This window comes from Aegilops tauschii, chromosome 1 (genome assembly GCF_002575655.3).
Source record: "Aegilops tauschii subsp. strangulata cultivar AL8/78 chromosome 1, Aet v6.0, whole genome shotgun sequence".
Lineage (NCBI taxonomy): Eukaryota > Viridiplantae > Streptophyta > Magnoliopsida > Poales > Poaceae > Aegilops > Aegilops tauschii.
In genome coordinates, this window is record NC_053035.3 from 180,637,287 (window position 1) to 180,709,375 (window position 72,089).

At 46.2% G+C, this 72,089-nt stretch overlaps 1 pseudogene; it reads left to right on the forward strand.

The window, feature by feature from the left end:
- The first annotated feature begins 12,960 nt into the window (after positions 1-12,960).
- LOC141027945 (uncharacterized) lies at positions 12,961-45,646 on the forward strand (annotated as a pseudogene).
- Positions 45,647-72,089: the final 26,443 nt, after the last annotated feature.

The window sequence follows — 72,089 nt, forward strand, 5'->3', positions numbered from 1 at the left end:
AAATAAGAGAGAATAGGCATAAGTATTGCGACATAATGTGAAATAACAGCCCATAATGCGATAAATATCGATATAAAAGCATGATGCAAAATGGACGTATCAACTCCCCCAAGCTTAGACCTCGCTTGTCCTCAAGCGAAAGCTGATAACGATAAATATGTCCACATGTTTAGAGGTAGAGGTGTCGATAAAATAAAATACGGACATGAGGGCATCATGATTATTCTCATAACAGCAACATATATGGATATTGTCATATGATTTCTTATGCTCAAGTAATAATCTATTCACAATGCAAAGTATGAATCAGAAACTTTATTGAGAACTAACAAACTATAATCTCAGTCATTGAGGCAATTGCAATTTATCATAACATCAGAAAGACTCTATGTCAGAGCTTTCTAGCAAGTCCACATACTCAACTATCATTTAGTCTTTCATAATTGCTAACACTCACGCAATACTTGTGGTTACGGAGTTTTAGTCGGACACAGAGATGATAGGGGCTTATAGTTTCGCCTCCCAACCTTTTACCTAAAGGGTAATGTCAACAATAATAATTCATGCTAATCCATATCCAATTAGATATATCTATCAGGATCTTTCCAACACACTGTGCTTGCCAACGGATAAAATATAAAAAGGAAAGGTGAAGATCACCATGACTCTTGCATAAGGTAGAAGATAATAATAAAAGATAGGCCCTTCGCAGAGGGAAGCAGAGGTTGCCATGCACTTTCAGGGTTGGATGCACAAAATCTTAATGCGAAAGAACGTCACTTTATATTGCCACTTGTGATATGAACCTTTATTATGCAGTCCGTCGCTTTTATTTCTTCCACATCACAAGATCGTATAAAGCTTATTTCCTCCACACCAATCAATCACACATATTTAGAGAGCAATTTTTATTGCTTGCACCGATGACAACTTACTTGAAGGATCTTACTCAATCCATAGGTAGATATGGTTGACTCTCATGGAAAACTGGTTGAAGGGTTTTTGGAAGCACAAGTAGTATCTCTACTTGGTGCAAAGAATTTGGCTAGCATGAGGGGGAAAGGCAAGCTCAACATGTTGGATGATCCATGACAATATACTTTATCTCAGATATAAGAAAACATAACCCATTACGTTGTCTTCCTTGTCCAACATCAACTCTTTAGCATGTAATATTTTAATGACAGCTTCCTGCACGGCTCGGTCTTGGTGCTGGTGCGGCGGTGCAGGAAGTGCACGCATGTCGTGTTGCGGTCGCTGCACCACCTGATAGCTGGCCTCGTCCCGGGCCGGCGCTGGTGCTCCACACGGCGGGTCGTGCGGCCGCGCATCATGCCGTGGCTCGACGTTGTTGCTTTGTAGAGGAGGAGGTGGAGGTGCGCCGTGCGCCACATCGCCCGCACGAGACGGAGAGGGACGGAGCGAGTGGGAGAGCGTCGGGGCCTCGCCCGCGGCGTTGACGAGCTCAGTGATGCGGCCAAGCCAGACGTCGTAGCCCACGTTGGCAGGGCGGTAGTGCAGCAGCTCCCGCACCATGAGCATCGCTGCCAGCGCGTTCGCCGGCCCACAGCGAGCATGAGAGGACAAAGTCTTGGCCGGGGTGAGAGAAGGAGTGGCGGAGTGGCCGTTGTGCTGCACGGGTGGTGGCAGAGAAGAGTCATGCTGCTCGTGAGCAGCTGGGTCAGTGGCTGCGTTAGCTGCGGCAGAAATGGAGTTGCGGCAGGCGGAGCGACCCACAGGCGCCGTCGCGGTGATGCGAGCCGCACGACGCTCGGCGCGAACTCGGCGAGGGTCGGCCATGGAGATTGTGAAGCAAGAACAAGGATCGAACTGAAGAACATCGGCGCCCCCTACCTGGCGTGCCAAATGTCGGAATCGGGGCTCCCCGGACCCAAGAAAGGTTAAAACTCTAGGGTGCACACGAAGAATCTTGCTAGGCCTCTGCTTGCCGCTCGCAATCTCACGGTGATGCGTCGGCGGGTTCGCGGGAGAAGGGGAAGGAATCGGACCCGGTGGTTTACCGAGGTTCGGGCCACCTTGCGGTGTGAAACCCTACTCCTACTTTGTGGTGGATTGCCTCGTGAGGAGGATGAGTATGGACTAGTACAGGGATGAACTGCCTCTCGATTGTTCAAGAGTCGACCGATCAGATCCTAGATTTGATCCCTCTCTAAGGTGGAGACTAGCCTATATTTATAGTAGCCTTGGTCCTGTTCCCTCATGGTTTTTGCGAAGGGATACCACAATGGCCAATTTTGAAGGGGGACAGGAGTACACCCTATCCTGACTAAAGGTGGTCAATGTCTGCAAATCTTCAGGTCATGATGCAGTGGTGGGCTCGGCGATGGCCTCCATCCTGCTGTGCCAGCGGTCTTGGTCTTGTTGCACTAGAATGGAAACCTTTGGGGGATTCCTTGGAAACCCACATAAGTCTGCCTCCTTAGCACTAAAGAAGAAAATGTCCTCTCATGCGCCCGCTGGCGCCATCCTGGCCTTGGTTGTCATGGCTCACGTCACTGCGTGCCTCAGTAGGTGGGTGCAAGCCTAGAGATATCCGCTCCTCGAGAGTCAGCCTCGGGGGTTCGCTCCTCGGGAAGCCTTGTCATCGTTCGCCTTGCGGGGAGGGGGCTGATAGAGGCAAAGGTGTCCCGTCTTTCGATGAGATGATGGATATCGCTTTGATGGAAGTCGACTTTGACGATCCGACTACGAACGTGCGAGGACGTCGCGCCTTAGCAATCGCTAAACCAACTCCGAGAGGTTATTGACCACGCCGGAGCACGATCAACCTGACCACGAGGGTCTGTTTCCTGCGAGCAAACGAAGAACAAGCAAGAAACTGAGATTGCAATCTGGATATTGCGAATATAAGATGAAAGCTTTATTGATCAAGGTGGGGTTCTGTGACGCCTTTGTCTGGTCATTGAACACAAACGAAGTACGCGAAGTTGGAGCTATGGCGAACTTTTAATCTAAACAAAACCCAAAGTCTAAACGACGCCCTAAGGGCTGTATATATGGAGGAAGAGGGGGGAATTTCGTGGCCCTTGGGGAAGGCGTCCGAAACCAACCCTATCTTTTGTTTCCCCACACATACGGACTCTAAAAATAGCCTATACTCAAGTATTTCGAAATTACATGGGCCTGGCCCAATAATAAGGTGACGCAGCAGCTAGAATAGCCTCTGGACGAAAGTTATGAAGTAGCATCTTGTATATTTCGTCCAAGGCTTCATGCACGCATTATGGTGGCTTCAACGTCCTGAAATCATCACTTGTAGCTCCGTTCTTGTCCCCCATGCACATGCCATCATCTCCATGCTTGTTCTTGCTCCAATGTTCATCCTTCTCAAAGCTAGGCCCTTCATTTGTAAGCAAAACAAATGTATCCAATTTAGGCAGCATCATATTCTCATGAACATTAGAATCATTACCAAGAAACGAAAGTACCTGGTAATTTAATTGGCGTGCGCGAGCTCTAGTAATTGGTCCAGTATGTATAGCAGCAGGGGCTGTGGGTGTAACAATGGTATTGATGTCCTCATCATCCTCCCCTTCTTGAAATGAAGTCGTCCTCGACGGAAGCTCATCTCCCTCACCCAAATAAGGCTTCAAATCTGCAATGTTAAAAGTGGGACTAACCCCAAAATCTGCAGGCAGCTCAAGTTTATATGCATTATCATTTATTTTCTCTAACACCTTAAAAGGACCATCAGCACGTGGCATTAGCTTTGATTTGCGCAAATCAGGAAATCTATCCTTACGCAAATGTAACCAAACAAAATCTCCAGGTGCAAACACAACATGTTTTCTACCCATATCTCCAGCAAGTTTATATTTAGCATTCATACGCTCAATGTTTTCCTTAGTTAACTCATGCATTTTTAAGATCAATTCAGCACGTTGTTTAGCATCAAAATTAACCTTCTCCGAAGATGGAAGAGGCAACAAATCAATAGGTGCACGAGGTAGGAAACCATACACAATTTCAAAAGGGCACATCTTAGTAGTAGAATGCAATGAACGATTATAAGCAAACTCAATATGAGGCAAGCATTCTTCCCACATTTTCTTATTATTCTTCAAAACAGCCCTAAGCATAGTAGACAATGTTCTATTGACTACTTCAGTTTGTCCATCAGTTTGGGGGTAACAAGTAGTACTAAAAAGCAGTTTAGTCCCCAACTTAGCCCATAAACATCTCCAAAAGTGGCTAAGAAATTTAGTATCACGATATGAAACAATAGTATTTGGCACACCATGCAAACGAATAATTTCACGGAAGAACAAATCAGCAACATTAACAACATCATCGCTTTTATGACATGGTATTAAGTGTGCCATTTTTGAGAATCTATCCACGACAACAAATATGCTATCCCTCCCCTTCTTTGTTCGAGGTAAACCTAAAACAAAGTCCATAGATATATCCTCCCAAGGAACACTAGGTACAGGCAAAGGCATATATAAACCATGAGGATTGATTCGTGACTTAGCTTTTTGACATGTAGTGCAGCGAGCAACAAAACGCTCAACATCCCGTCTCATCTTTGGCCAAAAGAAATGTGTAGCAAGTACGTCCTCCGTCTTCTTCACGCCAAAGTGTCCTATTAATCCTCCTCCATGCGCCTCCTGCAACAACAAAAGACGAAGAGAGCTAGCTGGAATGCATAGCTTGTTAGCACGGAACACAAATCCATCATTAACGACAAACTTGTTCCAGGTTCGTCCTTCTTTACAATTCTGCAAAACATCTTTAAAATCAGCATCATGCATATATTGATCTTTGATGGTCTCCAAACCAAATATTTTGAAGTCAAGTTGTGAAAGCATAGTATAGCGACGAGACAATGCATCAGCAATAACGTTTTCTTTACCCTTCTTGTGTTTAATGACATAAGGGAAAGTTTCAATGAATTCAACCCATTTAGCATGTCTACGATTCAGTTTAGCTTGACTTTTAATATGTTTCAAAGATTCATGATCAGAATGTATAACAAATTCTTTGGGCCATAAATAATGTTGCCATGTTTCTAAAGTCCGAACAAGAGCATATAGTTCTTTATCATAAGTAGAATAATTCAGACTAGGCCCACTCAATTTTTCAGAAAAGTATACAACAGGTTTACCATCTTGTAATAACACACCTCCTAATCCAATTCCACTAGCATCACATTCAAGCTCAAAAGTCTTATTAAAATCAGGAAGTTGGAGTAAAGGAGCATGTGTCAACTTATCTTTCAATACCGTGAAGGCTTCTTCCTGTGCGGTACCCCCAAAAAAAGGCACATCCTTCTTTGTAAGCTCGTTGAGAGGTGCAGCAATGGTGCTAAATTCTCACAAAACGCCTATAGAAACCAGCGAGTCCAAGAAAACTCCGCACTTGTGTGACCGTTTTGGGCTGCGGCCAACTCTCAATAGCTTCAATCTTGGCTTTATCAACTTCAATTCCCTGTGGAGTAACAACATAGCCAAGAAAAGATACTCGGTCGGTGCAAAAGGTGCACTTCCCAAGGTTACCAAACAAACGTGCATCACGTAGAGCAATAAAAACAGCACGTAAATGTTCCAAATGTTCTTCCAAAGATTTGCTATAAATCAGTATATCATCAAAATAGACTACCACAAATCGTCCAATGAAAGCACGTAAAACTTCGTTCATTAGTCTCATGAAAGTACTAGGTGCATTAGTTAACCCAAAAGGCATGACTAACCACTCATATAAACCAAACTTAGTTTTAAATGCAGTTTTCCATTCATCTCCCATATTCATACGAATTTGATGGTATCCACTACCCAAATCAACTTTGGAGAATATTGTAGAGCCACTCAATTCATCAAGCATATCATCTAGCCTAGGAATAGGATGACGATAACGAATAGTAATATTATTAATGCCTCTACAATCAACACACATACGCGACGTACCATCCTTTTTAGGCACTAGTATAATAGGAACAGCACAAGGACTAAGAGATTCGCGTATATAACCTTTGTCGAGCAGCTCCTGTACTTGACGCATAATCTCCTTCGTCTCCTCTGGATTGGTACGGTATGGTGCACGGTTGGGTAGCGATGCACCGGGAATTAAGTCAATTTGATGCTCAATCCCTCGAATAGGTGGTAATCCCGGTGGCACGTCTTGTGGGAAGACGTTAGCGAACTCCTGCAAAATGTTAGTGATAGCAGGGGGCAAAGAGGAAGGCACGTCCTCGAATGAAAATAATGCCTCTTTGCACACAAAAGCATAGCAAACAGATTTGCTGAAATCTAGCTCATCAATATCAGATTTTGTGGCAAGTAAACATGCACTTTTCAATTTAATTTCAGAAACAACACTAGATGGTTTATTATTAGGTTTCATTTGTTGCTCAAATTCTTTTGCCACAATCTGATTTTCACTCTTATTTTTCTCCTGTTTTGCTTTATTAGCTCTATTAATGTCATCTTTCAAAATGGAATCAGGAGTCATAGGAAGCAAAGTAATATTTTTATCCTTATGAGCAAGAGTATACTGATTGTTTCTACCATGGTGTACAGAATTTTTATCAAATTGCCATGGTCTACCAAGTAATAAGGAACATGCTTGCATGGGTACCACATCACAATCAACATAATCAGCATATGTAGAGATACTAAAATGCACACGAACAGTACGTGTTACCTTAACCTTGCCGCTGTTGTTGAACCATTGGATGTAGTAAGGATGTGGATGTGGTCTTGTGGTGAGAGATAGCTTCTTCACCATCTCCATGCTAGCCAAGTTGTTACAGCTCCCTCCATCTATGATGACGCGAACAGAACGTTCCTTCACAACTCCCTTTGTATGGAACAAATTATGCCTCTGATTTTGCTCTGCTTGTGTGACCTGCACACTCAAAACACGTTGAGCAACTAAACATTCATACCTGTCAGCGTCTTCAGGAGCCATGTATTGCGTCTCATTTTCAGAATCATCTCCACCATGTTCTTCACGTGTAATAAGAGCCAAAGTCTCCTCATCATAGTCACTAGCGGACTCCTACCCACCATCCTCAGTAGCAATCATTACACGCTGAGATTTGCATTCTCTCGCATAATGTCCTCTTCCCTTACAACGACGACAAATAATATCACTTGTGTGCCCTGTCGATGCCATGGAAGAAGAAGAGCTCTGTGCAGGCCCGGCAGGTGCGCTCTTGGCAGATAGTGGTGGTTGTGCCTGCTTTCTTGTATCACGGCTGGAGGTGGAACCTGATGGAGGTTCTGGTGCAGTGGAAGTAGAAGATGCACGCGGTGTCCATGATGAAGGTCGACCTGCAGAAAAGTTAGTTCGTGCCAATGGCTGTCGATCCTGCACTTCACGTTCAGCTTTACAAGCAAGATGGAATAAACGAGTGATATTATTATAATCCTTATACTCTAGAATGGTCTGAATCTCTTTATTTAATCCACCCATAAAACGTGCAAGCATAGCTTCATTCTCCTCAACAATACCACATCTAATCATGCCAGTTTGTAATTCCTGATAATATTCTTCTACAGAATTTTTCCCCTGTCTTAAGCGCTGCAATTTTTGAAGTAATTCACGTTGATAATATGGTGGAACCCAACGAGTATGCATATCAGTTTTCAAAGCAGCCCAAGTAGCTGGAACAGGATATAATCTACAATGTTCAGACCACCAAACACATGCAAAGCTAGTGAAAGCACAAACAGCAGCAGGAACACGTCTCTCCTCAGGATATTGTAAACATGTAAATCGTTGTGCAGTTTCTAACTCCCAAGTAAGATATATATCAGGAACATATCTACCCTAAAATGGTGGAATATTCAATTTCAGTTTAGGGAGATGGTCATGATCTCGTACCTGAGGTGGTGTTGCCGACCTACCGTTGCGAATATATACCTAAGGTCGACCTGCTGGTGGTGGTGCTGGTGGCTGCACGTAGTTCTGATTTTGATCAACCTCATCCTCATAATCGCCCGCATAATCGTCATCCTCCTCAGCCGCCGCAGTAGCAGGAGCCAAAGAAGCATCAACAGTAGGTGCAGCGGCACCCGAATTTTGACCAGTCTCAATTGGAACGCGCTCTGCTCGTCCCACTTGATTTGGAAGGCGGCGTTGGAGATGTGGTTGTTGTTGTTGTAGAGGTGCGACATGTGCAGCCGGTGGTGGTTGGGGAAGACGCTTGAGTAATTCAGTAAACTTGTTATCCAGCTTTGTCTCGAACGACTTCTCCACGGCATCTATCTTCTCCATAGCCTCTTCAAATCTGTTTAGCACATCTCCCACCTGGCCAGTCATCATTTGCTGAAATTTATCATGCAACTCCTTGTTCGTCATGTTCTCCCAATCAGTCTCATCGGCTGGTGATCCTGCCATAGTTAGCAGCAATAGAAACACAAAAGAATATGATCCTGCAGACTACTAGGAAGTGGTGGTGATGGTGGTGTGTCACAAAACCTTCAAGCGAATCTCAAATTCTTACCAGTTCTTACCCAGCAGCAGGTGGTGATCGGCAACCGTTGTAGTCAAAACTCTCAAAGCTTGGATAGAGCGATTACCAGGGAGAGTCAAACGCACGATGTAGATGTATGTGGAGCTGGGAAGGCTTATAATATGGTAGCAAAAAGGGTCAGCAATAATCAATTCAGAGATGCAAAGTTGAATAAACGCTCAAGGACGGTACTGTGCTGGTCCTAGGCTAGACCGTGCTAGAGACGCGAGCCTAGAACACTAACAAAATCACGGCGCTGCACGTAAACAAGGGAAAAGCACACTCTGGATTTTTTTCTCTTTTTTTTCGCTCTCTTTTTTTTGCGCAAAATCACTATAATGCCGAGTGTCTCAAAACTCTTCCCAGGTCAAACTGACAGGATGGGCACAAAATTTTTTTGACTATTTTTTTTGGAAATCAGGGCAGCGACGACGAAAAAGTGCGACAAAAAATCACTATGATGGCGAGTGTCTCAAAACACTCCCCGGGACCTAAAAATAGGATAGGGAAAAAAATTGGTTGCCGAAATTTTGGCCTAAAAACTGCCCGGGGGTCTCCAGACTCGTTTTTTTTCCTACTCAGGCAAGGAAACACGAAACGGAAAATAGATGGATCTCTAAAACAAACCGAATATGAAAAGAACTCGGATTGGTGGTGGATATATGGTGGTAGGATATGGCAGCGGTGGTGGTATATGGTAGCGGTGGTGGTATATGGATACGGATCGGTGGTGGTATATGGATACGGATTGGTGGTGGTATATGGATACGGATTCAGAGCGGTGGGGGATAAGCAATAGTGGTAGATGGCAAGGCGATGATGATGGTGCGGCGGTGGCGTGACAACTTATGACCAGAACTCGAAACTCTAAAAGACTAGACTCTAAGACCAGCAACTTGACACGACGATGCAACCGCAAATTCAACAAAGCGAAAACCCTAAAAAGATTATGCAAAGGCTCAGATTGGTTCGGATATACTGAACTAACCCTAATTTTTTTGTGGCTTTTTCGTGGACTGTAGGTATGAAGAACAAACTCGATCTAAACTACGAAAAACTGTAAAATCTCGCCGAGCAACCTGGAAATCTGATACCACTTGATAGAGGCAAAGGTGTCCCGTCTTTCGATGAGATGATGGATATCGCTTTGATGGAAGTCGACTTTGACGATCCGACTACGAACGTGCGAGGACGTCGCGCCTTAGCAATCGCTAAACCAACTCTGAGAGGTTATTGACCACGCCGGAGCACGATGAACCTGACCACGAGGGTCTGTTTCCTGCGAGCAAACGAAGAACAAGCAAGAAACTGAGAATGCAATCTGGATATTGCGAATATAAGATGAAATCTTTATTGATCAAGGTGGGGTTCTATGACGCCTTTGTCTGGTCGTTGAACACAAACGAAGTACGCGAAGTTGCAGCTATTGCGAACTTTTAATCTAAACAAAACCTAAAGTCTAAACGACGCCCTAAGGGTTGTATATATGGAGGAAGAGGGGGGAATTTCGTGGCCCTTGGGGAAGGGGTCCGAAACCAACCCTATCTCTTGTTTCCCCACACAAACGGACTCTAAAAATAGCCTATACTCAAGTATTTCGAAATTACATGGGCCTGGCCCAATAATAAGGTGACGCAGCACCTAGAATAGCCTCTGGACGAAAGTTATGAAGTTGCATCTTGTATATTTCGTCCAAGGCTTCATGCACGCATTATGGTGGATTCAACGTCCTGAAATCATCACTTGTAGCTCCGTTCTTGTCCCCCATGCGCATGCCATCATCTACATGCTTGTTCTTGCTCCAATGTTCATCCTTCTCAAAGCTAGGCCCTTCATTTGTAAGCAAAACAAATGTATCCAATTTAGGCAGCATCATATTCTCATGAACATTAGAATCATTACCAAGAAACGAAAGTACCTGGTAATTTAATTGGCGTGCGCGAGCTCTAGTAATTGGTCCAGTATGTATAGCAGCAGGGGCTCTGGGTGTAACAATGGTATTGATGTCCTCATCAAGGGCCCTCGTGAGGTTCTTACTCGTGAAGTCCTGGAGTTGGGCCGCGCCGGGCCGTCGATGGAGCCACGCGCTGGGCCGTAGGCGGACGGGTCTGGGTACCCCCGCTCCTAGAACCCCGACAGAGTGCACTGCAGGGCCAGCTCCTCTGGCTGACGTGTGACTCGTCTGCTCGGGGAGTCAGCCCCCGGGTGCGTCATGGCCGATGTCAGGGCCCTCCTCGGGGATCTTCTGTCGCTGCTTTCTTATATAAAACACTTCCATTTCTTATTTCCCGATATGTCTTTTTTACTACGTCACCAAAATTCATACCCTAGTGTTTTACTATGTTGGATTATTTCCGAGCGGGCGCGTGTACACAATATGTTGAGCATACCCCCTGTTTTATTGTCTCGTCAGTAGCCACTGGGCCCGCCTACCGCATTCTTTGAAAGTGGTCAAGGAGAGGGCATCCGCCTGAATCACGGTGGGGGTGGGCCAAATAACAGTAATAAATGCGACCGCCTCGGGAACCGTCGATGCCGCACGTCAAGTGGGAAAAGGAAGTGGTTTTCTCTTTTATGGGACGTGAGACGTCGTGGCAGCTCGCCTTCGCCTCGGGACATTTCTAGTCTCCCATCATGAGCTTTTACTGCCCCATTTTCCAAAGATCGGAAAGGTTCCCTAGATAGTAATTTATCCATTTGAGCGCGGTGAGGCAGAACGAGCGAATTTCGTCTACAAATCCAGGCTTTTTCACTGCAGCTGCATCTGGCTCTTCACCTCTTGTCATGGCTTCCTCGTCCTTTGCGTTCCATCGCACTCTCCGTACGACCGGAGTGCTTATTCCTCCGTTGGCTGTCCTCCTCCGGGGATCGTGGCACCCTATCCCACCCTTTCTTCTATGTTGGCACCAAGGGCCTCTCTTGCTCCACCGGCAGCCCCTTTCATTCCTTCGGTGGTCATAGGCCGTCTGGTAGCATGGCTCCCTTCTTCCCCCGCACTAACCCTGAGGATGGAGCTTCTGCCTTATCTTTCTACTCACCCAGGGAAGCTAGGACTGGCGAAGGCATGGCATTCGACGATCCAGACGAGGAGGGCCATGTTCGCCAACTAGGAGGCAGTTTCTCTAGAGCTAGAGGAGGCTAATAAGGCGGTGCAAGAAAACCCTAGCCTCGATCAGATTCTTCACCAGGAGCTGGCCTTCTTTCAGCGGTGAGCAGATGTCAAGCTTCTTCTTGGCATATGGGATCATCACCGAGGCTACGCGGGAGGAATATGAGGATATGGGGGTGCATATCCACCCTTTTTCCTTCAAAACACATCCTAAGATGGGCACAACGGGCGGCGGAGTCCATCGATCCACTTACGGTCGCACGGTGGGGCTGTTTTAAGGATGCTCTCCCTAGAATTCTGGGCATAGATGACCTAGTTCCTGGCCCCAGTCCTTTTACCGTGCTTGGGCTATGATAGAGGGATGTGTACCACTGGATGTACTAATACTCCCCTGTGAGCAAACTTTTGTGAACCCTTGCAGGGTATATCTTTTCGTACTTTGTCGTACCTTGGATATGTTTCGTTCAATCGTTATTATCCCATCCCGTGGTTGGGATTCTTACTAGGGTGAGTCTTCCTAGTATTTTCTAGTGGGCAGGCTCTCTAGATCCGCTGCCTGATAGCTATCTCAACACGATCGAGTATGTTGCCATCCTTGACCTACATTCCCTCTTCCTCTCGATCAACACTTCATTACTCCATGGTCGGGGAAGAAAACAAACTGTACACCCGTCCTCACACCTAAGGGTTTGTTGATGCGAATGAGAATCTCCCACCCATGAGCAACAAGACTGCCTAAGGACAGGAGAAGATACGTACGTTGGTCGTTCCCTAATACCCCCAACCCGTCTCTCTGCAAGATTGAGGTAGTCAGGGAAAAAGGGATCCATGATCGCGCCCTCCTACTTGTGTTTCAGAGAACAAGGCCCTTCTGTCAGTATGCAGCGGAATGCTCTTGGTTGAAAGGGACCCATGCATTGGTCTGTAAGAGCCTCTCCATCAGTTTGCAGCAGATTGCTCCTAGTTGAGGAGAGCTCGAACATGTAGTCGCTAGGGGCCCCGCCTTCAGTCTGCCGCAGCGTACTCCTGGTCAGCGGTGCCTGTTGCCTAGGGAGGCTGAAGGTCCCCTCGTCAGGAGTACCCTAGTGCAAAGTTTAGGTGACAGCATGGGATCCCTGTCGGGGAAACCAATTTGCCGAAAGGTGAGGTCATAAAAACCTCCCCATCAGTTTGCAGCGGACTACTCCTGGTTGGGGATGTGTCTTTATACCCAATTCGATGATCGAATCTTCCTCCCGTCAGTATGCAGCGGACTACTCCTCGTTGGGAAGGTGGCGTTGCCTCCTAGATCTCCTGGTCCTCCTCGGACCGGTCTTCTGGATCTGTCCTTCTTCTCTGAAAAATGTTTTGGACTTTACCTGAGGTCCTCCTAATGGATCTTCTGGTGTCTTTTGTTCGTCTTTGTTTAAGCAGCATCACTGGAGCAGGTTAGGGAGAAGCTCCACTTCATGTTGTCCGGTGTTGAGGTTTCTTTGACATCGCTTTCTATGTCGCTGCCAACTATTGGGAACCCCTCGTTTGGAGATTCACCCGTGTTCGTCTTCCATTCCAGCCTCTAGGTTGGTAGTCTTGATGGAGTGGGCTGGGTGGACACAAAGGTGTTCTCTCTTTATTTGGGCCCCGAGCCCGAGGGGGGGGGGGGCATTGGCAACGTCTCTTATCTCCCTGAGACACACACTCAAGGGAGACTACATGTCCACATGTGTCGGTGGATTTCTCAGGAGCGTTCGTATGGAGAGCAACGCGGCTGTGGGCCCCATCCTCCCGAACGGCGGGTAACTCCCGGAGAAAATCAATCCGATGGCTTTTCTCCTCCTTCTTTTGATCCCTTTTCCCGAGGGGCGGTGGTTTGGGAGCTCTCTCCCAAACTACCTTGATCCATGATCAGGCCTCTACCTCTGCCTCCAATCTCTTAACCAAGGCTTAGCCCCCTACCTGGTGAGGTGATCTCCGGACACCAGGGATCAAGGATACCCAATATTTTCGAGTTCGACCATGGGCTAAAACACCAAGTCAATCAACTCTCTAAGGCACGCACAAAAAGTACGACACAAAGGATTTTATACAGGTTTAGGCCGCCATCTTTGTGTAAAACTCTATGTCCTGTTGATATTTCATATAATCAGTGGAATATAAGTTTTTGGGTGTTACAAAAGTGGTGATGTGATGAGGACATCAATACAATTATTACACCCACAGTCCCTGCTGCTATACATACTGGACCAATTACTAGAGCTCGCGCACGCCAATTAAATTACCAGGTACTTTCGTTTCTTGCTAATGATTCTAATGTTCATGAGAATATGATGCTGCCTAAATTGGATACATTTGTTTTGCTTACAAATGAAGGGCCTAGCTTTGAGAAGGATGAACATTGGAGCAAGAACAAGCATGGAGATGATGGCATGCGCATGGGGAACAAGAACGGAGTTACAAGTGATGATTTCAGGACGTTGAAGCCACCATAATGCGTGCATGAAGCCTTGGACGAAATATACAAGATGCTACTTCATAACTTTCGTCCAGAGGCTATTCTAGGTGCTGCGTCACCTTATTATTGGGCCAGGCCCATGTAATTTCGAAATACATAAGTATAGGCTGTTTTTAGAGTCCGTATGTGTGGGGAAACAAGAGATAGGGTTGGTTTCGGACCCCTTCCTCAAGGGCCACGAAATTCCCCCCCTCTTCCTCCATATATACAGCCCTTAGGGCGTCGTTTAGACTTTGGGTTTTGTTTAGATTAAAAGTTCGCCATAGCTGCAACTTCGCGTACTTCGTTTGTGTTCAGCGACCAGACAAAGGCGTCACAGAACCCCACCTTGATCAATAAAGCTTTCATCTTATATTCGCAATATCCAGATTGCAATCTCAGTTTCTTGCCTGTTCTTCGTTTGCTCGCAGGAAACAGACCCTCGTGGTCAGGTTGATCGTGCTCCGGCGTGGTCGATAACCTCTCGGAGTTGGTTTAGCGATTGCTAAGGCGCGACGTCCTCGCACGTTCGTAGTCGGATCGTCAAAGTCGACTTCCATCAAAGCGATATTCATCATCTCATCGAAAGACGGGACACCTTTGCCTCTATCAAGTGGTATCAGATTTCCAGGTTGCTCGGTGAGATTTTACAGTTTTTCGTAGTTTAGATCGAGTCTGTTCTTCATACCTACAGTCGACGAAAAAGCCACAAAAAAAAATTAGGGTTAGTTCATCATATCCGAACCAATCTGAGCCTTTGCATAATCTTTTTAGGGTTTTTGCTTTGTTGAATTTGCGGTTGCATCGTCGTGTCAAGTTGCTGGTCTTAGAGTCTAGTCTTTTAGAGTTTCGAGTTCTGGTCATAAGTTGTCACGCCGCCGCCGCACCATCATCATCGCCTTGCCATCTACCACCATTGCTTATCCGCCACCGCTTTGAATCCGTATCCATATACCACCACCGCTGCCATATACTACCGCCATATATCCACCACCAATCCGAGTTCTTTTCATAGTCGGTTTGTTTTAGCGATCCATATATTTTCCGTTTCGTGTTTCCTTGCCTGAGTAGGTCTCGGAGACCCCCGGGCAGTTTTTAGGCCAAAATTTCGGCAACCCAAAATATTTTTTCCCTATCCTATTTTTAGGCCCCGGGTAGTGTTTTGCGACACTCGCCATCGTAGTGATTTTTTGTCGCACTTTTTCGTCGTCGCTGCCCTGATTTCCGAAAAAAAAAAATAGTCAAAAAATTTTGCGCCCATCCTGTCAGTTTGACCTGGGAAGAGTTTTGAGACACTCGCCATTATAGTGATTTTTTCGCAAAAAAAAAAAAAAAAAAAAAGGAGGAGCGCAAAAAAAAAAAAAAAAAAAGAGCGCAAAAAAAAAAAGCGAAAAAAAAAATTCCTGAGTGTGCTTTTCCCTTGTTTACGTGCAGCGCCGTGATTTTGTTAGTGTTCTAGGCTCGCGTCTCTAGCACGGTCTACCCTAGGACCAGCACAGTACCGTCGTTGAGCGTTTATTCAACTTTGCATCTCTGAATTGATTATTGCTTACCATTTTGCTACCATATTATAAGCCTTCCCAGCTCCACATAAGTCTACATCGTGCGTTTGACTCTCCCTGGTAATCGCTATATCCAAGCTTTGAGAGTTTTTGACTACAACGGTTGCCGATCACCACCTGCTGCTGGGTAAGAACTGGTAAGAATTTGAGATTCGCTTGAAGGTTTTGTGACACACCACCATCCCACCACTTCTAGTAGTCTGCAGGATCATATTCTTTTGTGTTTCTATTGCTGCTAACCATGGCAGGTTCACAAGCCGATGAGACTGATTGGGCGAACATGACGAACAAGGAGTTGCATGATAAATTTCAGCAAATGATGAGTGGCCAGGTGGGAGATGTGCTAAACAGATTTGAAGAGGCTATGGAGAAGATAGATGCCGTGGAGAAGTCGTTTGAGACAAAGCTGGATAACAAGTTTACTGAATTACTAAAGCGTCTTCCCCAACCACCACCGGCTGCACATGTCGCACCTCTACAACAACAACAACCACATCTCCAACGCCGCCTTCCAAATCAAGTGGGACGGGCACAGCGCGTTCCAATTGAGATTGGTCAAAATTCGGGTGCTGCTGTCCCTACTGTTGATGCTTCTTTGGCTCCTGCTCCTGCGGCGGCTGAGGAGGATGACGATTATGCGGGCGATTATGAGGATGAGGTTGATCAAAATCAGAACTACGTGCAGCCACCAGCACCACCACCAGCAGGTCGACCTCAGGTATATATTCGCAACGGTAGGCCGGCACCACCACCTCAGGTACGAGATCATGACCATCTCCCTAAACTGAAATTGAATATTCCACCATTTGAGGGTAGATATGTTCCTGATATATATCTTACTTGGGAGTTAGAAACTGAACAACGATTTACATGTTTACAATATCCTGAGGAGAGACGTGTTCCTGCTGCTGTTTGTGCTTTCACTAGCTTTGCATGTGTTTGGTGGTCTGAACATTGTAGATTATATCCTGTTCCAGCTACTTGGGCTGCTTTGAAAACTGCTATGCGTACTCGTTGGGTTCCACCATATTATCAACGTGAATTACTTCAAAAATTGCAGCGTTTAAGACAAGGAAAAAATTCTGTAGAAGAATATTATCAGGAATTACAAACTGGCATGATTAGATGTGGTATTGTTGAGGAGAATGAAGCTATGCTTGCACGTTTTATGGGTGGATTAAATAAAGAGATTCAGACCATTCTAGAGTATAAGGATTATAATAATATCACTCGTTTATTCCATCTTGCTTGTAAAGCTGAACGTGAAGTGCAGGATCGACAGCCATTGGCGCGAACTAACTTTTCTGCAGGTCGACCTTCATCATGGACACCGCGTGCATCTTCTACTTCCACTTCACCATCACCTCCATCAGGTGCCACCTCCAGCCGTGATACAAGAAAGCAGGCACAACCACCACTCTCTGCCAAGAGCACACCTGCCGGGCCTGTGCAGAGCTCTTCTTCTTCCATGGCATCGACAGGGCACACAAGTGATATTATTTGTCGTCGTTGTAAGGGAAGAGGACATTTTGCGAGAGAATGCAAATCTCAGCGTGTCATGATTGCTACTGAGGATGGTGGGTAGGAGTCCGCTAGTGACTATGATGAGGAGACTTTGGCTCTTATTACACGTGAAGAACATGGTGGAGATGATTCTGAAAATGAGACGCAATACATGGCTCCTGAAGAAGCTGACAGGTATGAATGTTTAGTTGCTCAACGTGTTTTGAGTGTGCAGGTCACACAAGCAGAGCAAAATCAGAGGCATAATTTGTTCCATACAAAGGGAGTTGTGAAGGAACGTTCTGTTCGCGTCATCATAGATGGAGGGAGCTGTAACAACTTGGCTAGCATGGAGATGGTGGAGAAGCTATCTCTCACCACAAGACCACATCCACATCCTTACTACATCCAATGGTTCAACAACAGCGGCAAGGTTAAGGTAACACGTACTGTTCGTGTGCATTTTAGTATCTCTACATATGCTGATTATGTTGATTGTGATGTGGTACCCATGCAAGCATGTTCCTTATTACTAGGTAGACCATGGCAATTTGATAAAAATTCTGTACACCATGGTAGAAACAATCAGTATACTCTTGTTCATAAGGATAAAAATATTACTTTGCTTCCTATGACTCCTGATTCCATTTTGAAAGATGACATTAATAGAGCTAATAAAGCAAAACAGGAGAAAAATAAGAGTGAAAATCAGATTGTGGCAAAGGAATTTGAGCAACAAATGAAACCTAATAATAAACCATCTAGTGTTGTTTCTGAAATTAAATTGAAAAGTGCATGTTTACTTGCCACAAAATCTGATATTGATGAACTAGATTTCAGCAAATCTGTTTGCTATGCTTTTGTGTGCAAAGAGGCATTATTTTCATTCGAGGACGTGCCTTCCTCTTTGCCCCCTGCTGTCACTCACATTTTGCAGGAGTTCGCTGACGTCTTCCCACAAGACGTGCCACCGGGATTACCACCTATTCGAGGGATTGAGCATCAAATTGACTTAATTCCCGGTGCATCGCTACCCAACCGTGCACCATACCGTACCAATCCAGAGGAGACGAAGGAGATTATGCGTCAAGTACAGGAGCTGCTCGACAAAGGTTATATACGCGAATCTCTTAGTCCTTGTGCTGTTCCTATTATACTCGTGCCTAAAAAGGATGGTACGTCGCGTATGTGTGTTGATTGTAGAGGCATTAATAATATTACTATTCGTTATCGTCATCCTATTCCTAGGCTCGATGATATGCTTGATGAATTGAGTGGCTCTACAATATTCTCCAAAGTTGATTTGCGTAGTGGATACCATCAAATTCGTATGAAATTGGGAGATGAATGGAAAACTGCATTTAAAACTAAGTTTGGTTTATATGAGTGGTTAGTCATGCCTTTTGGGTTAACTAATGCACCTAGTACTTTCATGAGACTAATGAACGAAGTTTTACGTGCTTTCATTGGACGATTTGTGGTGGTCTATTTTGATGATATACTGATTTATAGCAAATCTTTGGAAGAACATTTGGAACATTTACGTGCTGTTTTTATTGCTCTACGTGATGCACGTTTGTTTGGTAACCTTGGGAAGTGCACCTTTTGCACCGACCGAGTATCTTTTCTTGGCTATGTTGTTACTCCACAGGGAATTGAAGTTGATAAAGCCAAGATTGAAGCTATTGAGAGTTGGCCGCAGCCCAAAACGGTCACACAAGTGCGGAGTTTTCTTGGACTCGCTGGTTTCTATAGGCGTTTTGTGAGAGATTTTAGCACCATTGCTGCACCTCTCAACGAGCTTACAAAGAAGGATGTGCCTTTTGTTTGGGGTACCGCACAGGAAGAAGCCTTCACGGTATTGAAAGATAAGTTGACACATGCTCCTTTACTCCAACTTCCTGATTTTAATAAGACTTTTGAGCTTGAATGTGATGCTAGTGGCATTGGATTAGGAGGTGTGTTATTACAAGATGGCAAACCTGTTGCATACTTTTCTGAAAAATTGAGTGGGCCTAGTCTGAATTATTCTACTTATGATAAAGAACTATATGCTCTTGTTCGGACTTTAGAAACATGGCAACATTATTTATGGCCCAAAGAATTTGTTATACATTCTGATCATGAATCTTTGAAACATATTAAAAGTCAAGCTAAACTGAATCGTAGACATGCTAAATGGGTTGAATTCATTGAAACTTTCCCTTATGTCATTAAACACAAGAAGGGTAAAGAAAATGTTATTGCTGATGCATTGTCTCGTCGCTATACTATGCTTTCACAACTTGACTTCAAAATATTTGGTTTGGAGACCATCAAAGATCAATATGTGCATGATGCTGATTTTAAAGATGTATTGCAGAATTGTAAAGAAGGAAGAACCTGGAACAAGTTTGTCGTTAATGATGGATTTGTGTTCCGTGCTAACAAGCTATGCATTCCAGCTAGCTCTCTTCGTCTTTTGTTGTTGCAGGAGGCGCATGGAGGAGGATTAATGGGACACTTTGGCGTGAAGAAGACGGAGGACGTACTTGCTACACATTTCTTTTGGCCAAAGATGAGACGGGATGTTGAGCGTTTTGTTGCTCGCTGCACTACATGTCAAAAAGCTAAGTCACGACTCAATCCTCATGGTTTATATATGCCTTTGCCTGTACCTAGTGTTCCTTGGGAGGATATATCTATGGACTTTGTTTTAGGTTTACCTCGAACAAAGAAGGGGAGGGATAGCATATTTGTTGTCGTGGATAGATTCTCGAAAATGGCGCACTTTATACCATGTCATAAAAGCGATGATGCTGTTAATGTTGCTGATTTGTTCTTTCGTGAAATTATTCGCTTGCATGGTGTGCCAAATACTATTGTTTCAGATCGTGATACTAAATTTCTTAGCCACTTTTGGAGATGTTTATGGGCTAAGTTGGGGACTAAACTGCTTTTTAGTACTACTTGTCACCCCCAAACTGATGGACAAACTGAAGTAGTCAATAGAACATTGTCTACTATGCTTAGGGCTGTTTTGAAGAATAATAAGAAAATGTGGGAAGACTGCTTGCCTCATATTGAGTTTGCTTATAATCGTTCATTGCATTCTACTACTAAGATGTGCCCTTTTGAAATTGTGTATGGTTTCCTACCTCGTGCACCTATTGATTTGTTGCCTCTTCCATCTTCGGAGAAGGTTAATTTTGATGCTAAACAACGTGCTGAATTGATCTTAAAAATGCATGAGTTAACTAAGGAAAACATTGAGCGTATGAATGCTAAATATAAACTTGCTGGAGATAAGGGTAGAAAACATGTTGTGTTTGCACCTGGAGATCTTGTTTGGTTACATTTGCGTAAGGATAGATTTCCTGATTTGCGCAAATCAAAGCTAATGCCACGTGCTGATGGTCCTTTTAAGGTGTTAGAGAAAATAAATGATAATGCATATAAACTTGAGCTGCCTGCAGATTTTGGGGTTAGTCCCACTTTTAATATTGCAGATTTGAAGCCTTATTTGGGTGAGGAAGATGAGCTTCCGTCGAGGACGACTTCATTTCAAGAAGGGGAGGATGATGAGGACATCAATACAATTATTACACCCACAGTCCCTGCTGCTATACATACTGGACCAATTACTAGAGCTCGCGCACGCCAATTAAATTACCAGGTACTTTCGTTTCTTGCTAATGATTCTAATGTTCATGAGAATATGATGCTGCCTAAATTGGATACATTTGTTTTGCTTACAAATGAAGGGCCTAGCTTTGAGAAGGATGAACATTGGAGCAAGAACAAGCATGGAGATGATGGCATGCGCATGGGGAACAAGAACGGAGTTACAAGTGATGATTTCAGGACGTTGAAGCCACCATAATGCGTGCATGAAGCCTTGGACGAAATATACAAGATGCTACTTCATAACTTTCGTCCAGAGGCTATTCTAGGTGCTGCGTCACCTTATTATTGGGCCAGGCCCATGTAATTTCGAAATACATAAGTATAGGCTGTTTTTAGAGTCCGTATGTGTGGGGAAACAAGAGATAGGGTTGGTTTCGGACCCCTTCCTCAAGGGCCACGAAATTCCCCCCCTCTTCCTCCATATATACAGCCCTTAGGGCGTCGTTTAGACTTTGGGTTTTGTTTAGATTAAAAGTTCGCCATAGCTGCAACTTCGCGTACTTCGTTTGTGTTCAGCGACCAGACAAAGGCGTCACAGAACCCCACCTTGATCAATAAAGCTTTCATCTTATATTCGCAATATCCAGATTGCAATCTCAGTTTCTTGCCTGTTCTTCGTTTGCTCGCAGGAAACAGACCCTCGTGGTCAGGTTGATCGTGCTCCGGCGTGGTCGATAACCTCTCGGAGTTGGTTTAGCGATTGCTAAGGCGCGACGTCCTCGCACGTTCGTAGTCGGATCGTCAAAGTCGACTTCCATCAAAGCGATATTCATCATCTCATCGAAAGACGGGACACCTTTGCCTCTATCATGATGGGGGTGAGACCAGTTGTAGTCAGGGTACTAGCTAAAGTGCCCCATCACTCCTATCTCTGTCTCTCTTCCTCCTCTTCTCAAACTATCCTTGACCGTGGGGATGACAGTGTGTGTGTGACTAGTATTCCTTGTCCTCTATTCGATCACGGTCCTCCTCTTATATAGATCTAGGGGGCATCACAATTGGTCCATAAATAATTGCAAGGTAGTGTACAAAGAGATAACCAGTCCAACGTAATCCACTTGCATCTGCCAAATGGCAGTAGATGACCTGACACTGCGATGTCTCAGGCACTTGAGTGTCTTACCCGACGTGACCCACTGCACCGCCCTTCTACTTCTTTATGCCATGCCAGCATCCTGTCTTGTCATGTGCCTCTCGGGTCATAGTGATGATTACCTAGGCATAGCCCTACGCCAGGCTACTTTGGTAGCCTGGTAAGGTATTAAATGCCTTGTTGGTGGAGTGCGCTACAAGGCCAGCTCCTCTAGCCGATACGTGTCCCATCTGCTCGGGGAGGCAGCCCGGGTGCGTCATGGCGGATGGCAAAGCCCTCCTCGGGGATCTACTATGCCTTCTTTCTTATATAAAGCACATGCATTTTTTATCTCTTGATCTATCTTTTTTTACTACTACGCCACAATTCATATCCCAGTGTTTTACCATGATGGATTGTTTTCGAGCGGGCTCGTGTACACAATAAGTTTAGCATACCCCATGTTTTAGTGTTCTGTCAGTGAGCGCATGTCGTCATCGGAATGAGATAGATTCTGGATCGAATTCTTTTTTTCCTTGTCTACTAACTTGACATCTTCCATGACGTGGTATCTACTGGTACATCGAGCTGCTATACAAACGGTTTTTAACCCCTTTCCACGACGACATTTTAAACCGTCGCCTAGTGAGTGTGGGCAATAGGGGAGTCCTTCCCACACGACCCAGAAACCATCGGGGATAGGCAGCCATGAAGCATACAGTTGCTCCTATAAAATTGTTTATGATATCTCAAATATCCCAAACGCCCCATCCTTGCTACTCGTGTGTGCTGGCATTACCATCGCAGTCAGTATCCTATGGTGCTACGTTTATGATGCACGACCCATCACAAACAGTTCACGATTATAGAATGTGTATGATAAGCAGACAATCACACACATTCACTTTTCCCGAACCATATGCGATAACTAATTAAGAAGATTAGCTAATCATCGTACGAGTGTCGAATAGGATTGCGAAACGTCAGACCATCGTAACAGCATCGTACATGATAACTATCGCACACGCTATTCAGTGGTGCAACGTTTACGATGTGCACCGCATCAGAAACGTTTATGGTAAGGCAACTATCACAAACATTTAGTTTGCCCGCACCGTTTGTCATATTTTCTGACATCACACACGCTTTGCAAACGGCAACTGTGTGCATGCTCGCACATATTTCCTCTCTGCAAACGGCAACTATGGCGCGAACCAACTTTTCTGCAGGTCGACCTTCATCATGGACACCACGTGCATCCTCTACTTCCACTTCACCATCACCTCCATCAGGTGCCACCTCCAGCCGTGATACAAGAAAGCAGGCACAACCACCACTCTCTGCCAAGAGCACACCTGCCGGGCCTGCGCAGAGCTCTTCTTCTTCCATGGCGTCAACAGGGCACACAAGTGATATTATTTGTCGTCGTTGTAAGGGAAGAGGACATTATGCGAGAGAATGCAAATCTCAGCGTGTGATGATTGCTACTGAGGATGGTGGGTATGATTCCGCTAGTGACTATGATGAGGAGACTTTGGCTCTTATTACACGTGAAGAACATGGTGGAGATGATTCTGAAAATGAGACGCAATACATGGCTCCTGAAGACGCTGACAGGTACGAATGTTTAGTTGCTCAACGTGTTTGAGTGTGCAGGTCACACAAGCAGAGCAAAATCAGAGGCATAATTTGTTCCATACAAAGGGAGTTGTGAAGGAACGTTCTGTTCGCGTCATCATAGATGGAGGGAGCTGTAACAACTTGGCTAGCACGGAGATGGTGGAGAAACTATCTCTCACCACAAGACCACATCCACATCCTTACTACATCCAATGGTTCAACAACAGCGGCAAGGTTAAGGTAACACGTACTGTTCGTGTGCATTTTAGTATCTCTACATATGCTGATTATGTTGATTGTGATGTGGTACCCATGCAAGCATGTTCCTTATTACTTGGTAGACCATGGCAATTTGATAAAAATTCTGTACACCATGGTAGAAACAATCAGTATACTCTTGTTCATAAGGATAAAAATATTACTTTGCTTCCTATGACTCCTGATTCCATTTTGAAAGATGACATTAATAGAGCTAATAAAGCAAAACAGGAGAAAAATAAGAGTGAAAATCAGATTGTGGCAAAAGAATTTGAGCAACAAATAAAACCTAATAATAAACCATCTAGTTTTGTTTCTGAAATTAAATTGAAAAGTGCATGTTTACTTGCCACAAAATCTAATATTGATGAGCTAGATTTCAACAAATCTGTTTGCTATGCTTTTGTGTGCAAAGAGGCATTATTTTCATTCGAGGACGTGCCTTCCTCTTTGCCCCCTGCTGTCACTAACATTTTGCAAGAGTTCGCTGACGTCTTCCCACAAGAGGTGCCACCGGGATTACCACCTATTCGAGGGATTGAGCATCAAATTGATTTAATTCCCGGTGCATCGCTACCCAACCGTGCACCATACCATACCAATCCAGAGGAGACGAAGGAGATTATGCGTCAAGTACAGGAGCTGCTCGACAAAGGTTATATACGCGAATCTCTTAGTCCTTGTGCTGTTCCTATTATACTAGTGCCTGAAAAGGATGGTACGTCGCGTATGTGTGTTGATTGTAGAGGCATTAATAATATTACTATTCGTTATCGTCATCCTATTCCTAGGCTAGATGATATGCTTGATGAATTGAGTGGCCCTACAATATTCTCCAAAGTTGATTTGCGTAGTGGATACCATCAAATTCGTATGAAATTGGGAGATGAATGGAAAACTGCATTTAAAACTAAGTTTGGTTTATATGAGTGGTTAGTCATGCCTTTTGGGTTAACTAATGCACCTAGTACTTTCATGAGACTAATGAACGAAGTTTTACGTGCTTTCATTGGACGATTTGTGGTAGTCTATTTTGATGATATACTGATTTATAGCAAATTTTTGGAAGAACATTTGGAACATTTACGTGTTGTTTTTATTGCTCTACGTGATACACGTTTGTTTGGTAACCTTGGGAAGTGCACCTTTTGCACCGACCGAGTATCTTTTCTTGGCTATGTTTTTACTCCACAGGGAATTGAAGTTGATAAAGCCAAGATTGAAGCTATTGAGAGTTGGCCGCAGCCCAAAACGGTCACACAAGTGCGGAGTTTTCTTGGACTCGCTGGTTTCTATAGGCGTTTTGTGAGAGATTTTAGCACCATTGCTGCACCTCTCAACGAGCTTACAAAGAAGGATGTGCCTTTTGTTTGGGGTACCGCACAGGAAGCAACCTTCACGGAATTGAAAGATAAGTTGACACATGCTCCTTTACTCCAACTTCCTGATTTTAATAAGACTTTTGAGCTTGAATGTGATGCTAGTGGAATTGGATTAGGAGGTGTGTTATTACAAGATGGTAAACCTGTTGCATACTTTTCTGAAAAATTGAGTGGGCCTAGTCTGAATTATTCTACTTATGATAAAGAACTATATGCTCTTGTTCGGACTTTAGAAACATGGCAACATTATTTATGGCCCAAAGAATTTGTTATACATTCTGATCATTTATCTTTGAAACATATTAAAAGTCAAGCTAAACTGAATCGTAGACATGCTAAATGGGTTGAATTCATTGAAACTTTCCCTTATGTCATTAAACACAAGAAGGGTAAAGAAAATGTTATTGCTGATGCATTGTCTCGTCGCTATACTATGCTTTCACAACTTGACTTCAAAATATTTGGTTTGGAGACCATCAAAGATCAATATGTGCATGATGCTGATTTTAAAGATGTTTTGCAGAATTGTAAAGAAGGGAGAACCTGGAACAAGTTTGTCGTTAATGATGGATTTGTGTTCCGTGCTAACAAGCTATGCATTCCAGCTAGCTCTCTTCGTCTTTTGCTGTTGCAGGAGGCGCATGGAGGAGGATTAATGGGACACTTTGGCGTGAAGAAGACGGAGGACGTACTTGCTACACATTTCTTTTGGCCAAAGATGAGACGGGATGTTGAGCGTTTTGTTGCTCGCTGCACTACATGTCAAAAAGCTAAGTCACGACTCAATCCTCATGGTTTATATATGCCTTTGCCTGTACCTAGTGTTCCTTGGGAGGATATATCTATGGACTTTGTTTTAGGTTTACCTCGAACAAAGAAGGGGAGGGATAGCATATTTGTTGTCGTGGATAGATTCTCAAAAATGGCACACTTTATACCATGTCATAAAAGCGATGATGCTGTTAATGTTGCTGATTTGTTCTTCCGTGAAATTATTCGTTTGCATGGTGTGCCAAATACTATTGTTTCAGATCGTGATACTAAATTTCTTAGCCACTTTTGGAGATGTTTATGGGCTAAGTTGGGGACTAAACTGCTTTTTAGTACTACTTGTCACCCCCAAACTGATGGACAAACTGAAGTAGTCAATAGAACATTGTCTACTATGCTTAGGGCTGTTTTGAATAATAATAAGAAAATGTGGGAAGAATGCTTGCCTCATATTGAGTTTGCTTATAATCGTTCATTGCATTCTACTACTAAGATGTGCCCTTTTGAAATTGTGTATGGTTTCCAACCTCGTGCACCTATTGATTTGTTGCCTCTTCCATCTTCGGAGAAGGTTAATTTTGATGCTAAATAACATGCTGAATTGATCTTAAAAATGCATGAGTTAACTAAGGAAAACATTGAGCGTATGAATGCTAAATATAAATTTGCTGGAGATAAGGGTAGAAAACATGTTGTGTTTGCACCTGGAGATCTTGTTTGGTTACATTTGCGTAAGGATAGATTTCCTGATTTGCGCAAATCAAAGCTAATGCTACGTGCTGATGGTCCTTTTAAGGTGTTAGAGAAAATAAATGATAATGCATATAAACTTGAGCTGCCTGCAGATTTTGGGGTTAGTCCCACTTTTAACATTGCAGATTTGAAGCCTTATTTGGGTGAGGGAGATGAGCTTCCGTCGAGGACGACTTCATTTCAAGAAGGGGAGGATGATGAGGACATGAATACCATTGTTACACCCACAGCCCCTGCTGCTATACATACTGGACCAATTACTTGAGCTCGCGCACGCCAATTAAATTACCAGGTACTTTCGTTTCTTGGTAATGATTCTAATGTTCATGAGAATATGATGCTGCCTAAATTGGATACATTTGTTTTGCTTACAAATGAAGGGCCTAGCTTTGAGAAGGATGAACATTGGAGCAAGAACAAGCATGGAGATGATACATGCGCATGGGGGACAAGAACGGAGTTACAAGTGATGATTTCAGGACATTGAAGCCACCATAATGCGTGCATGAAGCCTTGGACGAAATATACAAGATGCTACTTCATAACTTTCGTCCAGAGGCTATTTTAGGTGCTGCGTCACCTTATTATTGGGCCAGGCCCATGTAATTTCAAAATACTTGAGTATAGGCTATCCCTCTTCCTCCATATATACAGCCCTTAGGGCGTAGTTTAGACTTTGGGTTTTGTTTAGATTAAAAGTTCGCCATAGCTACAACTTCGCATACTTTGTTTGTGTTCAACGACCAGACAAAGGCGTCACAGAACCCCACCTTGATCAATAAAGCTTTCATCTTATATTCGCAATATCCAGATTGCAATCCCAGTTTCTTGCTTGTTCTTTGTTTGCTCGCAGGAAACAGACCCTCGTGGTCAGGTTGATCGTGCTCCGGCGTGGTCAATAACCTCTCGGAGTTGGTTTAGCGATTGCTAAGGCGCGACGTCATCCCACGTTCGTAGTCGGATCGTCAAAGTCGACTTCCACCAAAGCGATATCCATCATCTCATCGAAAGACGGGACACCTTTGCCTCTATCAAGTGGTATCAGATTTCCAGGTTGCTCGGTGAGATTTTACAGTTTTTCGTAGTTTAGATCGAGTCTGTTCTTCATACCTACAGTCCACGAAAAAGCCATACAAAAAAAATTTAGGGTTAGTTCATCATATCCGAACCAATCTGAGCCTTTGCATAATGTTTTTAGGGTTTTTGCTTTGTTGAATTTGCGGTTGCATCGTCGTGTCAAGGTCCTGGTCTTAGAGTCTAGTCTTTTAGAGTTTCGAGTTCTGGTCATAAGTTGTCACGCCGCCGCCGCACCATCATCATCGCTTGCCATCTACCACTATTGCTTATCCGCCACTGCTCTGAATCCGTATCCATATACCACCACCAATCCGTATCCATATACCACCACCGATCCGTATCCATATACCACCACCGCTACCATATACCACCACCGCTGCCATATCCTACCACCATATATCCACAACCAATCCGAGTTCTTTTCATATTCGGTTTGTTTTAGAGATCCATCTATTTTTCGTTTCGTGTTTCCTTGCCTGAGTAGGTCTCGGAAAAAAACGAGTCTGGAGACCCCCGGGCAGTTTTAGGCCAAAATTTCGGCGACCAAAAATATTTTTTCCCTATCCTATTTTTAGGTCCCGGGGAGTGTTTTGAGACACTCGCCATTATAGTGATTTTTTTGTCGCACTTTTTCGTCGTCGCTGCCCTGATTTCCGAAAAAAATAGTCAAAAAATTTTGTGCCTATCCTGTCAGTTTGACCTAGGAAGAGTTTTGAGACACTTGCCATTATAGTGATTTTTCGCAAAAAAAGAGGAGCGCAAAAAAAAGAGCGCGAAAAAAAGAGCAAAAAAAATGAAAATTCCAGAGTGTGCTTTTCCCTTGTTTACGTGCAGCGCCGTGATTTTGTTAGTGTTCTAGGCTCGCGTCTCTAGCACGGTCTAGCCTAGGACCAGCACAGTACCGTCGTTGAGCGTTTATTCAACTTTGCATCTCTGAATTGATTATTGCTGACCATTTTTGCTACCATATTATAAGCCTTCCCAGCTCCACATACATCTACATCGTGCGGTTGACTCTCCCTGGTAATCGCTCTATCCAAGCTTTGAGAGTTTTGACTACAACGGTTGCCGATCACCACCTGCTGCTGGGTAAGAACTGGTAAGAATTTGAGATTCGTTTGAAGGATTTGTGACACACCACCATCACCACCACTTCCTAGTAGTCTGTAGGATCATATTCTTTTGTGTTTCTATTGCTGCTAACCATGGCAGGATCACAAGCCGATGAGACTTATTGGGAGAACATGACGAACAAGGAGTTGCATGATAAATTTCAGCAAATGATGAGTGGCCAGGTGGGAGATGTGCTAAACAGATTTGAAGAGGCTATGGAGAAGATAGATGCCGTGGAGAAGTCGTTCGAGACAAAGCTGGATAACAAGTTTACTGAATTACTCAAGCGTCTTCCCCAACCACCACCGGCTGCATATGTCGCACCTCTACAACAACAACAACCACATCTCCAACACCGCCTTCCAAATCAAGTGGGACGAGCACAGCGCGTTCCAATTGAGACTGGTCAAAATTCGGGTGCCGCTGCACCTACTGTTGATGCTTCTTTGGCTCCTGCAACTGCGGCGGCTGAGGAGGATGACGATTATGCGGGCGATTATGAGGATGAGGTTGATCAAAATCTGAACTACGTGCAGCCACCAGCACCACCACCAGCAGGTCGACTTCATGTATATATTCGCAACGGTAGCCCGGCACCACCACCTCAGGTACGAGATCATGACCATCTCCCTAAACTGAAATTGAATATTCCACCATTTGAGGGTAGATATGTTCCTGATATATATCTTACTTGGGAGTTAGAAACTGAACAACGATTTACATGTTTACAATATCCTGAGGAGAGACGTGTTCCTACTGCTGTTTGTGCTTTCACTAGCTTTGCATGTGTTTGGTGGTCTGAACATTGTAGATTATATCCTGTTCCAGCTACTTGGGCTGCTTTGAAAACTGCTATGCGTACTCGTTGGGTTCCACCATATTATCAACGTGAATTACTTCAAAAATTGCAGCGCTTAAGACGAGGGAAACATTCTGTAGAAGAATATTATCAGCAATTACAAACTGGCATGATTAGATGTGGTATTGTTGAGGAGAATGAAGCTATGCTTGCACGTTTTATGGGTGGATTAAATAAAGAGATTCAGACCATTCTAGAGTATAAGGATTATAATAATATCACTCGTTTATTCCATCTTGCTTGTAAAGCTGAACGTGAAGTGCAGGATCGACAGGTGTTGGCGCGAACCAACTTTTCTGCAGGTCGACCTTCATCATGGACACCACGTGCATCCTCTACTTCCACTTCACCATCACCTCCATCAGGTGCCACCTCCAGCCGTGATACAAGAAAGCAGGCACAACCACCACTCTTTGCCAAGAGCACACCTGCCGGGCCTGCGCAGAGCTCTTCCTCTTCCATGGCGTCAACAGGGCACACAAGTGATATTATTTGTCGTCGTTGTAAGGGAAGAGGACATTATGCGAGAGAATGCAAATCTCAGCGTGTGATGATTGCTACTGAGGATGGTGGGTATGAGTCCACTAGTGACTATGATTAAAAGTTCCCCATAGCTGCAACTTCGCGTACTTCGTTTGTGTTCAACGACCAGACAGGCGTCACAGAACCCCACCTTGATCAATAAAGCTTTCATCTTATATTCGCAATATCCAGATTGCAATCCCAGTTTCTTGCTTGTTCTTCGTTTGCTCGCAGGAAACAGACCCTCGTGGTCAGGTTGATCGTGCTCCGGCGTGGTCAATAACCTCTCGGAGTTGCTTTAGCGATTCTTAAGGCGCGACGTCATCGCACGTTCGTAGTCGGATCGTCAAAGTCGACTTCCACCAAAGCGATATCCATCATCTCATCGAAAGACGGGACACCTTTGCAGGGTATATAATCGCAAACTTTTGTGAACCCTTGCAGGGTATATCTTTTCGTACTTTGTCGTACCTTGGATATGTTTCGTTCAATCGTTATTATCCCATCCCGTGGTTGGGATTCTTACTAGGGTGAGTCTTCCTAGTATTTTCTAGTGGGCAGGCTCTCTAGATCCGCTGCCTGATAGCTATCTCAACACGATCGAGTATGTTGCCATCCTTGACCTACATTCCCTCTTCCTCTCGATCAACACTTCATTACTCCATGGTCGGGGAAGAAAATGAACTGTACACCCGTCCTCACACCTAAGGGTTTGTTGATGCGAATGAGAATCTCCCACCCATGAGCAACAAGACTGCCTAAGGATAGGAGAAGATACGTACGTTGGTCGTTCCCTAATACCCCCGACCCGTCTCTCTGCAAGATTGAGGTAGTCGGGGAAAAAGGGATCCATGATCGCGCCCTCCTACTTGTGTTTCAGAGAACAAGGCCCTTCTGTCAGTATGCAGCGGAATGCTCTTGGTTGAAAGGGACCCATACATTGGTCTGTAAGAGCCTCTCCATCAGTTTGCAGCAGATTGCTCCTAGTTGAGGAGAGCTCGAACATGTAGTCGCCAGGGGCCCCGCCTTCAGTCTGCCGCAGCGTACTCCTGGTCAGCGGTGCCTGTTGCCTAGGGAGGCTGAAGGTCCCCTCGTCAGGAGTACCCTAGTGCAAAGTTTAGGTGACAGCATGGGATCCCTGTCGGGGAAACCAATTTGCCGAAAGGTGAGGTCATAAAAACCTCCCCATCAGTTTGCAGCGGACTACTCCTGGTTGGGGATGTGTCTTTATACCCAATTCGATGATCGAATCTTCCTCCCGTCAGTATGCAGCGGACTACTCCTCGTTGGGAAGGTGGCGTTGCCTCCTAGATCTCCTGGTCCTCCTCGGACCGGTCTTCTGGATCTGTCCTTCTTCTCTGAAAAATGTTTTGGACTTTACCTGAGGTCCTCCTAATGGATCTTCTGGTGTCTTTTGTTCGTCTTTGTTTAAGCAGCATCACTGGAGCAGGTTAGGGAGAAGCTCCACTTCATGTTGTCCGGTGTTGAGGTTTCTTTGACATCGCTTTCTATGTCGCTGCCAACTATTGGGAACCCCTCGTTTGGAGATTCACCCGTGTTCGTCTTCCATTCCAGCCTCTAGGTTGGTAGTCTTGATGGAGTGGGCTGGGTGGACACAAAGGTGTTCTCTCTTTATTTGGGCCCCGAGCCCGGGGGGGGGGCATTGGCAACGTCTCTTATCTCCCTGAGACACACACTCAAGGGAGACTACATGTCCACATGTGTCGCTGGATTTCTCAGGAGCGTTCGTATGGAGAGCAACGCGGCTGTGGGCCCCATCCTCCCGAACGGCGGGTAACTCCCGGAGAAAAACAATCCGATGGCTTTTCTCCTCCTTCTTTTGATCCCTTTTCCCGAGGGGCGGTGGTTTGGGAGCTCTCTCCCAAACTACCTTGATCCATGACCAGGCCTCTACCTCTGCCTCCAATCTCTTAACCAAGGCTTAGCCCCCTACCTGGTGAGGTGATCTCCGGACACCAGGGATCAAGGATACCCAATATTTTCGAGTTCTACCATGGGCTAAAACACCAAGTCAATCAACTCTCTAAGGCACGCACAAAAAGTACGACACAAAGGATTTTATACAGGTTTAGGCCGTCATCTTTGCGTAAAACTCTATGTCCTGTTGATATTTCATATAATCAGTGGAATATAAGTTTTTGGGTGTTACAAAAGTGGTGATGGGGGTGAGACCAGTTGTAGTCGGGGTACTAGCTAAAGTGCCCCATCACTCCTATCTCTGTCTCTCTTCCTCCTCTTCTCAAACTATCCTTGACCGTGGGGATGACAGTGTGTGTGTGACTAGTATTCCTTGTCCTCTATTCGATCACGGTCCTCCTCTTATATAGATCTAGGGGGCATCACAATTGGTCCATAAATAATTGCAAGGTAGTGTACAAAGAGATAACCAGTCCAACGTAATCCACTTGCATCTGCCAAATGGCAGTAGATGACCTGACACTGCGATGTCTCAGGCACTTGAGTGTCTTACCCGACGTGACCCACTGCACCGCCCTTCTACTTCTTTATGCCATGCCAGCATCCTGTCTTGTCATGTGCCTCTCGGGTCATAGTGATGATTACCTAGGCATAGCCCTACGCCAGGCTACTTTGGTAGCCTGGTAAGGTATTAAATGCCTTGTTGGTGGAGTGCGCTACAAGGCCAGCTCCTCTAGCCGATACGTGTCCCATCTGCTCGGGGAGGCAGCCCGGGTGCGTCATGGCGGATGGCAAAGCCCTCCTCGGGGATCTACTATGCCTTCTTTCTTATATAAAGCACATGCATTTTTTATCTCTTGATCTATCTTTTTTTACTACTACGCCACAATTCATATCCCAGTGTTTTACCATGATGGATTGTTTTCGAGCGGGCTCGTGTACACAATAAGTTTAGCATACCCCATGTTTTAGTGTTCTGTCAGTGAGCGCATGTCGTCATCGGAATGAGATAGATTCTGGATCGAATTCTTTTTTTCCTTGTCTACTAACTTGACATCTTCCATGACGTGGTATCTACTGGTACATCGAGCTGCTATACAAACGGTTTTTAACCCCTTTCCACGACGACATTTTAAACCGTCGCCTAGTGAGTGTGGGCAATAGGGGAGTCCTTCCCACACGACCCAGAAACCATCGGGGATAGGCAGCCATGAAGCATACAGTTGCTCCTATAAAATTGTTTATGATATCTCAAATATCCCAAACGCCCCATCCTTGCTACTCGTGTGTGCTGGCATTACCATCGCAGTCAGTATCCTATGGTGCTACGTTTATGATGCACGACCCATCACAAACAGTTCACGATTATAGAATGTGTATGATAAGCAGACAATCACACACATTCACTTTTCCCGAACCATATGCGATAACTAATTAAGAAGATTAGCTAATCATCGTACGAGTGTCGAATAGGATTGCGAAACGTCAGACCATCGTAACAGCATCGTACATGATAACTATCGCACACGCTATTCAGTGGTGCAACGTTTACGATGTGCACCGCATCAGAAACGTTTATGGTAAGGCAACTATCACAAACATTTAGTTTGCCCGCACCGTTTGTCATATTTTCTGACATCACACACGCTTTGCAAACGGCAACTGTGTGCATGCTCGCACATATTTCCTCTCTGCAAACGGCAACTATGGCGCGAACCAACTTTTCTGCAGGTCGACCTTCATCATGGACACCACGTGCATCCTCTACTTCCACTTCACCATCACCTCCATCAGGTGCCACCTCCAGCCGTGATACAAGAAAGCAGGCACAACCACCACTCTCTGCCAAGAGCACACCTGCCGGGCCTGCGCAGAGCTCTTCTTCTTCCATGGCGTCAACAGGGCACACAAGTGATATTATTTGTCGTCGTTGTAAGGGAAGAGGACATTATGCGAGAGAATGCAAATCTCAGCGTGTGATGATTGCTACTGAGGATGGTGGGTATGATTCCGCTAGTGACTATGATGAGGAGACTTTGGCTCTTATTACACGTGAAGAACATGGTGGAGATGATTCTGAAAATGAGACGCAATACATGGCTCCTGAAGACGCTGACAGGTATGAATGTTTAGTTGCTCAACGTGTTTTGAGTGTGCAGGTCACACAAGCAGAGCAAAATCAGAGGCATAATTTGTTCCATACAAAGGGAGTTGTGAAGGAACGTTCTGTTCGCGTCATCATAGATGGAGGGAGCTGTAACAACTTGGCTAGCACGGAGATGGTGGAGAAACTATCTCTCACCACAAGACCACATCCACATCCTTACTACATCCAATGGTTCAACAACAGCGGCAAGGTTAAGGTAACACGTACTGTTCGTGTGCATTTTAGTATCTCTACATATGCTGATTATGTTGATTGTGATGTGGTACCCATGCAAGCATGTTACTTATTACTTGGTAGACCATGGCAATTTGATAAAAATTCTGTACACCATGGTAGAAACAATCAGTATACTCTTGTTCATAAGGATAAAAATATTACTTTGCTTCCTATGACTCCTGATTCCATTTTGAAAGATGACATTAATAGAGCTAATAAAGCAAAACAGGAGAAAAATAAGAGTGAAAATCAGATTGTGGCAAAAAATTTAAGCAACAAATGAAACCTAATAATAAACCATCTAGTGTTGTTTCTGAAATTAAATTGAAAAGTGCATGTTTACTTGCCACAAAATCTGATATTGATGAGCTAGATTTCAACAAATCAGTTTGCTATGCTTTTGTGTGCAAAGAGGCATTATTTTCATTCGAGGACGTGCCTTCCTCTTTGCCCCCTCCTGTCACTAACATTTTGCAGGGGTTCGCTGACGTCTTCCCACAAGACGTGCCACCGGGATTACCACCTATTCGAGGGATTGAGCATCAAATTGATTTAATTCCCGGTGCATCGCTACCCAACCGTGCACCAGACCGTACCAATCCAGAGGAGACGAAGGAGATTATGCATCAAGTACTGGAGCTGCTCGACAAAGGTTATATACGCGAATCTCTTAGTCCTTGTGCTGTTCCTATTATACTAGTGCCTGAAAAGGATGGTACGTCGCGTATGTGTGTTGATTGTAGAGGCATTAATAATATTACTATTCGTTATCGTCATCCTATTCCTAGGCTAGATGATATGCTTGATGAATTGAGTGGCTCTACAATATTCTCCAAAGTTGATTTGCGTAGTGGATACCATCAAATTCGTATGAAATTGGGAGATGAATGGAAAATTGCATTTAAAACTAAGATTGGTTTATATGAGTGGTTAGTCATGCCTTTTGGGTTAACTAATGCACCTAGTACTTTCATGAGACTAATGAACGAAGTTTTACGTGCTTTCATTGGACGATTTGTGGTAGTCTATTTTGATGATATACTGATTTATAGCAAATCTTTGGAAGAACATTTGGAACATTTACGTGCTGTTTTTATTGCTCTACGTGATGCATGTTTGTTTGGTAACCTTGGGAAGTGCACCTTTTGCACCGACCGAGTATCTTTTCTTGGCTATGTTGTTACTCCACAGGGAATTGAAGTTGATAAAGCCAAGATTGAAGCTATTGAGAGTTGGCCGCAGCCCAAAACGGTCACACAAGTGCGGAGTTTTCTTGGACTCGCTGGTTTCTATAGGCGTTTTGTGAGAGATTTTAGCACCATTGCTGCACCTCTCAACGAGCTTACAAAGAAGGATGTGCCTTTTGTTTGGGGTACCGCACAGGAAGCAGCCTTCACGGTATTGAAAGATAAGTTGACACATGCTCCTTTACTCCAACTTCCTGATTTTAATAAGACTTTTGAGCTTGAATGTGATGCTAGTGGAATTGGATTAGGAGGTGTGTTATTACAAGATGGTAAACCTGTTGCATACTTTTCTGAAAAATTGAATGGGCCTAGTCTGAATTATTCTACTTATGATAAAGAACTATATGCTCTTGTTCGGACTTTAGAAACATGGCAACATTATTTATGGCCCAAAGAATTTGTTATACATTCTGATCATGAATCTTTGAAACATATTAAAAGTCAAGCTAAACTGAATCGTAGACATGCTAAATGGGTTGAATTCATTGAAACTTTCCCTTATGTCATTAAACACAAGAAGGGTAAAGAAAATGTTATTGCTGATGCATTGTCTCGTCGCTATACTATGCTTTCACAACTTGACTTCAAAATATTTGGTTTGGAGACCATCAAAGATCAATATGTGCATGATGCTGATTTTAAAGATGTTTTGCAGAATTGTAAAGAAGGGAGAACCTGGAACAAGTTTGTCGTTAATGATGGATTTGTGTTCCGTGCTAACAAGCTATGCATTCCAGCTAGCTCTCTTCGTCTTTTGCTGTTGCAGGAGGCGCATGGAGGAGGATTAATGGGACACTTTGGCGTGAAGAAGACGGAGGACGTACTTGCTACACATTTCTTTTGGCCAAAGATGAGACGGGATGTTGAGCGTTTTGTTGCTCGCTGCACTACATGTCAAAAAGCTAAGTCACGACTCAATCCTCATGGTTTATATATGCCTTTGCCTGTACCTAGTGTTCCTTGGGAGGATATATCTATGGACTTTGTTTTAGGTTTACCTCGAACAAAGAAGGGGAGGGATAGCATATTTGTTGTCGTGGATAGATTCTCAAAAATGGCACACTTTATACCATGTCATAAAAGCGATGATGCTGTTAATGTTGCTGATTTGTTCTTCCGTGAAATTATTCGTTTGCATGGTGTGCCAAATACTATTGTTTCAGATCGTGATACTAAATTTCTTAGCCACTTTTGGAGATGTTTATGGGCTAAGTTGGGGACTAAACTGCTTTTTAGTACTACTTGTCACCCCCAAACTGATGGACAAACTGAAGTAGTCAATAGAACATTGTCTACTATGCTTAGGGCTGTTTTGAAGAATAATAAGAAAATGTGGGAAGAATGCTTGCCTCATATTGAGTTTGCTTATAATCGTTCATTGCATTCTACTACTAAGATGTGCCCTTTTGAAATTGTGTATGGTTTCCTACCTCGTGCACCTATTGATTTGTTGCCTCTTCCATCTTCGGAGAAGGTTAATTTTGATGCTAAACAACGTGCTGAATTGATCTTAAAAATGCATGAGTTAACTAAGGAAAACATTGAGCGTATGAATGCTAAATATAAACTTGCTGGAGATAAGGGTAGAAAACATGTTGTGTTTGCACCTAGAGATCTTGTTTGGTTACATTTGCGTAAGGATAGATTTCCTGATTTGCGCAAATCAAAGCTAATGCCACGTGCTGATGGTCCTTTTAAGGTGTTAGAGAAAATAAATGACAATGCATATAAACTTGAGCTGCCTGCAGATTTTGGGGTTAGTCCCACTTTTAACATTGCAGATTTGAAGCCTTATTTGGGTGAGGGAGATGAGCTTCTGTCGAGGACGACTTCATTTCAAGAAGGGGAGGATGATGAGGACATGAATACCATTGTTACACCCACAGCCCCTGCTGCTATACATACTGGACCAATTACTAGAGCTCTCGCACGCCAATTAAATTACCAGGTACTTTCGTTTCTTGGTAATGATTCTAATGTTCATGAGAATATGATGCTGCCTAAATTGGATACATTTGTTTTGCTTACAAATGAAGGGCCTAGCTTTGAGAAGGATGAACATTGGAGCAAGAACAAGCATGGAGATGATGGCATGCGCATGGGGGACAAGAACGGAGTTACAAGTGATGATTTCAGGACATTGAAGCCACCATAATGCGTGCATAGCCTTGGACGAAATATACAAGATGCTACTTCATAACTTTCGTCCAGAGGCTATTCTAGGTGCTGTGTCACCTTATTATTGGGCCAGGCCCATGTAATTTCGAAATACTTGAGTATAGGCTATTTTTAGAGTCCGTATGTGTGGGGAAACAAGAGATAGGGTTGGTTTCGGACCCCTTCCCCAAGGGCCACGAAATTCCCCCCTCGTCCTCCATATATACAGCCCTTAGGGCGTCGTTTAGACTTTGGGTTTTGTTTAGATTAAAAGTTCGCCATAGCTGCAACTTCGCGTACTTCGTTTGTGTTCAACGACCAGACAAAGGCGTCGCAGAACCCCACCTTGATCAATAAAGCTTTCATCTTATATTCGCAATATCCAGATTGCAATCCCAGTTTCTTGCTTGTTCTTCGTTTGCTCGCAGGAAACAGACCCTCGTGGTCAGGTTGATCGTGCTCCGGCGTGGTCAATAACCTGTCGGAGTTGGTTTAGCGATTGCTAAGGCGTGACGTCATCACACGTTCGTAGTCGGATTGTCAAAGTCGACTTCCACCAAAGCGATATCCATCATCTCATCGAAAGACGGGACATCTTTGCCTCTATCACTTCCTTGTTGCTATGTAGCCTAGGATTGCATATTTAGACACGCAGTACAGTGCATGTTGCTATGTAGCCTCAGATATAGTAGATATGCCCTAGTTAACCTAACGATAAATGGGTTACAGATATATTCAGTTAAGAGTCTGATTCACCGATTAGTCCCTTATCAGCCCCCGACCTGTATGGTACCAGCTACCGATATCCTGAACAGTGAGTATATAGAGACGATGGGATAAAACTAACCTCGATGGAAAACATCAGTCGTTCCCAAAATTGTCCTGTGTAAGTACATCGAGAGGCATGTTAAGCACAACAGGCTAAACATCAACCAAATGTATCCATGGCAGACATCTCCAAACGATAGCTTCAGTGTGCAGTTTTTAGCATGCTAGTTAAGCAAAACAAGTGGAAAGGTGTGCTAATTGCAACAGGCCTAACATTTAACAACAAGCAAATATAGTCATTCAAAATGGTATTGTGCCGGTCTAAGTACACTGGTTATTGTTAAATAAAAATGGAAAGGCGTGTTAACTACAACATGCTTAACAACAACCAAATATAATCATTCATAGTGGTATTGTTGAAGCTGGTATTGATGAAATTGAACTGCACAGTTCAGTTCATGCTTGCACATATAGAACATCATGTTGTGAATAACTGGAATAAACAAGGCATACTACGAACAACCAAAGATAGCATTTGAAACTCTACATCTGCTAACTACAAACAACCGAACAACCAAAAAACTTTAAAAGAGGCATATGCTAGTTATAATAGGCTTAACAACAAGCAAATATATGCATTCTTATCGGTATGTTTAAAATTGGTATTGATCAAAATGTACTGCACAGTAAATAGTTGCACATATAGAGCATCACATTGTGAACAACTGAAATAAACAAGGCGTACTGCAAACAACCAAATATAGAAATTAAAACTGGACATATTCTCACTACGCTAGAAAAGGGACTCGACAAAACAAATCATGGCTTCACCCTGTGAAGAGGAACTATAAAACAAATCATGGGTTTCGTCACTTGTCACAGATGGGCTCGTTCCCATGGGAAGAGTACGGACCCTGGGTGCGCTCCATGTTGTCGCCGATGGGCTCCTTCCCCTTGGAAGAGCATGGCTATAGGGTGCCCTCCCTGATGTCGCAGATGGGCTCTTTCCCCTTGGAAGAGCTGGAGAGGGTGCCCTCCTCGTGGTCGCCGTTGATGAGGCCTGACTTGGCAGCTGTGGATCCCAAGCCAGCGTCGCAGAACGTGTCCTTCATAAATGACAAAGGGGACTCGATGGCGATGTAGGATGGAAAATTATTGATAGCGAGCCAAAGGAGATCAGCGGCGGGGCCATGGATAACATCGACGGCGGTTGAACCCTAGGTGTTGGGGGTGGGTGATGCGGAGCATCCTACGATCATCCCCATGTACACTCGAGCCTACGCCTTTGGACCTAAGGTGAACCCGCTCCTAAACGCTCTCCTTTCCATTCATGTGAGACATGGTTGCTACCTAATGCAAGGACACTACATATGCCTAGGTACCAAGGAGACCCTCTCGGAGATGCTCGGAATGATGGACAAGTCCCGAAGTACAAGGATGAAGGAGCACGGCGAGAGGAACCGGAGAAAGGCTACAGGACCCGGACATCCGGCCAGGCCTCGGACATCCGGCCCCTCCCGCAAGCCCGGACATCCGGCACCAGCCCGGAAATCCGGCGCCCATCACAGAAGGCACCCGAAGCTGAACCACGTCAGCCCGGACATCCGGCTCTTCCCGAGCCGCCGGACATCCGGCCCCCAGCCCGGACATCCGACCCCGCCTATCCAGAGACTACAGAAGTTTGCCCCGCCAGCCCGGACATCCGGCCCCCAGCCCGGACATCCGGCCCCTCCTGAAGCCCCGGACATCCGGCCCGTCGCCCGGACATCCGGCTCCATCTGTCTGCGCACAGTAAAGGGCCGAGGCCCGTGTACCCTTTCGACCCCCTAGACTATATATACTCCTTCTCCTCCATCTTTCTAGGGTTAGCATTGGTTTAGCTCATATGTGAGATAGAGCATTGCTCATCCATACGGATCTCCTCCTCGAGAGAGACTGCGGCCCCTCTTCGGAGACGATCCACGTTGGATTCAAGACCCCTCTTGGGTGGCCCCCCTCAAGACCTCCTTTCGGAGAAGAACCGGTTACCTATGTATCGTCCCTTGTTGGATTTGGATCGTGTATCTCTTTGTGTTTCGAGGATCTAGCACATGTGTGATTGTTGTTGTTGGTTTGAGTGATTCTCTCGTATCTTCCCCTCGTGTTTCCCCTCGTGTTCTTCGTGTTCTTAGTTGGGATCCGCTCCTTTCATGAAAGATCGGCTATATAGGGTTCCACCCTACATCAGTGGGCCACTTAACCTATGGCATGGCCCGCGTCAGGCTGCCGCTGCCGACGACCTCGATGTTGTAGCCGACGTCCTCGACATACCCGCATACTCTAGCCTGCTGATTGAGAACCTGCGGCCAGTAATGGTCGTCAGCTTCCTTGACGGCCACCTCGGCGACGTCGGGCGAAGAGGTCGTGATACACCTCTTTTGGGCCAGTCGCTCCTCGAGCTCCACGAGAAGGGTAGAAGGGCTTAGGCTGTGGTGCTCTCGATTGGGAGATGGGGATCTGTCGGAATGGGGGCGTTTGGCAGGCGTCATCTAAGAAACTCAGGGTGGCTACGGTGTGGTGGGTAAGCTACACAGGCAAACCGGCAAATGTTGACAATGGAGGCCTTGTGGCGGCGGCGACCTTGCTAGGGTTTCGAGCAAGGGGGGGTTGTGGTGGATGGGTGTGTGTGTGCGTGTGTGCGCACGCACACACCTGAGGAGTTTTTAGGGTATGTGTGTGGAAGGGGTGTTTGAGGAAATGACGTGGCTACTGAAAATTTTACTACGCGGGAGTAAAACGCTGGGGCTATTGAAAATTTGGATGATGCATCGCACACGGTCCAGAAATAAACAAGTGTGTGTTATGAAACAGAAAAACCCTTGAGCCGGGAAGATATTCTCGAGGGATGCAGTTGGGAGCGGGAACAACGATGATCACACACGGTCTAAACATAATAACCATGTGTTATCAAACAAAAAAACCTGCAGGCGGGTAGATATTTTTGAGAGGCGAAGCCTCGTGGAGCCCAATGTACTATGTTGATGTGCGTGACCGGGGCACCGGCGTGGCACACGGTTAGTGTGAGTGAACCGTGTCTGTTGCGTCATTCGACTTGTCTAATGTTCATAAATTTGGAGAAAATGACACGGAAAAGGATCAGAACACGAACACACTTGCATGTGGACCAAATATATGTATGAAAAGGGTGGTTTGACGTTCAAATACCAAATGCACAACTTTGATGTGGCACCTATCTCACAAAGCGCACGGTATTTCTTGTCCCCCCTTCGTGTCGGGAGGAGGGGGATCCTAAGCTATGAATGCATGCTCGCCCCCACGGAGGTTCACCTAGCAAAGTGCGAAGTGGAAGTCGCACCCCCATTAAACACACAAAGACACACACACACACTTTCAGTCGGTGGGAGAGGGCATCTCACCAAGATGTATCATAAAACAGACCAAGAAGAATCGACCTTTGTTGTACTACCTCTGTCTTGTTGTTGGTCAAAGTGATGGACATCCATGCGACCCCAGAGATGGGCTAGCTCGCCAATAATCACGCAAGTAGCTAGTCCCCCAAGACAACCACTGCGTGCATGTGGCCCAAACATATGTATGGAGTGTTGATGTTTGAATACACAATGGAACAACATTGTTTTGGCACCGTTCTTTGGAACCAGAAATCCCAACATAGAGCGAGGGTTAGTTGACGACGCATTATATATAAGTATGTCACACCACACTTCGACCCGATCACGGGGATTCATGCATCCATGCATAGTGTGCGCTCAAACTTAGGTCTAAATCTCACCGTGACCTACTACGGTAACACGAACCAAAGGACGAATCCACCATGGTAACCTATCTCGTTGTCGGTCAAAGTGATCATGGATGTCCGCGCGGGCCCATGAATATATAGGCTTGTCGCCGATAACCACGTGAGAGAGTGTACCATTCGAAGACAGCCACTGCATGCATATGTATGTATGGAGTTGATGCGTGCATGTTTGAATGCCATGCACATCATTGATGTGGCGCGTGCGTCGAAAATCGTACAGTCCCCACACAGAGCGAGATCGGTTCATGACGTGTCGTGGTACGGCCCACTTCGACTTGCTGGGAGGGATTCATGCGTACACATGCATGTGTGCTCAAACTATATCATGTCATCCCAGAGCATGACCTATATACCGTAATACAAAACCAAAAAAATAATCCCCTCTTAAGTCAAATTAACCTCTCTTGTTGTCGAGCAAAGTAGTGATGGACCAAGCGGGCCCACAGATGGAAAGTGTCGATATCGCTGATAGCCGCGTAAGTGGGTGCCAGAGGACAACCACCATCGCTTTGCATGCGGGCCAAACATATGTATGGAGAGGCGTGTGTGGTTGTGATGTTTGAATACCCAAAATGCACAACTTTGATGTGGCACATAGCTCGAAAACCGTAAAGTCCCTATAGAGAGCGAGGTTCATGAAGCGTACTACATATGCTGGTCCCCTCCCCCCTCTTCGACGCATACTATATGCTCCTACCGTAATACAAACCAAAAAGAATCCTTCTTCATGGTGAAATAATTAACCTGTCCCGATGTAGGTCAAAGTGATGCATGCATGGACGATGACCTCGTGGGCCCACAGATGGAAGCATCACATGTGAGTGTCCTAGGATAACCACCGCCTGCATGCATGTTCCCAAAGAGGTGTTATGTGATGTTTGAATAACCAATGCACAACTTTGATGTGGTACGTGCCTCGAAAACTGAAAAGTCCTGACACTGAGTGATTTGTGTTCACGAACGCGTACGTAGTATATATGCCGGTCCCCTCCCACCTCTTCGACGCGTACTATATACTCCCATCGTAAGAAAAACAAAAAAGATTCAACCTTGCTGGTCAAATTAACCTCTATGTCGGCTGTTGGTCAAAGTGATGCACGACTACCTCGTGGGCCCACAGAAAGGGTCACACGCGAGTGAGTGTCGTGTAGGACAACCACCGACTGCATGTGGCCCAAACATGTATGTATGAAAGGGTTATGTAATGTTTTAAATAACGAATTCACGATTTTGATTTGACACCTGCCTCACAAAATGGCCAACCCACACGGTGGCTCATGACTCGTATTGTACTGCCAGCCCCCCACCCAAGACGCACACGCGCGCGCGCACACACACACACACACACACACACACACTGCTCTTCCACCGCAACTACGATGCATGTTAAATTTTCCCGCGGTGAGCATATGTTACTAAAGGAGGGGCGTTTTAATTTTGAAAAAAAAACACAGATCATTAAGACGTTCTAGTACATTGATTGATTTTCTAGGGGTATAATGTGCAAAAATCAAATTTGAGCTACATGCACACGTGACAGTGCACCTAAATGGATTAGAAAAACACACGTGTCTCACTGGGTGCATGTTTACTCCCCGTGCAGGAAATTTCAAACATTGAGAATCTTGATTTTTAAAATCTAGTACATCCTAAACTTATTTGAAATTCATGAAACTTATCGTGTTTTCATATGGACACCAATACACAGTGGTATTGTACTTTTTTGTCAAAATTGAAACAAGTTTTGATGTAATCTTTATCTTCTTACAAACAGGAGATTATTAATAATTGGGAACCAATATCACAAACGGATTATTTATTCAAACCTTGTGCGTAGACCAACAATGAATACGTGCCATGCTTTGGTTAAGCAATAAAGTGGCAACATTAATCATCAAAACAGAAAAATAATATATGTGCCGCCACGCAACCCGTGTGCCATGCGAGCAGGAGTGAGTTGACTAGACGCATGCGATAAGTCCACCGTGCAAGCAGACCGGGAGGCGTGCGTGCAGGTGTGTTAATTGACGGGAGGTGTGCTTGCTGCACAGTGTCATCGGGAGGCGTGCGAGTACCTGTGTGAAATGACGGTAGGCATGCCAGCAGTCTGGTGCGTAGGATCACCGAGAGTCGAGCCATCGGTTTGACCGCCGCCCGCCTCTCTCCCACTACTCCATATTAATGGCGCGCCCGAGCAGCCACACCCCCATCCTCGCCACACACACAATCCTCTCTCTCCGCCCGCATCCTCCACGCCGCTCTCAGTCCTCAAAGCCGTCAGTGTATGAGGATGCCGCCGAAGCACCCCATCGAAGGGAGTGGCGACACCGGGGCTGTTGAAGCATCGAAGCATGGCGTGAAGATGGAGACAGAGGTTGTTGTCGCTGTCGACGAGGTATCACTGGACCTTGACGTCGTCGACGTCATCGTGCTTCCATAGCCAGAGCCGGAGGTCCACATTGACTCTGGCGATGACTCCGGTGATGACTCGGGCGATGACTCCAACGACGAGGAGAACTGGTTAGTCATCTATACACATTTATGTGTGAAATATGTCCTAGGGTTTCTCTGGTTACTCCTGCCTCCCCCTTTTTGGAATAGGAATTGTATGGTTATGTTCTCTCAGTGTATTGATCATTTGAATGGTACAAATGATAAGTGATTAGTTGTTTCATTTGTGCAAATGATTTCAGCTAATAATCTGACCAGGGTTTGTGTTTTGCTAATGATTCCTAGCCAGGTTTTGACAATTGATTTTGAATGGCCTACATATATGTTTGTGCCATTTTTTCAAGGTTGGTCTGTACATAGACGGTTGTACTTAAAAATCGAACCATAATCTTTGGATATGACTAAAAATAGCCATAAATTCCTAATGCTACATTATGACATGAAAAAATTGATTTCATGCCAACTTTTGGCAACTGCCAAATGTTCGCTAGAGATTAGTTTGTATTCCAAATTTGACGCCACATTTTTTTACTATACATATAGGTGCTATCTGACGATGTCGACAACGAGGTTGAAGATGGCCAGAGGAGGTACAAGAAGCAAATCCACAGGGAACTTTATGCGAGAATGCATAACAAGCGTATTAGGACCTGGAACGGGGGCTTTTGATGCCCATTTTGCAACCAAAAAGCTTCATGACACGTATCAAAGTGTTCTAGCGCATGCAAGAGGACGAGCCGTTGGCTCCTTCAGGCAAAAGTATTCTCACAGGGTGGCGTACACCGCGTACACTGAGTACCTGGAGAAGCTTCACAATCGTGCCAGCAGATGAGATGAGATGTGGGATTGAACTATGTATGGCTATGTAGTGTCTTAATTATAAATGTGCTGGAGTATGCTTAATGACGGTTGAACTATATACATATTGATGAGGACATCAATACCATTGTTACACCCACAGCCCCTGCTGCTATACATACTGGACCAATTACTAGAGCTCGCGCACGCCAATTAAATTACCAGGTACTTTCATTTCTTGGTAATGATTCTAATGTTCATGAGAATATGATGCTGCCTAAATTGGATACATTTGTTTTGCTTACAAATGAAGGGCCTAGCTTTGAGAAGGATGAACATTGGAGCAAGAACAAGCATGGAGATGATGGCATGCGCATGGGGGACAAGAACGGAGTTACAAGTGATGATTTCAGGACGTTGAAGCCACCATAATGCGTGCATGAAGCCTTGGACGAAATATACAAGATGCTACTTCATAACTTTCGTCCAGAGGCTATTTTAGGTGCTGCGTCACCTTATTATTGGGCCAGGCCCATGTAATTTCGAAATACTTGAGTATAGGCTATTTTTAGAGTCCGTATGTGTGGGGAAACAAGAGATAGGGTTGGTTTCGGACCCCTTCCCCAAGGGCCATGAAATTCCCCCCTCTTCCTCCATATATAGAGCCCTTAGGGCGTCGTTTAGACTTTGGGTTTTGTTTAGATTAAAAGTTCGCCATAGCTGCAACTTTGCGTACTTCGTTTGTGTTCAACGACCAGACAAAGGCGTCACAGAACCCCACCTTGATCAATAAAGCTTTCATCTTATATTCGCAATATCCATATTGCAATCTAAGTTTCTTGCTTGTTCTTCGTTTGCTCGCAGGAAACAGACCCTCGTGGTCAGGTTGATCGTGCTCCGGTGTGGTCAATAACCTCTCGGAGTTGGTTTAGCGATTGCTAAGGCGCGACGTCCTCGCACGTTTGTAGTCGGATCGTCAAAGTCGACTTCTATCAAAGCGATATCCATCATCTCATCGAAAGACGAGACACCTTTGCCTCTATCACATATGGTTGAACTATGCTTGTGTACGCTTATTATCTATGCCTATATGTTTAATCTATGTTTACTTATGTCTAAATGTGGGACATGAATGCAATCAGTTTGGTTGATGGAATCTACCTCCGTCCTGGTTTATTGTTCCCCTTTGTAATTTGTGTTAAATTTTGACCAAAGATTTCACTTACAAAATGTCAGTGGAGGTCAACAAAAATTATTCATATCGTCGGATTCCTGAACATAGTGTTCACTGATATAATTTTTGGTGACATGCATAAACATTTGTTAGTTAAATCTTTGATCAAAATTTGGCACAAATTACAAAGGGGACCAATAAACCAGGCCGGAGGTAGTACGTCAGTCACACACGGTTCCTAAATTGGAACCGTGTGCAATGACTTTCATTTTCCCAGTTACGTCAATCACACACGGTTGGCTCTAGCAAACCGTTGCCTAAGAAACTCTTTGTGGGATAGAAAATGCTCACCACCCAATTCAAAAAAGAAAAAAGAAAACCCTCAGCCTCCCCACGTCACAAACCCTCACCCCGCCCACCACCCCCTCCGGCCCCCATTCACACCTGGACAAGCTCCTCCGCCACTCTACATGGCACCGCCTATCACCGCGGCAACCACTTAGCTCGACACCTGTCGCCGCCGCCAGGCTGCCGGCAAACCCCACCGCATTTTGCCACTTCCGCTTGCCGCCGCCTATCGCCATCGACTTTCTCGATGCTACTCGCGGTTGACCCAGCTCCACCCGATTAGGGAATCCGTGGTATTGAGAGTTTTTTCTCATTGACAATAAGGTAACTAATTTACTGAGATATTCTCTCATCTCTTATCCCAGTTCATCTTCCTCCTTTAATCAGCCGGCCGAAATCGCCGTGAATTCATTTTTATTCGAGCTGATTTGAGGGTTTTTCTTTCATTCATGGAGTGTACACTGCGCGGACACATCAGGACTTTGCGGCCTCGGCCAGACATCCGTGAAGTAGTGTTCAAACCTTCGGGATGCGCACGGTATGTTCAATCTCACCCTACATCGGTTAGCACAGCCTACTTTCCTGAACATATACTATATATTGCTACATTTGGATAAAATGTGCCACATGCAGTGTATACGTCAAAGGGGATTTTTTCCTATTCGTTCTATATTAGGCAAACTAATGATGTATTGTTCTTTCGATTACTCTCATATTTCCATGACATCATGGTTACACTTTCTTTTTAATTATAGATTTTTGTCATTTCATTTGAATTGATGAACTACTGTTCTTTCCATTTTGCCCATGTTTGCTTGTTACCATGTTCTTGAACAATCCTACCATTTTCTGCAGCACATCCCTTGCTATGCAACAACATCTGTAGTACACAATCTTGCCCTTTACATAATTGAAGACTGCAGGGATGTCATATTGAACACAAACCATGGATTTACAATCGTTGCTTCTGTAAGCGTTGATGAACGTGGTCACTCCACGGGCCTTTGGACATAAATTTCTAAGTTTTATGTACTGAAAGCTGGCACTAAAATTGCATTGCACATAAAAGAGCATGGTTCTGAGATATATGCTAACTTCCCCAACGATATCATCCGTCCATACTTTGTTCGAAGTAAGTGTTCTTTTCAATTATCTGCATGTTGACTTACCCAGCAATATCAAAGAATCGTGTAGTATTTAAGCAACCAATTGTTATTCTATTTTCTTACTCTATTCCTACCTACTAACTTCTGGTTACCAATACACTTTTCTTTTGCCCTGTTTTAACTAAATATTCCGTGTACTCGCACTTCTATCAGAAAGCGCCGCTGACGAGGATACTCCGGAGGTGGAGAACGAGGCTGGCAACAAGCGGAGGCAGGTCAAGCAAGAACCGCAAGCGACTCGAGCAGGCCTAGACTTCATCAGCAGCCTCCCCGATGATATGTTGATAATCATCATCTCCCTCCTCCCAATCGAATATGGGGTGGGGACAACCGTCCTTTCCTGGCGTTGGCGCGCCCCCTATGGCACTCCACCCCTCTCGACCTCATCAACGCCCATGAGCTCTACCATGGCTATCGCAAAAGCTTGGATGCGTTGTCCCAGATCCTCGGTAGTCACATTGGCCCAATTAGAGGCCTTAGCATGGGCAAGTTCCATTACAACGGCAAGTACCAAGCCAAGCTTAATGAGTGTTTCTGATCCCCCGCCCTAGATCAACTCGAGGAGGTCAGTTTTAATGATGGGCATATGCGCTCGCTGCCAACGTCCGCGCTCCACTTCACGCCCACGCTGCGCCTCGCCAAGTTCATGAACTACCAGCCCCCTTAATGACGCGCTCGCTCTTTCTCTACCACGACTGAAGCACTCAAGCTCGTCGCCATCTGCATCCCAAAGGATGACATGGAGCACCTGCTCCACGGCTGTACTGCTCTCGAGTGCCTTCGTCTTCAGGCAATCAATGGGTTCAGTAGCTTCCACATCACCTCCATGACTCTCCAGACTATTTATGCGGGTTGCTGGTGCTGCAACAAGAGATCAATAAAGGTGTACCACAATATTGTAATTGAGGACACACTGTCGGTGTACAAAAGTAGGGGCACTCCTTTTTTACCCCTTTACTTGTGCATGGCCAGTCAGAGCCGCGCCCACGACCACACTGAGCAGGGCAGAAGAAGGAAGCCGAAGCGCAAGGCAACCAAAGCAACGCCAAGGCAAAGAGACACAAAGAGTAAGAGGGCGAGGTGGACTCCCCCGGCAAAACCCTTGCCGGGGCAGCCTCCGCAGCCCCGGTAAGAGCCTTGCCGGGGCAACTTGCCCGATGCCAGCAGAGCAAGCCACCCTTGAGCCCGCGGGTTCCAACACCACCAACCAACTACATTGGAACCAAGGCTCGGGAGGCGCCTCTGTGGTGGCATGCAGATCTTTGTCAAGATCATGAACAAACAAGATCAGATGAGGACCCCCGGCAAGACCCTTGCCGGGGACGACCACGGTGCCGTGGAAAGACCCTTGCCGGGGCCCCAGCAATGCCCTTGCCGAAGACACTTACGGGGCCGTGGCCAGGCTTGTGTCTGCCAAGGCTCCACCGCCGTCCCCATGCAGCTGCCAGCTCAACCAGCTGAGCAGGCACCTGCATGGCGACGAGCGGCCTCCACGGCCGACTCAGCAAGCACCTGCGTGGTGGCATGCAGATCTTCGTGAAGACTCCACCACCGCGCTAGCCCAGCAGCCAGCCAACGTGGCGCAACGATGCCTCGTCAGCTCGAACGCGTGTCGAAGCCAGGCGAGGAGGCGACAGCTGGGACGAGCTTCCTTGCCGTCCCCGATAAAGCAAGAGGGGCACGTCGGCAGCGCATTAAATGCATTTGCCCGACGGTGCCAGAGGATAGACTCATCCACTGTACACCTTTCCACCTCCTGTGTACCACTCTGGCGACCCCTTTTGTCTATAAAAGGAGGCCCAAGGCGACCAGGAGAAGGATTCAGATCTTTTGGACTAGGGACATACCGTAGCTAGTTCAAGAACTCAAGAACACTCAAATACATACACCAAAGCAGGACTAGGGTATTACGCAGCCTCGCGACCCGAACCTGGGTAAACGATTTTTGTGCTTCCTGTCAGACCCGCTCTTTGCACAACCCCGCGCTCGCCAACTGTAGAAGGGATCCCAGTGATCCCATAGGTGTCGTTTCCACCGACATCTTTGGCGCGCCAGGTAGGGGGCGCAGTTGTGAAAATCCGGCGTAGCGGTTAGCCTAGCAGTTCCTCATCGCCATGGCTCCCAAGAAGAAGACGGTCATGGTGATCGGTTCATTTGGAGCCAGACGGCCCGTACCGGTGCGGGCGAGTAGCGGGCTGGTCGCGGACAGAACCCGACAAGTGGCCCGCGAGCACCAACATCGCTCTGGCAGTCGGAGCCTGGCGAGCGGCGTCGTTCATGCGCAAGACGACGGGCCGCACGTCGCCGAACCCGAGGATGGAGCTGGGGCCCCCGCAGGCGTCGCGGGGCCCTCCAGGGGTGGCGCTGTGCCATCTACGGGCGGCGCAGCAACCTCCAAGACGCCTACGCCGGTGCCCACAACGCGCTCTTCCCAGGGTGTGCGCGACGAGCAGCGTCACGACACTGGTGACCCCGGACGCCGCCATGGGAAGAGTCATGTGCATCATTCGCGGGATGAAGGAGGCCAGCATGCTCGGCGAAGTGCATGCGAAAATGGCGCACAGCCGCTAGGCCGTGATAGAGCTCATTCTAACGTGGTTAGAAGTCGGAGCGCGTCACGGTCCATGCAGCTTTCGCCGCCACCCACGCCAGCAGAAGCTTTGGCGCGCGCGCCGCTGCTCCTCGACTTCCCTCCTGCCGCGGAAAATCTCGACGAGTGGAGAGCCACCATCCGGAGCCTCGTCGATGTCGCCAACAAAGATGAACCGCGGCCAGTGGGGCCCTCGGGCCGATGCTCCATCGAGCCACCACATGCCAACGGTGGAAGGACCGGAGGTGCTGCAGCCACGGTGCACTCTCCTCCCCCACGCTAGTTGCCGCGGGTGCCAGTCCGTCGTGATGACGCTTGTGATAACATTTCCATAGCGTCGTTCAACCCACAGACCCACCGCGATCAGCGCCAAGTTCTTCGGGAGCGAGCCCATGAAGATGCCCGAACCACCATCGAGCACCGGCGCGACGCGCGCCACCAGTCAGATAGGCGAGCAGGGCCCACTATGGACCACCCAGCGCCAGGAGGCTCCAGTGGCCTACCCTATGAGGTGGGTTGCCCGGCCTTTACCCGTGAGCTGCGGCAATTCCAGTGGCCGTCCCACCGCACGTTCAAGCCCGACGTCGGCGAGAAGTACAACGGCAAGACCCACCCGTCGGAGTTCCTCAGCATCCACACCATCGCAATGCAAGCCGCCGGAGCTCGCGACGACAAGGTGCTTGCCAATTATTTCTCGTTGGCACTGAAACCCAATGTCATGTCTTGGTTGATGCACTTGCCGGCGGATTCCATTTCTTCTTGGTCGGATCTGTGTCATGAGTTCGTTGGTGCCTTCACTGGAGGCCACAAAGCCCATGGCCAGGCAAGCGATTTGCATATCATTCCCAGAAGGAAGGTGAAAACCTGCGCAAGTACATACAGAGGTTTAGCCGGGTGCAATACAACATCCCAGATGTTTATCCCGCCGCCGTGAATAGCGCGTTCCATCAGAATGTGCACAACCGCAAGATGCGTGAAGAGCTGGCGATGAACAAGGTTAAAGATGTGGCCGAACTTTATGTTCTAGCCGATAAATGTGCCCGAGCTGAAGAGGGAAGTACCCCGACGAGGACGACGGCACGGAAACCGACTCTACGGACGAAGACACTGCCGCCCTGACTGAAAAGGACCGGCGCCGTAACAGGAAGCGTAAGGGCAAAGCCGTGCTTGCCGTCGAGGGATCCAACGACACCGGCGCCGCCAAGAAGGCCAAGGCAGACGACCCCGGCAAGGAGATTGCCGGGTGCGCTGCTTGCCGAGCCTTGGCGGCTACCGACAAGCCAGGGGGCTCCGACAAGCAGTATTGCAAGATCCACCGCACCAAGGGCCACGACCTCCAGAACTGTCGACAAGTTGAGCTGCTTGCTGAAAAGCAAAAAGCCGAGTATGAGAGGCGGGACAAGGAGAAGGGTCAGGATGGTGCCGAAGGATCCGGCAAGAAGCGTGGCAGCCAAGGAGGCCGCCGCGGCAAGGATAACCAGCAAGAGAGGCCCGCTCGGGGCCGTGACAAGAAGCAGGAAGACGATGATCATGACAAGGACGACGAGTCCGGCGAGCATGAGTTCCAGAAGGCTACGGAGGCCATGTGCGTGACGGTGGCACCTCGCTACATACTACTCACCGCCAGCTCAAGCAGTGGGCGCGTGAGATCACAATAGCGGAGCCATCATTCGACGCTCAGAACCCGCTGAAGTGGTCCAGCATGCCTATCATCTTTGACACCGAGGACCACCCTGATCGCACAACTGCAGTCGGGTGTTTGCCATTGTTGGTTTCACCAACGATATGCAACCTCAAGGTGCAAAGATGCTAATTGATGGCGGGGCCGGTCTGAACTTGATCTCACCCGTTGTGATCAAAAGGCTGCAGATTCCTGATGGAGACCTCAAGGAGACGGGCATGTTTCAAGGGGTCAACCCGGGAAGGAGCCAGCTAAAGGGTAAGGTCACGCTGCCTGTGACATTTGGAGGCGAGTTGAACTACAGGACGGAGATGATTGTCTTCGATGTAGCCGAGATCCCCTTGCCCAACAATGGGATCCTCGGCCGCCCGACACTAGCCAAGATGCTGAAGATGCCTGGGCCGATGACCATCATCACCGTTCCCTGTGACAAGAAGGATGCGCTGATCTGCGCCGACCTACTCTACCGGGAAGCAGTTGCAGCAACTGCCGCCAAGGCACTTGCTCCTGCCGCTGAAGCCCCGAGAGGGAAGAAGAAGACCGGCAAGACCTCTTGCACCCACTCCGGCAAGCGCACCTCTTCGGAGTGTTGTGCTACCATCGAGGACGTGCCAGAGAGCTCCACCGGCAAAAGCAAGAAATCCAGAGCTGCACCGCCAGAGACCAAGAAGGTGTCCGTCAAAGAGGATGGCACAGGAGGGGCTTTCACCATAAGCTCCACCCTCGACAGCAAATAGGAAGGCGCACTCGTCACCTTCGTGCGGGCGAATGTCGATGTGTTTGCGTGGCAAGCATCCGACATCCCTGACGTTCCCAGGGAGTTGATTGAGCACCACCTTGCTGTCTGTCCTCATGCGTGACCCGTCAAGCAGAAGGTCAGGAAGCAGGCTTTGGAAAGGCAAGAGTTCATCATAGAGGAGATCAGAAAGTTGGAAGCGGCAGGCTTGGTGACAGGAGTACTCCATCCGACGTGGTTGGCCAATCCGGTGGTGGTGCGCAAGGCAAATGGGAAGTGGAGGCTGTGTATTGACTACACAGATATCAATAAGGCTTGTCCCAAGGACCCTTTCCTGTTGCCGCGCATCGACCAGATTGTTGACTCCACGGCCGGGTGTGATCTGTTATCATTCCTCGACACCTACTCAGGATACCACCAGATCTTCATGACAAGAGAAGACGAAGAAAAGACAGCATTCATCACCCCATGTGGTACGTATTGCTTTTTACGGATGCCTTTCGGGTTGAAGAGTGCTAGCTCAACGTTTGCAAGAGCAGTCCAAATTGGTTTTGAGCCCCAGCTACACAGAAATATGGAAGCATATATGGATGACATAGTGGTCAAAACCAAGGACAGGGCAACACTTGTACAAGACTTAGAAGATTGTTTGCAAACCTGCGCAAGATCAACCTCAAGTTGAACCCTGAGAAGTGTGTCTTCGGCGTTCCGCCCGGTAAACTTCTCGGGTTCTTTGTGTCACGGTGTGGGATCGAGGCAAACCAAGACAAGATCAAGGCTATCGAGCAAATTGAGGCGCCCAAGCGGATCAAGGATGTGTGGCGGCTCACTGGCTGCGTTGCCGCCATGAGCAGATTTATCTCCAAGTCTGCCGAGCGCGCCCTTCCCTTTTTCAAAATCTTGAAAAAGGCGGGACCAATGGAATGGACCCCGGAGGCCGAAGCAGCGCTATAGGATTTGAAGAAATACTTCTCCTCTACACCGATACTAGTTGCGCCTAAACCACAAGAGCCATTGCTGCTGTACCTAGCGGCAACAAATCAAGTGGTCTGCGCCGCGGTAGTGGCACAGAGGGAGGTCGATGAAGAGGCAGTGGCAACGATAGGACTGGCGGACGGCGAGCCAGCCCCCCCCCCCCCCGGCAGGGCCCGGTGCCGGCAAGGCAAAGCCCCCGGGAGAGCCTGACGCCATCAGGACGGGGCCCGCGCGATCAAATGAAGTGGTGCAGAAGAAGAAAATTATGCAGCACCCGGTTTACTTCGTCAGCTCCCTCTTGCTGGGGGCTAGGTCGAGGTACTCCAGTGTGCAGAAATTGCTCTTCGGCCTCCTTATGGCCTCGAGGAAGCTGCGTCATTACTTCCAAGCCCACGAAATCACCGTCGTCACCCGCCCCCCATTGCAACGGATATTGCGTAACCCAGACGCAACCGGGAGGATTGTCGAGTGGGCCTTGGAGCTGTCGAGCTTTGGTTTGAAGTTTGAAAGTACTTCGATGATCCAGAATAGAGTCTTGGAGGAGTGCATTGCGGAATGGACTTCAACGCCCGACGAAGAAATCCAGGAGACCACTCTCCCCAGCAAGGAAGAAAGTCGCAACTGGATCATGTACTTTGACGGGGCTTTCTCGTTGCAAGGCGCCAGTGCTGGTGTGCTGCTCGTCGCACCCACTGGAGAGCACCTCAAGTATGTAATCCAGATACACTTTCCCAGGGAGATGTCCACAAACAACACTGCTGAATACGAGGGGTTGCTTGCCGGTCTCAGGATTGCAGCAGACCTCGGGGTTAAGAAGCTCATCATCAGGGGCGATTCACAGCTTGTCGTCAGGCAAGTCAACAAAGATTATCAGAGCCCGTTGATGGAGGCCTACGTAGATGAGGTGAGGAAGCTGGAAGAGCGCTTTGACGGTATACAAGCAGAACACGTTCCCCAAGCGGAGAACGACATCGCCGATTACCTGTCGAAGCGCGCTGCCTTCAAAGTACCTGTGGAACCAGGTACTTTTGTGTTTCGGTTAACTCAGCCATCCGTTGAACCATCAACAGTGCAGAACAAGCGGAGGAAATCAGGCCCCAGCAAGTACTTTCCCGCCGAGCTCCCAGGAGCCGCCGGCAAGGATGCTGCCGTGGACACTGAGCCTGCCATGGGGCAACCGACTCCGGCAGGGCGTCAAGCCCTGGCCGTAGAGACAGCCGCTCCCATGACGGAGGAAATGCCTTTAGTCCTTGCCGTCGAGCCCCAGGCTCCGGCATGGGCGCAACATACCGTCCGGTTCCTCCAGACAAGGGAACTTCCCGAGGAGCAGGAAGAAGCGGAGAAAGTAGCCCGTCGATCTGCCATGTATCAGTTCATCGACAACGTACTGTACAGGAAAAGACCGAACGGTGTGAAATTGAAGTGCATCCCCCGAGAGGAAGGACTAGAGCTGTTGGCAGAGATACATGGAGGCATATGTGGCTCCCACATAGGGTCAAGGGCCCTTGTCGGCAAGGCATTCCGGCACGGTTTATTCTGGCCCACTGCCCTCCAGGATGCAACGGCACTAGTAACCAGGTGTGAAGCGTTTCAGTTCCATTCGAAAAAGCTTCATCAACCAGCTCAAGCCCTTCAAACAATTCCTCTCTCCTGGCCATTTTCGGTCTGGGGGCTCGACATACTGGGCCCTTCCCCCGCGCTGTCGGGGTCTTTGAGTACTTGTACGTTGCAATCGACAAGTTCACAAAGTGGCCGGAGGTGGAGGCAGTGAGGAAGGTGACAACACAGTCAGCCGTCAAGTTCTTCAAGGGGCTAGTCTGCCGTTTTGGTGTCCAAACAGAGTCATCACCGACAATGGCACGCAGTTCACAAGCCACACCTTCATGCAGTACATCCAGGACCTCGGCGGCAAGGTCTGTTTTGCTTCCGTGGCACACCCACGAAGCAACGGCCAGGAGGAGAGGGCAAATGCTGAAGTACTGCGAGGCCTGAGAACAAAGACTTTTGACAAGCTGCACAAGAGTGGAAGGCGTTGGATTGATGAGTTGCCGGCGGTTCTTTGGTCGATCAGAACGACGCCAAATCGAGCCACCGGCCAGACACCCTTTGCCATGCTATATGGGGCAGAAGCAGTTCTCCCCACAGAACTCACATACGGGTCACCTCGAGTGCTCGCTTATGATGAGCTTGAGCAAGAGCAATTGCGGCAAGATGACGCAACGCTCCTCGAGGAAGACCGTCTTCGGGCGGCTGTGAGAGCAGCGCGCTACCAGCAAGCCTTGCGTTGCTACCATAGCATCAAGGTTCATGCCCGAAGCTTTGAGGAAGGCGACCTTGTTCTTCGGCGCGTTCAATCGGCCAAAATTCCAACAAGTTGACGCCGAAGTGGGAAGGCCCTTATCGGGTAAAACGAGTCACCAGGCCCGGCGCAGTTCGCCTGGAGACCGAAGATGCTATTCCGGTGAGCAACTATTGGAACATTGAACATCTTCGCAAGTTTTACCCATAAGGCGCGATTACCGGGCCCCCCGGCAAACCACCTTTTGTACAAGCCTTGCCGGCAAGGCATGTAACCCTCTGTACAAAGCCAGGCACAGACCCTGAGCATAAATAAATGAAGCGCTGGCGCCCTAAGTTTTAGCATGCATGCTTGGTCAGGTCTCTCCCTCGGTTAGGGTTGATAGTGCTTAGCGGCGACTAACCCCTAGCACAGAGGTCGAGTGTGCGTCTCTCTGTTCCTTTCCGTCCTCTTTGGTTCGCAGGGTACATGGACATTTTTGCTGAGCTGTTTGGAAGGAAGAGAACAAGTGGACATTCCGGCCCCGGCAAGCCAAAGTTGCCGGGGGCTGCAGACGTAAGAATCCAACCACGGCAAGCCAAGGCTGCCGGGGGCTGCAGATCCAGATAAGTCTTTCATCCCCAATTGTGCATTCCCATATGAAGTTAGGACATGTGAAACCTCGTTTTATTCCTAGGTCGCCGTGCTCCCCCTTCTTTCTGTACCCAGAAACTATTCCCTGGGTCGGAACTGGGTCGCAGTCGCGGTGACAAGGAAATAAACGAAGGGCCTAACTCTACTTCACCCTGCCTCCGCCAAGAGCGTGAGAATGGTCAAACGAAGTAAGGGGAGGACAAGGCCTGTTACCGGGCAACAATGTTTATCTTAAAAATAACAAGGATTCACTCCTTGGCATGGGCCTCGCTCACGCACAAAGAACCCGGCAAGCACCCTTTTTATTAAAAATGTCCCATACATGTATAGTTCATACGGGATAAAAAACATCAGCAAGGGGATTACAAGTCTTAAAATTAACAAGTGCCCGCAGGCTTACAAACTAAAAAGAGATAAGATGCCCGTAATCCTTTTCTTATCCCTCTCTTCAGGAGGTGGAACAAGATAGCAGGATGGCAAAAAGAGCGCCTAGGCGAGGTACGAGGAGCAGAAGGCACCAAGAGAACATCCCGGCGATGGGAGGGGAGATGGAAGATCAGGCAGCGGGCCGAAAATACGCGACGAAGGCGTCGGTGCCCGCGTACTCCCACTTGATGGCCGCCACCCGCCTTCTTCACCTTCTCCGACCCTCCTACGCCAGCCGCCCAAGGAGGCGACGGGGAACGCGCCGATGGAGAGCTTGACGAGGAAGGCCCTCGGCAGGGCACGTGGCCGAGGGAGGGACGACACGGTCAGTCGGAGTCGAGGTCAGCGTCCCGCCGTTCGGCGTCGTCGTCGTCGCTGTCGCTGTCCTCCTCGTCACTCCCACTTGAGGAGGAATCTTCATCGTCGGAGGAGCTCTCCACACAGCACTTTAGGCGAGTTCCAAAATCTACAAAGACCTTGACGAAGAGCAGGCCGTTCTCCATTAACTTGAAGTAGAGAACGAGCCCCGCCGTCAGGCTGTGTGATGAGGACATCAATACCATTGTTACACCCACAACCCCTGCTGCTATACATACTGGACCAATTACTAGAGCTCGCGCACGCCAATTAAATTACCAGGTACTTTCGTTTCTTGGTAATGATTCTAATGTTCATGAGAATATGATGCTGCCTAAATTGGATACATTTGTTTTGCTTACAAATGAAGGGCCTAGCTTTGAGAAGGATGAACATTGGAGCAAGAACAAGCATGGAGATGATGGCATGCACATGGGGGACAAGAACGGAGTTACAAGTGATGATTTCAGGACATTGAAGCCACCATAATGCGTGCATGAAGCCTTGGACGAAATATACAAGATGCTACTTCATAACTTTCGTCCAGAGGCTATTCTAGGTGCTGCGTCACCTTATTATTGGGCCAGGCCCATGTAATTTCGAAATACTTGAGTATAGGCTATTTTTAGAGTCCGTATGTGTGGGGAAACAAGAGATAGGGTTGGTTTCGGACCCCTTCCCCAAGGGCCACGAAATTCCCCCCTCTTCCTCCATATATACAGCCCTTAGGGCGTCGTTTAGACTTTAGGTTTTGTTTAGATTAAAAGTTCGCCATAGCTGCAACTTCGCGTACTTCGTTTGTGTTCAACGACCCGACAAAGGCGTCACAGAACCCCACCTTGATCAATAAAGCTTTCATCTTATATTCACAATATCCAGATTGCAATCTCAGTTTCTTGCTTGTTTTTCGTTTGTTCGCAGGAAACAGACCCTCGTGGTCAGGTTGATCGTGCTCCGGCGTGGTCAATAACCTCTCGGAGTTGGTTTAGCGATTGCTAAGGCGCGACGTCATCGCACGTTTGTAGTCGGATCGTCAAAGTCGACTTCCACCAAAGCGATATCCATCATCTCATCGAAAGACGGGACACCTTTGCCTCTATCAAGTGGTATCAGATTTCCAGGTTGCTCGGTGAGATTTTACAGTTTTTCGTAGTTTAGATCGAGTCTGTTCTTCATACCTACAGTCGACGAAAAAGCCACAAAAAAATTAGGGTTAGTTCATCATATCCGAACCAATCTGAGCCTTTGCATAATCTTTTTAGGGTTTTTGCTTTGTTGAATTTGCGGTTGCATCGTCGTGTTAAGTTGCTGGTCTTAGAGTCTAGTCTTTTAGAGTTTCGAGTTCTGGTCATAAGTTGTCACGCCGCCGCCGCACCATCATCATCGCCTTGCCATCTACCACCATTGCTTATCCGCCACCGCTTTGAATCCGTATCCATATACCACCACCAATCCGTATCCATATACCACCACCGATCCGTATCCATATACCACCACCGCTACCATATACCACCACCGCTGCCATATCCTACCACCATATATCCACAACCAATCCGAGTTCTTTTCATATTCTGTTTGTTTTAGAGATCCATCTATTTTCCGTTTCGGTTTCCTTGCCTAAGTAGGTCTCGGAAAAAAATAGTCAAAAAAATTTTGTGCCTATCCTGTCAGTTTGACCTGGGAAGAGTTTTGAAACACTCGCCATTATAGTGATTTTTCGCAAAAAAAAAGAGGAGCGCAAAAAAAAAAAGAGCGCGAAAAAAAAGAGCAATTTTTTTTTCCAGAGTGTGCTTTTCCCTTGTTTACGTGCAGCGCCGTGATTTTGTCAGTGTTCTAGGCTCGCGTCTCTAGCACGGTCTAGCCTAGGACCAGCACAGTACCGTCCTTGAGCGTTTATTCAACTTTGCATCTCTGAATTGATTATTGCTGACCATTTTTGCTACCATATTATAAGCCTTCCCAGCTCCACATACATCTACATCGTGCGTTTGACTCTCCCTGGTAATCGCTTTATCCAAGCTTTGAGAGTTTTTGACTACAACGGTTGCCGATCACCACCTGCTGCTGGGTAAGAACTGGTAAGAATTTGAGATTCGCTTGAAGGTTTTGTGACACACCACCATCACCACCACTTCTAGTAGTCTGCAGGATCATATTCTTTTGTGTTTCTATTGCTGCTAACCATGGCAGGTTCACAAGCCGATGAGACTGATTGGGAGAACATGACGAACAAGGAGTTGCATGATAAATTTCAGCAAATGATGAGTGGCCAGGTGGGAGATGTGCTAAACAGATTTGAAGAGGCTATGGAGAAGATAGATGCCGTGGAGAAGTCGTTCGAGACAAAGCTGGATAACAAGTTTACTGAATTACTCAAGCGTCTTCCCCAACCACCACCGGCTGCATATGTCGCACCTCTACAACAACAACAACCACATCTCCAACGTCGCCTTCCAAATCAAGTGGGACGAGCACAGCGCGTTCCAATTGAGACTGGTCAAAACTCGGGTGCCGCTGCACCTACTGTTGATGCTTCTTTAGCTCCTGCTACTGCGGCGGCTGAGGAGGATGACGATTATGCGGGCGATTATGAGGATGAGGTTGATCAAAATCAGAACTACGTGCAGCCACCAGCACCACCACCAGCAGGTCGACCTCAGGTATATATTCGCAACGGTAGGCCGGCACCACCACCTCAGGTACGAGATCATGACCATCTCCCTAAACTGAAATTGAATATTCCACCATTTGAGGGTAGATATGTGCCTGATATATATCTTACTTGGGAGTTAGAAACTGAACAACGATTTACATGTTTACAATATCTTGAGGAGAGACGTGTTCCTGCTGCTGTTTGTGCTTTCACTAGCTTTGCATGTGTTTGGTGGTCTGAACATTGTCGATTATATCCTGTTCCAGCTACTTGGGCTGCTTTGAAAACTGCTATGCGTACTCGTTGGGTTCCACCATATTATCACCGTGAATTACTTCAAAAATTGCAGCGCTTAAGACAAGGGAAAAATTCTGTAGAAGAATATTATCAGGAATTACAAAGTGGCATGATTAGATGTGGTATTGTTGAGGAGAATGAAGCTATGCTTGCACGTTTTATGGGTGGATTAAATAAAGAGATTCAGACCATTCTAGAGTATAAGGATTATAATAATATCACTCGTTTATTCCATCTTGCTTGTAAAGCTGAACGTGAAGTGCAGGATCGACAGGCATTGGCGCGAACTAACTTTTCTGCAGGTCGACCTTCATCATGGACACCACGTGCATCCTCTACTTCCAGTTCACCATCACCCCCATCAGGTGCCACCTCCAGCCGTGATACAAGAAAGCAGGCACAACCACCCCTCTCTGCCAAGAGCACACCTGCCGGGCCTGCGCAGAGCTCTTCTTCTTCCATGGCGTCAACAGGGCACACAAGTGATATTATTTGTCGTCGTTGTAAGGGAAGAGGGCATTATGCGAGAGAATGCAAATCTCAGCGTGTGATGATTGCTACTGAGGATGGTGGGTATGAGTCCGCTAGTGACTATGATGAGGAGACTTTGGCTCTTATTACACGTGAAGAACATGGTGGAGATGATTCTGAAAATGAGACGCAATACATGGCTCCTGAAGACGCTGACAGGTATGAATGTTTAGTTGCTCAACGTGTTTTGAGTGTGCAGGTCACACAAGCAGAGCAAAATCAGAGGCATAATTTGTTCCATACAAAGGGAGTTGTGAAGGAACGTTCTGTTCGCGTCATCATAGATGGAGGGAGCTGTAACAACTTGGCTAGCATGGAGATGGTGGAGAAACTATCTCTCACCACAAGACCACATCCACATCCTTACTACATCCAATGGTTCAACAACAGCGGCAAGGTTAAGGTAACACGTACTGTTCGTGTGCATTTTAGTATCTCTACATATGCTGATTATGTTGATTGTGATGTGGTACCCATGCAAGCATGTTCCTTATTACTTGGTAGACCATGGCAATTTGATAAAAATTCTGTACACCATGGTAGAAACAATCAGTATACTCTTGTTCATAAGGATAAAAATATTACTTTGCTTCCTATGACTCCTGATTCCATTTTGAAAGATGACATTAATAGAGCTAATAAAGCAAAACAGGATAAAAATAAGAGTGAAAATCAGATTGTGGCAAAGGAATTTGAGCAACAAATGAAACCTAATAATAAACCATCTAGTGTTGTTTCTGAAATTAAATTGAAAAGTGCATGTTTACTTGCCACAAAATCTGATATTGATGAACTAGATTTCAGCAAATCTGTTTGCTATGCTTTTGTGTGCAAAGAGGCATTATTTTCATTCGAGGACGTGCCTTCCTCTTTGCCCCCTGCTGTCACTCACATTTTGCAGGAGTTCGCTGACGTCTTCCCACAAGACGTGCCACCGGGATTACCACCTATTCGAGGGATTGAGCATCAAATTGACTTAATTCCCGGTGCATCGCTACCCAACCGTGCACCATACCGTACCAATCCAGAGGAGACGAAGGAGATTATGCGTCAAGTACAGGAGCTGCTCGACAAAGGTTATATACGCGAATCTCTTAGTCCTTGTGCTGTTCCTATTATACTCGTGCCTAAAAAGGATGGTACGTCGCGTATGTGTGTTGATTGTAGAGGCATTAATAATATTACTATTCGTTATCGTCATCCTATTCCTAGGCTCGATGATATGCTTGATGAATTGAGTGGCTCTACAATATTCTCCAAAGTTGATTTGCGTAGTGGATACCATCAAATTCGTATGAAATTGGGAGATGAATGGAAAACTGCATTTAAAACTAAGTTTGGTTTATATGAGTGGTTAGTCATGCCTTTTGGGTTAACTAATGCACCTAGTACTTTCATGAGACTAATGAACGAAGTTTTACGTGCTTTCATTGGACGATTTGTGGTGGTCTATTTTGATGATATACTGATTTATAGCAAATCTTTGGAAGAACATTTGGAACATTTACGTGCTGTTTTTATTGCTCTACGTGATGCACGTTTGTTTGGTAACCTTGGGAAGTGCACCTTTTGCACCGACCGAGTATCTTTTCTTGGCTATGTTGTTACTCCACAGGGAATTGAAGTTGATAAAGCCAAGATTGAAGCTATTGAGAGTTGGCCGCAGCCCAAAACGGTCACACAAGTGCGGAGTTTTCTTGGACTCGCTGGTTTCTATAGGCGTTTTGTGAGAGATTTTAGCACCATTGCTGCACCTCTCAACGAGCTTACAAAGAAGGATGTGCCTTTTGTTTGGGGTAACGCACAGGAAGAAGCCTTCACGGTATTGAAAGATAAGTTGACACATGCTCCTTTACTCCAACTTCCTGATTTTAATAAGACTTTTGAGCTTGAATGTGATGCTAGTGGCATTGGATTAGGAGGTGTGTTATTACAAGATGGCAAACCTGTTGCATACTTTTCTGAAAAATTGAGTGGGCCTAGTCTGAATTATTCTACTTATGATAAAGAACTATATGCTCTTGTTCGGACTTTAGAAACATGGCAACATTATTTATGGCCCAAAGAATTTGTTATACATTCTGATCATGAATCTTTGAAACATATTAAAAGTCAAGCTAAACTGAATCGTAGACATGCTAAATGGGTTGAATTCATTGAAACTTTCCCTTATGTCATTAAACACAAGAAGGGTAAAGAAAATGTTATTGCTGATGCATTGTCTCGTCGCTATACTATGCTTTCACAACTTGACTTCAAAATATTTGGTTTGGAGACCATCAAAGATCAATATGTGCATGATGCTGATTTTAAAGATGTATTGCAGAATTGTAAAGAAGGAAGAACCTGGAACAAGTTTGTCGTTAATGATGGATTTGTGTTCCGTGCTAACAAGCTATGCATTCCAGCTAGTTCTCTTCGTCTTTTGTTGTTGCAGGAGGCGCATGGAGGAGGATTAATGGGACACTTTGGCGTGAAGAAGACGGAGGACGTACTTGCTACACATTTCTTTTGGCCAAAGATGAGACGGGATGTTGAGCGTTTTGTTGCTCGCTGCACTACATGTCAAAAAGCTAAGTCACGACTCAATCCTCATGGTTTATATATGCCTTTGCCTGTACCTAGTGTTCCTTGGGAGGATATATCTATGGACTTTGTTTTAGGTTTACCTCGAACAAAGAAGGGGAGGGATAGCATATTTGTTGTCGTGGATAGATTCTCGAAAATGGCGCACTTTATACCATGTCATAAAAGCGATGATGCTGTTAATGTTGCTGATTTGTTCTTTCGTGAAATTATTCGCTTGCATGGTGTGCCAAATACTATTGTTTCAGATCGTGATACTAAATTTCTTAGCCACTTTTGGAGATGTTTATGGGCTAAGTTGGGGACTAAACTGCTTTTTAGTACTACTTGTCACCCCCAAACTGATGGACAAACTGAAGTAGTCAATAGAACATTGTCTACTATGCTTAGGGCTGTTTTGAAGAATAATAAGAAAATGTGGGAAGACTGCTTGCCTCATATTGAGTTTGCTTATAATCGTTCATTGCATTCTACTACTAAGATGTGCCCTTTTGAAATTGTGTATGGTTTCCTACCTCGTGCACCTATTGATTTGTTGCCTCTTCCATCTTCGGAGAAGGTTAATTTTGATGCTAAACAACGTGCTGAATTGATCTTAAAAATGCATGAGTTAACTAAGGAAAACATTGAGCGTATGAATGCTAAATATAAACTTGCTGGAGATAAGGGTAGAAAACATGTTGTGTTTGCACCTGGAGATCTTGTTTGGTTACATTTGCGTAAGGATAGATTTCCTGATTTGCGCAAATCAAAGCTAATGCCACGTGCTGATGGTCCTTTTAAGGTGTTAGAGAAAATAAATGATAATGCATATAAACTTGAGCTGCCTGCAGATTTTGGGGTTAGTCCCACTTTTAATATTGCAGATTTGAAGCCTTATTTGGGTGAGGAAGATGAGCTTCCGTCGAGGACGACTTCATTTCAAGAAGGGGAGGATGATGAGGACATCAATACAATTATTACACCCACAGTCCCTGCTGCTATACATACTGGACCAATTACTAGAGCTCGCGCACGCCAATTAAATTACCAGGTACTTTCGTTTCTTGCTAATGATTCTAATGTTCATGAGAATATGATGCTGCCTAAATTGGATACATTTGTTTTGCTTACAAATGAAGGGCCTAGCTTTGAGAAGGATGAACATTGGAGCAAGAACAAGCATGGAGATGATGGCATGCGCATGGGGAACAAGAACGGAGTTACAAGTGATGATTTCAGGACGTTGAAGCCACCATAATGCGTGCATGAAGCCTTGGACGAAATATACAAGATGCTACTTCATAACTTTCGTCCAGAGGCTATTCTAGGTGCTGCGTCACCTTATTATTGGGCCAGGCCCATGTAATTTCGAAATACATAAGTATAGGCTGTTTTTAGAGTCCGTATGTGTGGGGAAACAAGAGATAGGGTTGGTTTCGGACCCCTTCCTCAAGGGCCACGAAATTCCCCCCCTCTTCCTCCATATATACAGCCCTTAGGGCGTCGTTTAGACTTCGGGTTTTGTTTAGATTAAAAGTTCGCCATAGCTGCAACTTCGCGTACTTCGTTTGTGTTCAGCGACCAGACAAAGGCGTCACAGAACCCCACCTTGATCAATAAAGCTTTCATCTTATATTCGCAATATCCAGATTGCAATCTCAGTTTCTTGCCTGTTCTTCGTTTGCTCGCAGGAAACAGACCCTCGTGGTCAGGTTGATCGTGCTCCGGCGTGGTCGATAACCTCTCGGAGTTGGTTTAGCGATTGCTAAGGCGCGACGTCCTCGCACGTTCGTAGTCGGATCGTCAAAGTCGACTTCCATCAAAGCGATATTCATCATCTCATCGAAAGACGGGACACCTTTGCCTCTATCAAAATCAGATTGTGGCAAAAGAATTTGAGCAACAAATGAAACCTAATAATAAACCATCTAGTGTTGTTTCTGAAATTAAATTGAAAAGTGCATGTTTACTTGCCACAAAATCTGATATTGATGAGCTAGATTTCAACAAATCTGTTTGCTATGCTTTTGTGTGCAAAGAGGCATTATTTTCATTCGAGGACGTGCCTTCCTCTTTGCCCCCTGCTGTCACTAACATTTTGCACGAGTTCGCTGACGTCTTCCCACAAGACGTGCCACTGGGATTACCACCTATTCGAGGGATTGAGCATCAAATTGATTTAATTCCCGGTGCATCGCTACCCAACCGTGCACCATACCATACCAATCCAGAGGAGACGAAGGAGATTATGCGTCAAGTACAGGAGCTGCTCGACAAAGGTTATATACGCGAATCTCTTAGTCCTTGTGCTGTTCCTATTATACTAGTGCCTAAAAAGGATGGTACGTCGCGTATGTGTGTTGATTGTAGAGGCATTAATAATATTACTATTCGTTATCGTCATCCTATTCCTAGGCTAGATGATATGCTTGATGAATTGAGTGGCTCTACAATATTCTCCAAAGTTGATTTTCGTAGTGGATACCATCAAATTCGTATGAAATTGGGAGATGAATGGAAAACAGCATTTAAAACTAAGTTTGGTTTATATGAGTGGTTAGTGATGCCTTTTGGGTTAACTAATGCACCTAGTACTTTCATGAGACTAATGAACGATGTTTTACGTGCTTTCATTGGACGATTTGTGGTAGTCTATTTTGATGATATACTGATTTATAGAAAATCTTTGGAAGAACATTTGGAACATTTACGTGCTGTTTTTATTGCTCTACATGATGCACGTTTGTTTGGTAACCTTGGGAAGTGCACCTTTTGCACCGACCGAGTATCTTTTCTTGGCTATGTGGTTACTCCACAGGGAATTGAAGTTGATAAAGCCAAGATAGAAGCTATTGAGAGTTGGCCGCAGCCCAAAACGGTCACACAAGTGCGGAGTTTTCTTGGACTCGTTGGTTTCTATAGGCGTTTTGTGAGAGATTTTAGCACCATTGCTGCACCTCTTAACGAGCTTACAAAGAAGGATGTGCCTTTTGTTTGGGTACCGCACAGGAAGAAGCCTTCACGGTATTGAAAGATAAGTTGACACATGCTCCTTTACTCCAACTTCCTGATTTTAATAAGACTTTTGAGCTTGAATGTGATGCTAGTGGAATTGGATTAGGAGGTGTGTTATTACAAGATGGTAAACCTGTTGCATACTTTTTTGAAAAATTGAGTGGGCCTAGTCTGAATTATTCTACTTATGATAAAGAACTATATGCTCTTGTTCGGACTTTAGAAACATGGCAACATTATTTATGGCCCAAAGAATTTGTTATACATTCTGATCATGAATCTTTGAAAAATATTAAAATTCAAGCTAAACTGAATCATAGACATGCTTAATGGGTTGAATTCATTGAAACTTTCCCTTATGTCATTAAACACAAGAAGGGTAAAGAAAATGTTATTGCTGATGCATTGTCTCATCGCTATACTATGCTTTCACAACTTGACTTCAAAATATTTGGTTTGGAGACCATCAAAGATCAATATGTGCATGATGCTGATTTTAAAGGTGTTTTGCAGAATTATAAAGAAGGAAGAACCTGGAACAAGTTTGTCGTAAATGATGGATTTGTGTTCCGTGCTAACAAGCTACGCATTCCAGCTAGCTCTCTTCGTCTTTTGTTGTTGCAGGAGGCGCATGGAGGAGGATTAATGGGACACTTTGGCGTGAAGAAGACGGAGGACATACTTGCTACACATTTCTTTTGGCCAAAGATGAGACGGGATGTTGAGCGTTTTGTTGCTCGCTGCACTACATGTCAAAATGCTAAGTCACGACTCAGTCCTCATGGTTTATATATGCCTTTGCCTGTACCTAGTGTTCCTTGTGAGGATATATCTATGGACTTTGTTTTAGCTTTACCTCGAACAAAGAAGGGGAGGGATAGCATATTTGTTGTCGTGGATAGATTCTCAAAAATGGCACACTTTATACCATGTCATAAAAGCGATGATGCTGTTAATGTTGCTGATTTGTTCTTCCGTGAAATTATTCGTTTGCATGGTGTGCCAAATACTATTGTTTCATATCGTGATACTAAATTTCTTAGCCACTTTTGGAGATGTTTATGGGCTAAGTTGGGGACTAAACTGCTTTTTAGTACTACTTGTCACCCCCAAACTGATGGACAAACTGAAGTAGTCAATAGAACATTGTCTACTATGCTTAGGGCTGTTTTGAAGAATAATAAGAAAATGTGGGAAGAATGCTTGCCTCATATTGAGTTTGCTTATAATCGTTCATTGCATTCTACTACTAAGATGTGCCCTTTTGAAATTGTGTATGGTTTCCTACCTCGTGCACCTATTAATTTGTTGCCTCTTCCATCTTCGGAGAAGGTTAATTTTGATGCTAAACAACGTGCTGAATTGATCTTAAAAATGCATGAGTTAACTAAGGAAAACATTGAGCGTATGAATGCTAAATATAAACTTGCTGGAGATATGGGTAGAAAACATGTTGTGTTTGCACCTGGAGATCTTGTTTGGTTACATTTGCGTAAGGATAGATTTCCTGATTTGCGCAAATCAAAGCTAATGCCACGTGCTGATGGTCCTTTTAAGGTGTTAGAGAAAATAAATGATAATGCATATAAACTTGAGCTGCCTGCAGATTTTGGGGTTAGTCCCACTTTTAACATTGTAGTTTTGAAGCCTTATTTGGGTGAGGGAGAGGAGCTTCCGTCGAGGACGACTTCATTTCAAGAAGGGGAGGATGATGAGGACATGAATACCATTGTTACACCCACAACCCCTGCTGCTATACATACTGGACCAATTACTAGAGCTCGCGCACGCCAATTAAATTAGCAGGTACTTTTGTTTCTTGGTAATGATTCTAATGTTCATGAGAATATGATGCTGCCTAAATTGGATACATTTGTTTTGCTTACAAATGAAGGGCCTAGCTTTGAGAAGGATGAACATTGGAGCAAGAACAAGCATGGAGATGATGCATGCGCATGGGGGACAAGAACGGAGTTAAAAGTGATGATTTCAGGACATTGAAGCCACCATAATGCGTGCATGAAGCCTTGGACGAAATATACAAGATGCTACTTCATAACTTTCGTCCAGAGGCTATTCTAGGTGCTGCGTCACCTTATTATTGGGCCAGGCCCATGTAATTTCGAAATACTTGAGTATAGGCTATTTTTAGAATCCGTATGTGTGGGGAAACAAGAGATAGGGTTGGTTTCGGACCCCTTCCCCAAGGGCCACGAAATTCCCCCCTCTTCCTCCATATATACAGCCCTTAGGGCGTCGTTTAGACTTTAGGTTTTGTTTAGATTAAAAGTTCGCCATAGCTGCAACTTCGTGTACTTCGTTTGTGTTCAACGACCCGACAAAGGCGTCACAGAACCCCACCTTGATCAATAAAGCTTTCATCTTATATTCGCAATATCCAGATTGCAATCTCAGTTTCTTGCTTGTTCTTCGTTTGCTCGCAAGAAACAGACCCTCGTGGTCAGGTTGATCGTGCTCCGGCGTGGTCAATAACCTCTCGGAGTTGGTTTAGCGATTGCTAAGGCGCGACGTCCTCGCACGTTCGTAGTTGGATCGTCAAAGTCGACTTCCACCAAAGCGATATCCATCATCTCATCGAAAGACGGGACACCTTTGCCTCTATCACTGTGGACACGAGCGAACGTCTTCCACCCGCGACGGAGGTACATGACGTGAGGAGCGGAGAACTCGACGTCGACCCGCGTGCCGCCGTTCCCGCAGTCCCTCATGTGCAACCTGAGGGTCTAGGGCGGATCGAGCTCCATCTCCCGAGCAAATGGGGTAGGAAGACGAAGACGACGACGCGGCGGCCGGCGCATCCTGATGAAGATCTCACAGGGCTGGTCCCCGACGTGGCCCTCCATCGAGGGAGGCATCGCTGGCGGAGGAGAGGCCTGTGCGCCGCCCCGTCCCCCTCTTCCCCGAGCGCCACGGCGACCTCGGCCTCGCCCCCTCCCCCTTCCTCTCATGGCCAGCTCCTCCGCCGCGAACTCTTGGGAAGGAGGGACGCGATGTCGAGCAGCGACCCTCGCCGCCACCGTTGAAGGGCCGGCGCCCCCTCTCACCATGGCAGATGGAAGAAAGAAGCCGAAGTGAATGGAGGCAGATGATGAAAGGATGTGGGTTGCCATCCCCCTCCCCCTTCTTATAAAGGGGCGGGGTAGGGGCTCGGCCGCTCCACTCGACCAATCCGGCCACCAGGGGCGCATGGAATCGAGACCGACCCGCTGCCCCAATCAGCGACTGCCCGGTTTCCCGCCTCCACCGCCTGCCACCTGCATGGGGGACACGTGGCGAGCAAGCAGAATCGAGGGGAGAGGTGAGGTGACCGTTCCCCACCACGTGATCGTGGGGCGCGGACGCCTTGAAGGCCACAACCCAAGTCCACTCAGTAAATGAGCCGCGCCTCTGCGTCTCCCTCTTTTTATGGGGAAGGCGCGAGCCGCCTCTTTACCACGATGTGACGCATGCGTGCGGGAACCGCCCCACGCGTGACCCCCACATCGCGCGTTCAGCGTGGGTCATGGGGAAGCGCAGCGGACGAAAAGTTACCGTGGTTGAAATCTGCCCCACCTGCCCGCGCACCGTTCTGGGCTTGGCCCAACAACGTGTCGCGCTTATGTGTGGCCCTGGCCCGGGGGCTCCTGTCGGTGTACAAAATTAGGGGCACTCCTTTTTTACCCCTTTACTTGTGCACTGGCAGTCAGAGCTGCGCCCATGACCACACTGAGCAGGGCAGAAGAAGGAAGCCAAAGCGCAAGGCAACCAAAGCAACGCCAAGACCAAGAGACACAAAGAGCAAGAGGGCGAGGTGGACTCCCCCGGCAAAACCCTTGCCGGGGCAGCCTCCGCAGCCCCGGCAAGAGCCTTGCCGGGGCAACTTGCCCTACGCGAGCAGAGAAAGCCACCCTTGAGCCCGCGGGTTCCAACACCACCAACCAACTACATTGGAACCAAGGCTCGGGAGGCACCTCTGTGGTGGCATGCAGATCTTCGTCAAGATCATGAACACACAAGATCAGATGAGGACCAGAAGACGACGCTCCTCGGCAGGATTCTAGCCGAGTGATGAGGACATCAATACCATTGTTACACCCACAGCCCCTGCTGCTATACATACTGGACCAATTACTAGAGCTCGCGCACGCCAATTAAATTACCAGGTACTTTCGTTTCTTGGTAATGATTCTAATGTTCATGAGAAATATGATGCTGCCTAAATTGGATATATTTGTTTTGCTTACAAATGAAGCGCCTAGCTTTGAGAAGCATGAACATTGGAGCAAGAACAAGCATGGAGATGATGGCATGCGCATGGAGAACAAGAACGGAGTTACAAGTGAGGATTTCAGGACGTTGAAGCCACCATAATGCATGCATGAAGCCTTGGACGAAATATACAAGATGCTACTTCATAACTTTCGTCCAGAGGCTATTCTAGGTGCTGCGTCACCTTATTATTGGGCCAGGCCCATGTAATTTCGAAATACTTGAGTATAGGCTGTTTTTAGAGTCCGTATGTGTGGGGAAACAAGAGATAGGGTTGGTTTCGGACCCCTTCCCCAAGGGCCACGAAATTCCCCCCTCTTCCTGCATATATACAGCCCTTAGGGCGTCGTTTAGACTTTGGGTTTTGTTTAGATTAAAAGTTCGCCATAGCTGCAACTTCGCGTACTTCGTTTGTGTTCAACGACCAGACAAAGGCGACATAGAACCCCACCTTGATCAATAAAGCTTTCATCTTATATTCGCAATATCTAGATTGCAATCTCAGTTTCTTGCTTGTTCTTCGTTTGCTCGCAGGAAACAGACCCTCGTGGTCAGGTTGATCGTGCTCCGGCATGGTCAATAACCTCTCGGAGTTG